This window comes from Lygodium microphyllum, chromosome 25 (assembly GCF_053477565.2).
Source record: "Lygodium microphyllum isolate KBCC chromosome 25, Lygodium_microphyllum_v1.1.10, whole genome shotgun sequence".
NCBI classification, from domain to species: domain Eukaryota; kingdom Viridiplantae; phylum Streptophyta; class Polypodiopsida; order Schizaeales; family Lygodiaceae; genus Lygodium; species Lygodium microphyllum.
The window spans coordinates 89,634,995-89,707,083 of NC_141159.1; the positions used below are offsets into that span (position 1 = coordinate 89,634,995).

The 72,089-nt window shown below is 41.3% G+C and overlaps 1 protein-coding gene across 5 annotated transcripts; it reads right to left on the minus strand.

The window, feature by feature from the left end:
• Window positions 1–10,575: 10,575 nt before the first annotated feature.
• Window positions 10,576–56,092, minus strand: LOC148014481 (pentatricopeptide repeat-containing protein At3g09040, mitochondrial-like). 5 transcript variants are annotated; one of them, XM_087666906.1, is made up of 3 exons: window positions 55,907–56,092; window positions 55,000–55,097; window positions 10,576–13,224 (listed from the first exon to the last, which is right to left on the minus strand). In XM_087666906.1, the coding sequence occupies exon 3, from the start codon at window positions 13,196–13,198 to the stop codon at window positions 11,225–11,227; it is 1,974 nt and encodes a 657-aa protein (XP_087523032.1). In that variant the 5' UTR covers window positions 13,199–13,224; window positions 55,000–55,097; window positions 55,907–56,092; the 3' UTR covers window positions 10,576–11,224. The 5 variants fall into 5 exon arrangements, with proteins under 5 accessions (XP_087523032.1, XP_087523031.1, XP_087523030.1 ...); XM_087666905.1 differs by lacking the exon at window positions 55,000–55,097; XM_087666904.1 differs by lacking the exons at window positions 55,000–55,097; window positions 55,907–56,092 and adding an exon at window positions 14,417–14,858.
• Window positions 56,093–72,089: the final 15,997 nt, after the last annotated feature.

The window sequence follows — 72,089 nt, forward strand, 5'->3', positions numbered from 1 at the left end:
AGTATTTCTCTCTCCTCTCTCCTCTAACAGGATGATCACACACAGAGAATCAAGAAGAAAGGGGGATAAACAATATGTGTCCTGCATGAACCGAATTGCTCCAAGATCAAAAGAATGCTGAGAGGCAATGTCCAGCACTGTTGGGGAATTGATGATGGGTCTGTGGGCTACCTTGAAACCATTTTTAATAAATGCAACACGCAAATAAGTGATATGCTCAATTTTTACAAAGAAATTTTTATTGTTTTGATGTTTGATGCCTTTAATTATGTGCGCATGGAAAGAAATTTTGTATGAATCATGTTTCAAGTATGTTTCAAGGCTACACATGATAAAATGCAGAACCCGTAACCGCACATGGTCGTAATTAATAATTTAAAACCCGAGATGCGTCTTCTCTTAAAAAGGAAAAATGAGTGTTTCTTCCATTTTGGGTTGGAGAATGAAGTTCATACGGGATAAAAAACTAATAAAAACTAGTGTTCAATCAATATACTCAGTCAAGACACATAAATCAAAAAATACTACATTCTTATGAACAAATAAATGTGGAAAAATAGGAAAACTTTAGCTTTTGCACCTAAAAATTTAGGAAAATTTATATTTCATGTTCGTGAACCTATAACAAGGCTAGAGCATGAGGGATAAGCCCCATTCAAGCCTTATTTCTATGTTAGAGTATGATTTTTATCGACTTTTATATAGAAAACTACACAAAAATGAATGTTACACCTATCCAATGAATGCAAAACCTAAACGATAGGAGGGAAGAGGGATTGTAAAAGTGAGTGGTCACTGAAAATGTTTTAAATTCTAATTTATTTGAGTATGCATAGCATACAAGTCGATCATTATTTAAATTTAACAGAGACTAGTAGCACAAGGAAACTCGATGCTAGTCTCTAGCAACGCCGCAATTACAAGTAGCTTGGAAATTATTAAAGGATTATTTTTTCACCTCACGTTGATGGTTTTATATCATTAAAAATTTTAGCACGAGGTGTGTCATCCACAATTGCATTATGCATATCACATAGTAACTCGTGGATGCATATCAATTAATTGAGCCAAACACGTGACCGACACTAAGTTGATTTCGTTCCCCAATCCGAACAGAAGAAACCTTCATTTTTCCTCTTTAAAAGATGCATCTCAAGTTTTTAATTACTAATTATGACCCTCTTCCCTCCTACCATTTAGGTTTGCATTCCTCGGATAGGTGTAATGTTCATTTTTGTGTAGTTTTTCATGTAAAAATCGATAAAAATCATACTCTAACATAGAAACAAGGCTTGACTAAGTCTTATCCCTCATGCTCTAGCCTTGTTATACATTCACGAATATAAAATATATTTTTTCCTACTTTTTTAGGTGCAAAAGTTAATTTTTTCTTATTTTACATATTTTTCCTCATTTATTTGTTCATAAAAATGTAGTATTTTCTCATTTATATGTATTGTCTGAACACTAGTTCTTATCGGTTTTTTATCCCATATGAGCTTCTTTTTCTAACCCAAAAATGGAAGAAACCCTCATTTTCTCAAGTTTTAAATAATTAATTATGACCATGTACAACTACGAGTTTTGCAATTTATCATGTACAGTCCTCAATCATACTTCAAACATGATTCACACAAATTTTCTATCCATGAGCACATCATTAAAACCATCAAACATCAAAACAATGAAATTTTCTTTGTAAAAATTGAGCATATCGCTTATTTCGTGTTGCATGTCATTAAAAATGGTAGCCCATGGACCCATCATCAACTCAGCATCCTTTTAATCTTGGAGCAATCCAATACATGCCGAACACGCATTCTTTATCCCCCTTTCTTCTTGATTCTCTGCGTGTGATCATCCTCTTAGAGGAGAGAGGAGAGAGGAGAGAGGAGAGAGGAGAGAGGAGAGAGGAGAGAGGAGAGAGAAAGACTAAAATTTAGAATTTTGATTCACTCCATGAAAAGCAGAGTGCTCCTAACCAAAACAAAGCCCTCAGGTAGTAGATTAGGAATGTGTAGTCGATTCTTGATGATGCCCAACATCGAAGAGGCACAATTCTCCAAAAAACTGAGGTGCAAAAAATTTTGTGCCCCCTCTCTCCTCAAAATCAATTTTTTGGGGTTTCTTTCATTGATTAAGGTTAAGGTTGCTGCCACAAAAAATATACTCAACAAAGCATAAGAAGAGCTCTCACACTACCCCCTAATTGAATCAAGGCATGAAAATCCACAAGGGATAGGCCCAGTATAATCTAACAGAAATCCAGAGCAAGTCACTAACCAACTACTCTAATACAGACTGGCTAAAAACCCTATCAAAGAAGTCATCCTAGTGGTGGTCTGAACTACCTATCTAACTTAGGACAACTGGACCAGGACCTCCTACCAGGTGAGGACTCCTATAGCTTGGTCATCATATTGTTCTTGTAGCACATTTTCTTTCAAGGTTTCCATACTTGAGCGTGTAAAAAGGAGGGAGTTGAGCGTAGAGTGACCCAAGGAGAATAGGGCATCAGCCTCAGGTGTCCTAACTCGATACCCAAGAACCTACCAAGCTCTCAAGAGGCAACACTTAATCCTTTTTTTAACACTCACTTTTATTTTCGCTCCAACCTTCCTTTCTTTTCTTTTCGGCTAGCTGCTACCCCTAGGAAGACAAGGCGTCCATGAACCTACTAGGCCTCCACAAGGCGATAATCAACTACTTCTAGGAATTTCTTCCTTTTTCTTTCCCCTTTCTTATTGAGGGGTTAGAGCCCCTTTTTAAACACCTCTGTAATTTTTATTTTTAGATATGTTTTGAACTTGCTCTTCTCTTTAATATTTTGGTAGACTTCTCTAACTGCCTCACACTAGTAGGGACTCCTAGGACAGCTACCTAACAAGTAGGGAGGATAGTGTCATGAGAACTACCTTCTAAAATAGGTCTTTTAATGCCTAACAATGCCTTTGACAAGAGGCAACAACTAGTCAGACAAAACCTGGGACTTCATATCTTGATTACTAGTCCCCAACAAGAAAAAATTCCCCACAAGTACACGAACACATAAAAACAAGGTACTCGTAAAAGGAAAGAGATTTCTTCTAGATTGGGCCACAAGAAGCTTCAGTGAACCAAAGATGTCATGAAATGTAAGGGCTAGCCCCATCTTTTATGCCACACAACTCAAGCCTTGATCTTGGGCTTTTGTAGATCCACTAGCCCAAGCCTTTCTAATGATATCTCAACAATAAGGCCCATCCCTATCAAAGCATATCCACATGGAATGCTTGGCCTTTCATCTAGCACACCAACCACGCATTTAGAAAATTTAGATCTCCAAACCCATCTTGTATTACTTTTTATATTATTATATTGTCTCAATTTGCCACATTGGTCTAATGGACTCAATACAGACCTATTGCTATGGTCAGCTGGCCTCACATCCTTATGACTTCTATCGAGCACAAGTGGACCTTCAATATTCTGCATCTTCTTCATATGAGATTCCTTTACTTGCCTTTGTCTACTCTACAATTGCTTAGCCATAGAAACCATGCTTTTACTAAAAGGAATAGCATCTACTCGAAAGCATTATTCACTAATAGGCGGCACAAGTCTCTTATGAGCCTGACTAGGAGCAAGATAAGAACCACTCATAGGGCATTCATCCACACTTGTAGACCTGATGGTTCTATCACTAGTGCCTCCATAGCTACCTCTCATGGAATTGTTGCAAGCCTCAATGGGACTTGCTTGGCTTGAAATCATTTTACCACCAAGAGGCATCTTATCCCTGCTCATAGGACTGCCACTTCCTACTTGGAGATTTTGGCTACCAAGATCTCTTGCTAAGGTTGTCTTGGTATTAGCAAATGAATTTTCTCACAAAATTGGATAAATATTTGGATGCACTTGCTCTGAATGGGAGAAACTCCATAACTTTTCCAACATCTTCGAATATACTGCTCATAGTCAACTGCGTGCATCTTGGCCTCATTTAATGACTTAGGATCTTGCATTCTCACTTGGATTTGCGTTGTGAGCACTAGACCACTCTCAAAGAGCTCACATAGCACATCACCTAGCAACATAGTGGCTCTTCTTGGCCAAATCCCAAGAACATCATCAAAGGCTCCAGCGTATTCTTTAGCAGAAGGGTAAGACTCTTGTCTAATCTATAGAAGCTGCCCTAAAACCTCGATCATAGGCACTTTGTTTTCATATTCATTTAAAATTTTATCACATAGCTCATTAAAGGATTTAACCAACCCTCTTAGGAGATTCCAATACCATTTCCTAGCCTCTCCCTTCAGGGTGCTTGAGAATACGAGCATCCAATGTATATCACTAAACCCACTTGCAAGGCAAGTTAGGCCATATTCTTTTAAGTGCAACATTGGATCCTCCTTTACCAGCCCATGAAACACTCGGAGATCCCTATAAGGAGGAGGGCATTTAGTCCTCTCCTGTAGGATCAACAGTAGGTCATTAAAATCTTCATATTCGTCCATGACCTAGTTCTAGTCTTTTAAGGTATCTAACCTCTTCCGTTTCCACCTTTTCTAGTGTAGGAAGGTTAATGTTATCCTTGACGTCCCTTTCTACCAACTCATAAAGTGGTTTGGGGATGCCTATGCTATGCAATAGGGAGTCTACCCCATCACCTATTGATGATGTTTTAATAATGCTATCCTCATTTACTATCGTTTCCCTAGAATCGGATATAGGTCCCAATAGAACCTTCCTCTCTAACAAGGGTTTCCCACATATATAGATATCATCCAATGCTTTATGGATTTGTGAAATTGTTCTTCGGAATCCAACTGCATCAGGCCCTAGCATTGGATGTATATCTTGCTCATAGGCATGTATTACTCCAACCAATAGCATCACAGTCTTTTCCTCTAAAAGCTTACCATTAGTGAGAATCATAAATGATTGTGCCTTCCTAGCCTCGCTTTTTCTTCCTAATCTTTCCTCTAACTCCCATGGATTATTATGCAAGGTCACTCCATGAGTGCTTCCCCCCATAGTAACCCAAACTCGAGCATGGTGTTGCTTTCGAGGTAAAGAATAAAGTAATTGGTCACATGCCTAACTAAAAATCCCACGAAACCATTTAGAATGAACAAAATATATTTTGGTTAGGAGGATTCCTTGGATTGGTCATCATGCTAATTACCAAAATTATAATCAATCAATTTTAATATCCACTGCTTCAAGGCATTCTCGATTATATAATAAGGCTAACAGGTCCCTTATACGACCAAGATTCGAAAACCGCCACTTGTAGGTAGCTCCCGACAAAAGAACCACCTATCGGGACCTAAAACCGGCCCAACACTAGCTATAGGCACTAGCCGGCCTCTAACACTCACAAAGACAACCCCACACGACCTCACGGCCATGAGCATCCAAAGTACACACTACCCTAATTGCTTATGTAGATATTGCATTTGTAATGGAATGCAGTCCAATGATTGCCCTTCCTTACTTCTCAGAGGGAGATTCCACACATCTTGGTGTAGTACACCAACGTAATACAAACATAAAGGAGGCACCCCTCCGGTTGAATGTCGTGGCCCCACTACAGCTCTCCTACACCTCAAGGATTGGCCCCAAGATGTGCTGCTCTAACATAAAGCACATACGAATACACTCCGCTCTTATACATTTCAAACGTTCCATGATATAAAATTTCTTCACTTGACAATTTCCCAAAGATTCGATAGTCTAGCCTATAGCTTGGGTTTCCTCACAACTTAGTGTAGGTCACGTGTTTGCCAATCAATTGCTATGTATCCAGGAGTTACCGTGTGATATGCATAATGCACTTGTGGATGACACACCTCATGCTCAAATATTTTATGATAAAAAAACCAGCAATGTGAGATGTAAAACCAATCCTTCAATAATTTCCAAGCTACTCGTAATTGCAGCCTTGCTAGAGACTTTTAGCGTCGAGTTTTCTCATGCTACTAGTCTCTTTTAAATTTAAATGGTGATCGACCTGTATACTATGCATACTCAAATAAATCAAAAGTTGAAGCATTTTCAACGACCACTCACTTTTACAATCCCTCTTCCCTCTTACCGTTTAGGTTTTGCATTCATCGAATAGGTGTAGTGTTTATTTTTGTGTAGTTTTCCATGTAAAATTTGATAAAAACCATACTCTAACATAGAAACAAGGCTTGATTGAGGCTTATCCCTCATGCTCTGGCCTTGTTATACGTTCACAAATATAAAATATATTTTTTTCTACTTTTTTGGCAAAATTTTAATTTTCTCTATTTTTCTCATTTATTTATTCATAAAAATATAGTATTTTTTTATTTATGTGTCTTGACTGAGCATATTGACTGAACACTAGTTTTTATCACTTTCTTATTCCATATTAACTTCATTTCCCAACCCGAAACGGAAGAAACTCTCATTTGTCCTTTTTAAAAGACCCATCTCGGGTTTTAAATTATTAATTATGGTCATGTACGACTATGGGTTCCGCATTTTATCATGTACAGCCCTCAAACATACTTCAAGCATAATTGATACAAATTTTCTTTCCATGCACACATCATTAAAGTCATCAAACATCAAAACAATGAAATTTTCTTTGTAAAAATTGAGCGTACCGCTTATTTGCATGTTGCATATTATTAAAAATGGTTTCAGGGTAACCCAAGGACCCATCATCAATTCTACAACAGTGCTGGACATCGCCTCTCAACATCCTTTTGATCTTGGAACAATCCGGTCCATGACAAACAAGCATTCTTTATTCCCCTTCTTATTTCTCTATGTGTGATCAACCTCTTAGAGGAGAGAGAAGAGAGAAGAGAGGAGAGAGGAGAGAGGAGAGAGAAATATTAAAAATCAGAATATTGATTCCCTCCATGAAAATTAGAGTGCTCCTGACCAAAACGAAGCCCTCATGGAGTAGATCATGAATGTGCAGTTGGTTCGTAATGATGCCTAGCATCGGAGAGGCACAATTCTCCAAAAAAATGAGGCACAAAAAAAATTGCACCCCCTCCCTCCTCAAGATCAGTTTTTTTGGTTTTCTTTCATTAATTAGGGTTAAATTTTTAATGTTTAAAATATCTAGTTCATCTCTTTGTATTCACACTATAATCAAAGTGAATTTTTCACTTTTGGAGGGGCAAACGAGCTCGGATTCGAGATCCGTCTAACCGGATGGCTTCATGATGTCAAAATCTATAAACTTAGGCCCTATGACACACTTTCCATCTCCCAGATCATGTAGCTACTTCATAATGTGAAACCTTGCGGGGATTAAATGGGGGTTCAAACGGACTCCGATCGACGAATCGAGACTTGCGTTGGGTTCTTGGCATCGAACTCCAGTTAGGAAAACTCTAGCGCATTGATACACAACCATTTCATTTTGAATGAAAATTTTGTCTTTTACGGCCTCCCGAGCTCTTTTTCGCTTCAAAAAGGGTCTTTAAAATCCACTCTCAATATTCAAATTACTTTGGAGACCATTTTTGAACCTAGAAATTTTATCAATATCATGAGTAAGTATCCCATAAGCACATATATGGATGTTTTTTTCTTTTTTTTCATTCACTAAATGACTAACCACACAACATCCAATCATTATAATATGCATCATGAGTCTCTTTCATAAAGGTCACATGTCTTCTCACTAGTACATTTCCAAACCCCCAGATCAAATGGAAACATATCCATAGGACCATCCAAAGGCTAATGTACTTTGTCATTGTTTGGAGTTCCCATTACTTGAAGTAGATTACATTCTTCCTTGGGTTCCTTATTCAAGTCATCCATAATGATTATGCTTATTTTGGCGCTCTTTGCTTTGCATTTATCTTTATGATCAAGTGTCCACTTCTTGCCACATTTGTAACATAAACCATTAGATTGTATGTCTCTTAGCTTATTATTAATAGGTAGATAATTGCTTTGAGAATTGTTTGGTGGAATTCTAACCATATAAGCATCCTACTTGGATTCATTATTTGCTTTGATATTGGATCTAAAATAGGTACCCCCTCTTGATACATAGATGATAGGATAGGTGAGTATCTCTTACTTGTATCCATCTCTTTTCCAGATGAAATAATTCTATATTTTCAAGGAGTAATTTGATTGAGAAATACCCCTATTTTGAGCCAAAATTTTTCCATTTCTCTCCTATACTTTTGGCTATATTTTCTATATCAAGGAGGTTACAACTTGGAAGTAGAAAATATAAGTCTTGGAGAACTCACTTTCCAAGGTGCATATATGCTTGGCTCATTAAAAGGAGAAGTTGGTATCATAGGTGGCTAAAACTATTTAAAAGATTGAAGCTGAAGTCAAGGACATGACAACAAGAGTGCAAAAGGAGGTACAAAAATAAAAGCAAGATAAGTTATGATAGAAACTATTGTTTCTATAGTTAATGAAGCTACATTCCAAAAGAGGATCAAATCTCATGCACAACTAGGAAGACTTCCTAGTGAGTGGCATGAAGAAACATAAGAGGAACTAGAGGATGATGACCAGTGAGAATGTTTGGAGTCATACATGCTAGAAATCAAACTAAGAATAATATTTGAAAATCACATGTTTAAGTCGCTAACACCATGGTGCATTATAGAAGAGTCCTACTTTATGGAAAATAGAGGCTCCTGACTATTGGAAAAACAAGGTCATGGAAGTGCCTAGAACAATGAAAGACTATGAGTGCCAACCAAGGTGGACAATAAGAATCTAGGATGGCAACATGGATGCCTGGATATCGTTTGCCAACACTCGACGCTCTGAGAGAAATAATCCCACATACATGCCATATCCTAGAAGGGTAGGACTGGACTTCAATCCAGACATCCACTGCCAATATGACTCTCCAAAAATCTATAATTTCAATGCCACTAAGCCAGAGAAAGCGCTCACCTTTTTAGAACATGACTTATGTGCCTCAATTGACCATTTCCTTAATGAGTTCCAGACCACGCTTTTCTCACAACTTGTAATTACCTTAGACTCCTTAAGAGTATTATTAAAGCAAGATCCGCAAGATCCTACTCCACAAGAATACTGCCTCCTATCGCTATTTTTTTATCACAATGCCAACATAGATAGATGTGCAATGGCTAGGCTGATGATGTGTATTGCCCTCTTACCATCTTTTTACGTGGCCCTCTTAGAGGACATGAACGACAGTTGCTTCACTAACTACAACCATCAATTTTTGTCCACAACTCCTCTCAATGTTTGAATGGACCTAAAAGAACAGATGCAAGGAAAAAGCTTCCTTAGTAAGTCCCTTAAAACCCCCCCCCCCCCACTTCTCTCACAACCATGATGACAAAGATTAGTTCATCATTATAATTTTTAAAACAAGACAACAAATGAAAGAGAAAAGAGAAAACGGAAAGAAAAGAATAAGAGAACAAAATAAAAAATCACAAGAAAAAGTAAAAAACTCTTGAGTGCCACAGTCATTGTACCTAGGGGTCCTCAAGTTAGGTGTGTCCAGTGGCTTCGAGGTCAGCTAGCTCAACTCCCTAACCCCCTAGCCCATTTTGATTCCTCACTTTACGCTTAGGGCGCATCAAGGACAAGACATACCTAGGAAGGTCACCCTCGCCTATGGTTAAACATGTCTCCCTAAGCTACATCCACTACACTTCTCTTCCACATGAACTGGGTCCTCAAGTGTGGGACAACACCCAGGCTTGCTTGTGGTTCGTGACCCAGCTCCCAGTTCCACTAGCACAAGCACAATGCACCACACGGTAAGGTAGACACACCCCGTAGAGGCAGTGCACTTTTCTTCTCTTTGTAAGCAAACTCAAATGCCATCAACCATCAATATCGGAGGCCCTGCCATCCACTCGACATACCCTCAACCTCCACCACTGCAATCATTTGATAAGTTTCTCTTCCATTACCAATCTCCATAAGGTCCCATCGTCAACTCACACAACCACCCTTCAAATCACCAAGCCCTCATCAACAAAGACCCGCAAGTGCCATGGGACTAGCACTCGACTAGGAGGGGATAATGTTAACCGTGATGCGAAAATTTAAAAATATAGAATAATACAAAAAAAGAATCCCGACAAACAAATAAGAGAGTAAATGCCAAAAGTGCAAAAGATCAAGTCAAAGACAAATGCGCATTTTAAAATGCAAAGGTGCCACTAAAATTTTATAAAATAGCGTCAGACTCCCTCATATTCAAATTGTAAAATCTAGACAAGCATAGGTGAATGGATTAGGTAACCAGAAGGAAATAGAAAAAGAGAACCTTGGCAAGATGCCCAGTTTTATAAAAAAGGAATGGGTACCCAAGGAATTTAGAGTTTGTATATAAACTCAAAAAGTGAATGAGAAGCTCTTTCTTTGGTATGTGGCTAAAGTGGTTTTTTTTTCTTCTATCCTTGCTTGTATGTGCTTGTGTTTGAGAGAGGGAGTGTGAGAGTGCGAAGGAAAGAGTTAAGAACATTGTGAATAAAGCTATTATCATTTGAAAATGTGGAACTGAGAAGTAATTTGTAGAAAGAATGAGTAAATGAAGGAAAATTAGTAAAAACCATTGAAAGAAAATGGCCATAAAGAAGAAAAAAATTAGGCCTCTACATCTATCTGCAATGCTTACAAAATTAGGCCTCTACATTAAGAAGACAAATTAGGCCTCTACATCTACCTGCAATGATTACAGCCAATCTATCCTCAGTACCCACAAACATACATTATTCACATACACATGAACCACTTATCAGTGAGACGTGGTCATATAGATGTTTTGAGGGTTGAGAATATTGTGAGCTCTCCATTCCATGCACAGAAGGGGCTTCCATGCCATACTGTGTACTTGTGCTCATGGTGGGATAATGGTAAGAGGAAAAAAGGGATTAGTGAAGAGCTAACAGCCTTGATCATTCACTGAACTGCAGCCTATCTCGATTCTGACATTCATCCTTTCAGACTCCGAAAGTAGTTGTCATTGTATTACTGTTACTGCAACCATTTAATCTTGTCAGATCTCAGACATGACAGACATCAGTGGGATGTGTTGCTGCAATGCAAGTGCTACTAGCTGGCAGCATTCTGACCCTCACGCTAGACGAGTGTCAATATTTGCACTTCACCTATCTTCAGCAAACTGTTGGAATCAAACATAACAGAGTACTCTGAGTGTATTTTTGCTACAAATATGGAGCTTGAATGTGAATCATGGTTACATCTTCCTTGTGGCATATTAAACATAAGCACTTTGGGGCTTTTTCTTTGCATCTTTCCTCATCTCTCGGACTCTGTTTGCATCTCTCCATTTTCCAGCATTTGTATATATGTCCACTATCAACACGTATGATGAAGCATCTTCTTGATTCTCTTCTAAAAGCTGCTGAAAACATTTTTGACACAAATCAACTTCCCCATACATTTTACAGGCACTCAGCATAGCCGTCATGACTGCATTAGGTGGTGGGAATTCCATTGCTGAGACAAACCTCTCTGCTGCATAAATATCGCCTGATCTTGCGAAAAGGTCGATCATACAAGCAAAGTGATCTGATGTGGATTCCATTTTATGTTTCTCTCTCATCAACTTGAAATACATTTGGCCCTCAAGGACCATGCTGGCATGGCTGCATGCAGCGAGAAGACATGTGAATGTGATGGAGTTTGGCTTCACACTCTTGTCTTGCATACTTTCAAAACATTTCACAGCCATGTTGCCTTTGTGATTGTCTCCATATGCCTTTATCATTGCATTCCATGAAATCACAGTTCGAACTGGTAGTTTCTCAAACACATCCTGTCCTTCTTCAATTGAACCACATCTGCCATACATATCTAACAATGTGTTTCCCACATGAGTCTCTGTTTCTAGACCACATTTTGTTATTTCTGTGTGTATTTCCCATCCTGTTTTTAAAGCTCCAATCATGCCACAAGCTCTCAAACTACAAACAAGTGTGATAGAATCAGGAGATGTGCCTTCCAGCTGCATTTGTTGGAAACAGTTAACTGCTTCTTCACCACGTCCAGACTCAATGTATCCTGCAATGAGTGCATTCCATGTAGCTGCATCTCGCACTCGCAGCTTGTCAAACACTTCATGTGCTTCTACATGCAGTTCACGTTGGTTGTACATTTCCATGAGAGTGCTCCCGATAAATTGTTCTCTCTCCCATCCCCTTTTTACTGCTTCCACATATATCTGCTGGCCTGTCTCCATTGCTCCTATAGAAATACAAGCTTTCAAGCTGCAAAAGAAAGTGACTCTAGTAGGACTTAGGCCTTGCATTTCCATCTCTTTCAAGCAGCGTAAGACTTCCTCAGCATGGCCATGTGCAGTGGATCCTGCAAGTAGTATGTTCCAAGCGACTGCACTTTGAACTGGCAATGTAACAAATACTTCAAGTGCTTCCAAAAACGAGCCACACTTGCTGTACATGTCAATCAGTGTACTGCTCACATGTGGTTCTGTTTCCATCCCTCTTTTAATTGTCTCAATATGCATTTCTCGGCCATTTTCCAGAGCTCCTGTTCTGCAACAAGCTTTCAAGGCAAAAACAATTGTGACAGAATCAGGAGATGTGCCTTCAAGTTGCATTGCTTGAAAGCAGTTGGTTGCTTCCTCAAGGAGCCCTTGTTCAGCATAGCCTGCAATCATGACAGCCCAAGAAACTACACTGCGAGTTGGTAGCATATCAAACACATGCTGTGCTTCCACAACAGACCCACACTTGCCATACATATCTATAAGAGTGTTTCCCACTACCGCACATCCTGTAAATATGTATCTTTCCAATCCCCGCTTAGTTATTTCAGCATGCATCTTCTGACCACTTTCTACATCTTTGAGTTTCGTAGAAGCATTGAGAAGCGCCAAATACGTATACATATTAGGTTGAACGAAGCCTTCCTCCTGCATCCTTGAATACAGATGAAATGCATGGCTAGGTTCCGTAGAGTCACTGTAGCCCTTAATAAGGACAGTCCAGGAGTGTTCATTTCGCTGGGGCAATCTGTCAAAGACATGTTGTGCGTCAGGCAAGTTGTTGCATTCAACAAGCATAGGGACAAGGTAGTTGCCAAGTAAAATGTGAGACTCCAACTCATGCTCATATATATAGGCATGCAGCTTCTTTGATTCAATGAGATTCTTCTTGCATCTGCATGCTTGCAAGATGCGTATTAAGTTTCCAACCGATGCATCTTGCATGCCCTTCTTCCAGGCTCAAAGAAATCCTGCATACAATAGCCTCAAACCCATCAAAAATAAAGAACAAAACCAAACCCCAAAAGTACAAGGTTTAACATGAACACCACTGGACTACTATTGGGACCACATTTTGTTATATTTAAAATTCTTTTTCAATGCTTAACACAGATAATTAAGTTCATATGGTCTTATAGCACAAATTCCTGAGTTATCAAACTCAAGCTCACACAAACAGGAAGGTAACCAAACCATCTTCTGAGGGGTATCTAGCTCAAGGTATGACCTTGTTTATAGCCACAGCATCATTACTACCAAATTTTATAATGGATCTTATTTTATTACATGCAAGGTATACATGTGGAAAACTTGCTTGGCTATATAATGACTCATAAAAGCAAAAACTTGAACATGGGTATGTCCTATGCATATAGATGTCATTCAGCGGTTTGTAAATTCATTTCCAACCTTATCGAGTGGCCCACAGCCTGGCATCACCCTGTTTTCAGTAAAGACCAGGGACCAGTGGCCAATATCCTAGCTTAGCACTGGACTACCATCATTGACGCCCTCAAAGGTCATCAGGATTAGTTACAAGGGATTCTCATTAATGGCAGGATCTCAGACAACTCTTCATTCTCATTTGCAGAAGACGCTACCTATTCATCACCATTTATGATGGCACCTCCCACTGGATCAAACCATCCTCGATAGAGAAAATCATGGCAAACTGGATAAGTATCCTGACCAACAGAAGTAGCATCACATCCATCTTCTACCCTGGAATCAGCCCTCTCTGCCCCACAACAAGCCATGCCCGGGACCTTGGACTCATTACAAGAACCAACACCCACCCGCTTAAGTGCCCAAATCTGTGCAGGCACATAAGCAAAGTTCGGGTCCAGGCGGCAAGCGAGCAGCATCCCTATGAAGCATTTGGGGGGAATGAAGTCAAGTTCTCGCCCTCACTTGAGCTTCATAGCTCCACGGGACCATGTGTGCTCGAGTCCATTTCCTTAAAAATCATCAATCACACCCGAAATGGACCTGTGCATTAGGCAATTGGATCACCCCCTGTCTCAATCCGGCCGGCTAGGTTGAGTGCTATGACGCACGTTGGGATCTCGTGGCATCAACCCTCTTCTTGAGGGTTAGCCTTGGTTTCCCGGAGATCCTGCTTGTTTGTCATCTATGGCAATTTTTCTGGGACTAGATCCTCACCCTTTTCGGAGGTCGGACTTGGTTTCCCGACGTCCCGAGGTTGCCATCCCCTTGAGCTCCTGAACGGACCATGAGGTTTCGTGTCGCCCCTCACCCTCTTCATGCCGAGTCTCGGGGGAGCATTTCACGCTTCACCCACCCGAATTCTTGTCTCGCCACTACTCGTGGTTACAGGGCACTTCCCTTCGGGCAACCAAGCTTGTCTTTTTCCTCACACAGCGCACTGGCACCGTTCCACTTACTGGGTATCATCTTCTCCCCCAAGGAGCCTCAGCAGGAGTGGAGTGTCAATGCGGGGGGTTACCACTCGGTTGCGTATCGATGTCTTGCCATGGGACATTTTTACGGGTCCTCCCCTCCCGTCGTGGGTTTTCTAACCCTTTGGCCTTGAGGCCTCAATTCACATTTTACGTTCCTTCCGTATTCGTCACAAGCTGCACACTATCTTTCACCAAGAATTCGTTGGCATGTTGAGATCCATTCTGACCGCTCCCACAAGCCAGCTCTCATGTTTGGTATCATCGAGAGGGTGAGGGTCTTGCATACTCTTGGGTTACCAAGTTGGTTGCACAACCCCTTCAGCTAATGTAACTCATCACTTCTCGGATACATGGCTTTCGTGACGAGATGTCCCCGTAGGAGCATCCCAAGTCACTATGGCCTATCTTTGAAGTGCTTTGGCATAGATGCGCAAGCCCCGCGGCGAGTCTCCGGCTTCAACTTCCTTAAGATCCCAATGGTCTATTCAACTTATCGAGGTACTTGGAGTTAGCCTAAGTTTCCCTTGGAGAAGGAAAAAACCATGCTGATTTTCCAATTTTTTGGGTAAAATACACCCAAGTACTCATAATCCACCTCTCTGCGGCAAGAGTATACAAAACCCTGTGCATACATCTTGCAATAAGGTAGGAGTGGGCATCAAACATGTCACCACAAACACTACCTTACTTCTTGAAAAGATGTACTCGTCGTATTTTGATTTGAACCCACCTTGTGCAAAGCACAAGTTGAGACCAAGTTCAAAGGAAGACACAAGTTCATGGCTCACCGGACTCTTTCGTGCGGCAAAGGATTCCCTTTGCGCGATTCGCATTAGGGCGTGAGACCTTGGCTGCACGTCACCACTTGCTTCCTCGCTCGCCTCAAAAGTGACCGAATGGAGTCTCCGTCGATTCTTCAAGCTTATTCCTTGCCTCCTACAGGGGTGTCTCAGGTAATTCCCCATGGCGGTCTTGCCGGCACCATGCCACTTAGAGGGTGTAAAATATTACACGGCGCAGCAAACAGAATCTGAGAAAGAGATAGAGAGTACACAACAGAAAAGAGGAGAATCAGTAAATTCTTTAACTCCAAACAACTAATACAAAGATGGCTCTGTCCACCTGTGCGCTTCCACTGTGTGAAGCTTAGATGGCGATCTAGACAGAAGATAGGTGAAGAGCTTAAGGCTAGCTGGAACAACAACTCTGACTGGGTGAAAGATGAGTGAGAGATGGCTGCGAAGGGGTTTAGCTTTTATAGCCCGCGAAGGTCGTTAGGTCGGCCTGCTGATCGACCTACCATATGAGCCTCCACTAGTCGGCCAGGGAATATTCCAGGAAATATTCCCTTTACAATAGGGACCCCTTTTAACTCCCTTACACCGCAACTCGATGTAATGCGCCTTGAGTTGCTACCAGCTTAACCACTCCGTCTAACCCAAAGATTAGACCCACAACGGTCACCTTTTTGCCATCCGGTCACATAGACCTCATCTGATATAAAGTCAGGACTCAACCAATGTACGGGCTCACATTTGGCTTCTCCTCATAATGGGGGCCTTACAACTTTGAGCACCATGGATCATTGGTAACACCTCATGAGGGTGGGGCATTCATCATATCTAACAGAGGGTAAAACATGCACACAACACATACTACACTCCTCTGTGGCAAGTGTATACGGATACTAAACGCATCACCATATACTCCTTGCAATTGAGCGGGTGTGGGCATCAGACCTGTCAACACGCGCTACTCAATTTCTTGAAGGGGTGCAGCATGGCATAGCCGTATCTTGAACCCACCTCATGTTATCACGAGTTGAGACCAAACTTGAAGGAAATTGAACCTCATGCTCACCGTTCACTTTCGTGCAGCAAGAGAGAACTCTTGCGCGACTAGCATTAGGGCACGAGACCTTGGCTACACGACACCACCTGCTTCCTCGCTCACCTCAAAAGTGTCCAAATGGAGTCGCATTGTTATTCCAACCTGCTTGCTTCCTAACGGAATGTCTCGCATATGGTGATCCCTTAGTTTGGGCTTGTGAAGCCCATAAGCCGGGTGGCCGCGACAAGGTAGACCACCATGCACCCGGAGGTGAAGATGATCAGCAATCAATAAATAGGGAGACTAACTAAAGAACGAGAGAGTGAAGTGTAAAAATCGATGAATGGAAGAATGGCCACACCCTTTTTTGAGGCACATGAGTCACCAAACTATCTAGGATGGTGCCTTAGCTCTCTCGAGTGGCACCTGAAAACTAATAAATGATACAAATAAAGCCTTTTGGGGCTGTAAATGGAAACCAAAATAGGAATTAATGGAGTACAATGAACTTAATGACTTTGGTATCTCAATAGGCCAGGATAGACACTACAATCAAATGAGGTGACACAGTCTTGAAAGTGTCCAACATATATACGTAGGCTACAAGTTTAGAATGCATATCACTTTTTACACCAGTCTCAAACTTGAGATCTCATATAAGTAGGTACTCCTCACTAACTGGTAACTTTGAGGCTCAACTTGTGTTAGTTTTGGTTATTTCTAAGTTTTGGACATCATAGTCATTATTTGGGCAATTTAGGGTGATGTGTCTAGGGTTTCCACAATATAGGCATAGATAATTCTCTCTTCATCTTTGCTATTCTTGTGGGGTCAAGGGTTGGAATTTGGTATTATCTATTTGCATCAGTTTGAGCTTGGTTTCTTCTCTAATTGGGTCTCTAATTGGGGTTGCGTTCCATTGGCAAGGCCTTAATTCTTCTAACTTTTCTTGTTGCTTCCTCTCGAACAATCTATTATCACAATGGACGACTTGCATGATATAATCGTTTCGTGTTTTTGCCTTGGGCATAGTGAGTATGAGGTCCTTGATGTCATCTCAAAGACCCCACCTGAATTGACTCATAAAATACTCCTCATACCAAGTGAGGTCACAGATTAATTGCCTAAATTTAGATATATAAGCAAAGGCAAGGCGGTTAACTTATGGTAGCTTCCGAAGTTTTGTTTCTCCTACTCAACTAGTGTCTACATCTCCAAATGTGGAAGTGAGCTTGCAAAGAAATGCCTCACAGTTATGAAGTACTTGCATATTCATTTCCAAGATTGGTGCAAATCATGATAAAGCTTGACCACAAAGCAAAGTCCCAATGAATCGCACCTTGGAAGCATCATTTGGATACCTATTCGGTTGCATGTGCATATTGAGCTTTACTTGTTGCAGGAATCCCCTGAACTTTGAACGATCACCATTGAACTTCTCTAGCATGCTGATCTTGGGTTCTCTTGTTGGGGGTTCATAAATATGCGGAATCATCTGATCACTTCCTCTGTTGTTTTGTAAGTCTCGGATCTGGTCTTGCATCTCTTGAAGCGCAAGGTGACACATTCTACCACCTGGGTTTTAGAGATAACTAGTAGTTTCCTTGGGTCTCACTAGATTGGTTTTGATTTTAATTTTGATTTTGTTTTTTATTTTGATTGGAATTTTAATTTTGTTTACCCTTCCCTTGCTACCCAAGAAGAAGCAATGAGAGTCCCCTCTGTAGAGATCAAACTATAAAACTGATCAAACAGCCGAGCGTAATGCAATAGCTGACACTCAAATTCATACAATGTGGACATAGTGGGCTATGAGATCACCTGGTACACAAAATGGAAGTATTTTCTCAACAGCTTAATTAGAAACAATGTGACCTAATGGTTCGAGGACTTGGAAGCTCTTGTGGTAGAGAACTCAACGAGAAGGTGCCAATACTCAGCCAGCTTGACTTTCAAGTCATCTCGGTTGATGATTTTAAAGTGTTGGAGCTTTTACTCCTATTTGATGTGATGGGTCCTATCCCAAACTGTGCGAGGCTAAGAGAATCAAAGCTCAACTGAGAGTGCAGTAGACAGTGTAGAGAGTGAAGCACGACACCCAATGCAATAGACTGAAAGAGTGTAACCTGAAAGTACAAAGTACAACCCTTAAACCTTAGGGTTGTAGGGGGTGTTCACACCTGAACATGATAAGTACCCATAAGTGTGTAACATACGCACATACGAAAGAAGAGAATAAGTCTGGGGAAAAAAACCTCTCGTACCGAGAGTAAAAAGTGCCCCGATGTCCTACCAATCACCAACACTGCTCTGTGAGTGTAGGCGTGAGTGAAACCCAACAAACCTCCCAGGAGTGAAGAGTGATTAAAAGTATAAGAATCATCCGCCACCAAAGGATATCAAATTTAAAGCATTGTGAAATGCTTCAAATTTGTCACGAGGAAGAGCTTTGGTGAAGATGTCTACCACATTACTAGTGGTAGGACAATAGACAAGGCTGATATCACCTGCATGTAGCCTCTCTCTAACAAAGTGATAATGTATCTCAATGTGTTTCGTGCGTCCATGAAACACTGGGTTCCGTGCCACTGCAATGGCACTCTAACTATCAATGAACAAAGGAGTAGACTCTGTAACAAATACATCCTGATCAGCTAGCAAGCGTCTAATCCATACACATTCAACTGTGGTGGTGAAAGTTTCCTTATACTCAGCTTCATATGATGATGTGGCAAGAGTGGATTGTTTCTTGCTAAGCCAAGATATGCAAGATGAGCCAAGAAAGAAACAATTGCCACTAGCGGAGTAACGTGAATTATGATCACCAGCCCAATCAAAATCACTGTAAGCATGTAACTAGGTCCCCCTTGGCATAAAGCAATCCAAGAGATCTAGTACCCTGCAAGTAACGAAAGACACGCTTAATAGCTTGCCAATGTGACATGCGTGGCTGATGCATATATCTACTCAGGGCTAAAACTACAAACTGTATGTTGGCCTAGTGTTGCATAGGTAAACAAGGCATCCAACTGCTAGAGGCATCCAATTGCTAGAGCATATGTGTGTATATCAAACAAATCACTGTCATCATGTACTGACAGCTTCAGTCCAGGTTCCATTGGTGTACAGACTGGCTTGCAATCTTATAAGCCAAATCTCTCAAGAAGTTTACCAATGTATCTTGACTGTGATAAATCTAGTATCATGTATAAACTAAATGCCCAAGTAATAATGCAAAGACCCCAAGTCTGACATCTCAAAAGTTTGTTGCAAATTTTGTTTAAATGCTGAAATCTGATAAGCATGTGTCCCTGTAAGCAAAATGTCATCAACGTATAGACAAATGATCAGCATGGATCCCCCCTCTTTACGTACATAAAGGGTAGACTCAGATGAGCTGTTTATAAACCCTTGGCTGAGTAAAAAGGCATCAATCTTTGCATACCAAGCTCTAGGAGCTTGTTTCAAGCCATATAAAGCCTTTTTCAGCTTGCAAACCAAGTGTTCGGATCCCTCAACTGCAAAACTAATGGGCTATTGTACATATACTTCCTCATGCAATTTCCGATGTAAAAATGCAGTTTTAATATCTAATTGATGCACAATCCATCCATAATGGGCAGCCAAAGCAACCAAGTAACCATAGACCTGATGGTAGTCATTTGGGAGGTAGGAGCAAATGTCTCCTCATAGTCAATGCCTTTCTTCTGTACATAGCCCTTAGCTACAAGCCTTGCCTTATATTTGTCAATGGATCCATCTGCATTCCTTTTCAACTTGTAGGCCCATTTTGTTCTAATGGCTTTCTTTCCAAAGAGAAAAGACACTAAATCCCATGTTTGATTCTTAATGATAGGATCAAATTCAGCTTGCATTGCTGACTTCCAATGCACACTATGTTGTGCATCCTCGAAACATTCAAGCTACTCATCATCAACTGTACTTGCTGCCATAACAAACTCCATGGTATGTGCAGTATCATGCATACGAGCTCACCTTCTAGTACGACCAATCATGGGTGCATCCAGATGACTATCTTTCATAGTCTATAAATACCACCTAGGCATTTCTAACTGTACAAGCTCTTACTGAATTTCAGATTCAGCACTTTGCTGAATATTCAGATCAGCCAATGACTGATTTCCTGTATTTTCCAATGGAGCAGCTGGCTGAACATTAAGTTCACTTGCTGAAACTCCAGCCGAATCACCAATGAAATGGGCAGCAACCCTTCAAATACATCACTAGCAGCCTAATATGTATCAAAACTAGCAAGGGATAATTCTGATTTTTCATCAAAGAGTACATCCCTACTGACACATACCTTTTTAGAGACAGGATCATAGAGTCTATAGCCTTTGCTCTCACTACTATATCCCACAAAAATGCATTTGACAACCTTGTTATCCAACTTTTCTAAGTACCTGGGGAATGTGTGCATATGCAAGACACCCAAAGGTACAAAAGTGCCCAACAGAAGGTTTCCAGCTGTTCCAAGCCTCAAAAGGCGTAACATTCTTTAGTGCTTTGGTGGGGCATCTATTTAAAACACGGTAAGCACACATTACAGCTTCCATCCAAACTGTGTGGCAAGCTCTTTGCTTTCAGGTTACATCTGGCCATCTCCATGAGTGACTGATTCTTCCTCTCTGCAACCCCATTCTATTGTGGAGTATAATCAGTAGTGAATTGATGAACAATGCCCTTCTGCTGCCAAAAGAATTCAGCATGGAGGACATATATTCCCCCCCTCGGTCCAAACAAAGAGTCTTTATTTTACAGCTGGATTGGTTCTCAACAAGTGCTACAAAAGCAAAAAATGCACCATACACTCCTGACTTTTTAACTATAGAATAGAACTAGCAGAAGCGAGTAAAGTCATCAATAAAAGTCACAAAATAGTAACATCCACCCAATGACTTTGACTGCATAGGGCCACATACATCTGAATGCACTAACTGTAACCTAGCTATGGCTCTAAAAGCAACATCACGGGGAAACGAAAACCGATGCATTTTTCCCAAAATACATCCTTCGCACAAGTGCTCAGAAGGTCTCTCCAAAAGAGGTAATCCATCTAGCACCTGTGTATGCTTTAAGAGCATCAAGCTACCATAGTTCACATGCCCCATGCGAGCATGTCATAACTCCGCCTGTAATATAGTAGGAGTTAAGAGTGGATGCTAAGTACGCTGACTAATCAACTGAAAGAGCATCCAACTCATATAACCCATGACATAAAGTGCTAGTCAAGACCAAAGTCATGTGTTCCTTATCTCTTACCATGCATCTGTCATCATCAAAGGTGACCTGCAATCCACAACGTGCCAAAGAAGAAATAGAGAGCAAATTCTTCTTTATACCTGGCACAAACCAAGCATCCTGTAAGCAAAGAATAGAGCCATCAATGGCTGTGAGTACAATCTCCCCAATGCCTCTAACAGGGTATGATGCATTGTTGGCACACTGAAAAGACTTGCCAACTGGAGCTGCACCAACAGAAGCAAATAAATCTCTGCAAGATGTGATGTGCCTAGAAGCACCACTATCAAAAAACCAAGTGTATGCATCCTCAGTAGAGCTAAATGCTCTCTCAGCCCAAGAAGAGTCATAACTACATGTGTAAAAGCAATAGTCCCTATTTGCAACAAAGGACGCTGACTCAGTAGCACTAAAAGGAGAATCAGAAACAGACATTCCTGACTCCTTTTTCTTCTCCTTGGCGATAAGCTTTCTACACTCAGTGATGTAGTGGCATGGCTTCTTGCAATAATGGCATTTGCCCTTCTTGGTTTGTGTGCCCCCTTGTTTTTTATTACCTTGTGAAGTACTTGAAGTCCCAAAGCTCTCCAGAGCATTCTTTACTTGCCTGCTTTTGCCCTTCTATCTTGCCATAAAAGCCTACTCAAAGGCTATGACATCCACACCACTATTTCTTCTTGTTTGCTCCTCCTCTAGAAGCAAACTAACTAATTGAAGAAAAGTAATCAGCTGTGGGAAAATCCTCCTCATGGTGAGGTTTGGGGTTGTATGACAAGCCAAGTACGAAGGAGGTAATGAGTTCAATGTAGTAGATATCAATTGTGCATCTGAGTAGTACTCATCGACATTCATAAGTTGCTCATGCAAGTCCTGAATTTTGTTGAAGATTACCCTCATCCATCTTCAATGTCTCAAGCTCTTTCTTTAAGGAAGAGATGCGGGTCTCATTCTTACCAGCAAACATCTGCTCCAAAGTTAGCCAAGCTTCTCATGAAGCAGCTACAGACCGAATGTGAGGGATGATGGATAGCTGAATTGCAAATGCAATCAACGACAAAGCTTGTGCATCCCGTGTATCCCGTGTTTTTTGAGCTACTGATCTTTGGGGAAGTGGTTAAAGTAGAGCAAGCTGAAGAGGCTGAGGTGCCCGTTGTCCACGTCCTCCTGGAGGAGTAGCAAGAGCCACAACTCTGGGCCTAACTTCTTCTCTGCTCACATAGTCCCAAAGATATTTCACAACCAACACATTCTTCATCATGGAGGACCAAAGTGAGTAGTTGTTACCATCCAATCTATCCTCCTTGGATACATACGTAAATACATCTCCTCCCTGATTTGCCACGATAATCAATACCAAAAGAAGCAAAAGAGCAATGTCCAAGCTGGACTAATCTAGAAATCTCCAAAATTTCCAAAAATTATAGCAAATAGCTTACTGCAATTAGTACACTGAGGTACACTTTGTCAAAACTGTCTGTAATGCATACAATCCAAGGTGTATTCGATGCTCAGCAACACTATATAAGAAAAAGCCCCAAAATTTCTTGCCCCAAAATTATCAAAAGCAATCAATTACTGACTAAGATTGCAGTATATTTACCAATGTCTTCACAAAGCCCAAAAGCCCCAAAATTCTTGACTTATTTGCCAAGAAATTTGCATCAATCGTGTCCCAGACACGGATTCAGATTTTTGTGCCTGCCTGGATACAATCCCCTTTTCCAAAGATGAATTTGAAATAGAATTTTTTTAAAAAAATTTACCTCAGTGGTGACCAGTTGAGCTGGTGGCCATAGGAGTAGGCTAAAGGGCATGGCAGCGCAGGCGGTGCTGGAGGCAGGCACAGCACAAGGCATGGCAGCTCAAGCACAAGCGCAGGTGGCGCTACATAGGGCGTGGAGAGCACAACACAAGGCACAAGGCATAGGAGACAGGCCAAGGGGCGACGCAGGGTGCAAACGGACATTGCTGCCACCATGCAAGAGCTGGCAACGTCTAGCGCAAGAGAGGCGGACTAGAGCAGTCTGGCCGCATAGTCAAGCAGGACTGGCAGGTGACGACCAAGTGGAGGCAGTGGGTGCCTGTTTGGCAGCGTTACTGGCCTGGTAAGGTGGCAAACTACTGGTAGAGGACAAGTTGGATTGAGTGCAAAGAAGCTCAAGCTCTGATACCAAATGTGAGAGACTGAGAGGATCGAAGCTCAACTGAGAGTGCAGTAGACAGTGTGGAGAGTGACGCACGACGCCCAATGCAATAGACAAAAAGAGTGTAACATGAAAGTACAAAGTACAACCCTTAAACCTTAGGGTTGTAGGGATTGTTCACACCCGAGCATGATAAGTCTCCATAAGTGTGTAACATAGGCACATACGAAATAAGAGAATAAGTTTGGGAAAAAAAACCTCTCGTACTGAGAGTAAAAAGTGCCCCAATGTCCTACTGATCACCGACACTTCTTTGTGAGCATAGGCGTGAGTGAAACCCAACACAAACCACATAGTGATCAATCAAGTATGCCCAACGCCCGAATGCTAAGTCAAGATGCTGAAGCTGTGAATGAAATTCAAATAAGAGACCTTGCATCAGCTCGACAATAGTGAAGACATTTCTAGCCTTCCATGAGTGGACAACCTCGTATGGAACAAGTGTAGGAGTGATTAAATGTAAAATTTTGTTTCAATTATAAGTATTTTTTATGAATTATTATTGTTGACATCTAGTTAGGATTAATGGAAAGAAATAGATAGTATAGATTCAAACATTAAGTTTGCAACGTTAATACATTCTTATACTTAGAAATCCACAATTAAAATGTTATGAATAAGAAAAGATTTTGTTAGTTTTTTATCTCGTTATAGGATAATTTTATTTAAATTCTAAAACCATGGAATGGCATTAGATAGCATCAGTGTTGCAGTCTCATAGCATTGCATAATATTAGAATTGTATATGTGAAATGAAAAAGGGATGCTTGTGCATGGAAATATTGTTATACTAATGATTCTATATATGGACAAATTCACTTACATGTAATAATAAAAGCACATAAAAACTTGTTGATAGATAACTTTTGTATTTGGTTAATAAAGATGTCTTGACGAAGAAAAAACATCAATAGCATACTTGTAATGGAGATCTTAACAGGAAAGATAGTAGCAATAATTGGATTTGTGATGAATACTATAAGTTGGATTGGATTTTGATGCACCAAAGTACTCGAGGGAGTTTCAAGATCAAGTTTAAGAATGTTGCAAACCCCAAAAAACATTGGAAATGTAAAATTTTAGAGTTCAAAAAAGTGTTTATTGGGACTAGTACAGTAACAAAAGTGTTGATCCAACATGTTTATATGCATAAACAAATGTGTATACACAACGAGAACTACATTGCAAAATATAAATAAGACAATAAGTTTCTAAATTTTATCATTGTTTATTCTTTTTCATCAGAGTTGTTTTTTATAATCTTTGTAGTGTTCTAGTTCAAGTTTGTTTTTACTGACAGCTCTATATCCATCAACTTTGCATGAATGACAGAATATGGAATGTTTGAGCGGCAAGATATATGTTTGGCATGAAGACATAGGTTCTTTGATCTATGATAATAACTCTGCAAGTCAACTTACAACTCAAAATATCTTTTTTTATATTAATTGTATGTAGTAGAAAGTTGGTGATTGCAACATATTCCATTGCCGCCACTATCTAGTTGTGAATGGTTAATTGGTAGCTTAGAGTTGTTAGGAGCATGTAAGTCCAAGATATAATCTGACATCAATAGAGCTATGAGACCTACCAGAGGCTCCAAAAATGTACATCTTAGTTGGTTTATTCCATTTTCATTGTTTGCACATTTATTTGATTCATGTGAGATTCTGAAAAAAACAAAGATTACTTATCAACGCAAGTGTCCATTTGAGGAATAGATGAGTTAACTATTAGGCGAGTCCAACCCTTGCACAAGGTCCCATAGGTTCTAAGAGTCGAGGACATGTCTCATCATATTTGACCAAGTAGTGAAATTTGACCCATTAAAACAAACACTAAAATTAACGGCATGTTTGGCTAATGAGGGCGAAGAACCATGAGGTATTGAATAAGTGGAATAAGAAGCAGGTGGTGGAGGGAGATAAGTGGGAGGGGAGGTGGATAGGCAGAAGTATGCTGATAGTGTCCAATAAGTGCCGATTGATGCGGAGGCATTGGAACATGAATGTTTCCATAAAGTGCCAGTGAAGGTGGAGGCACTGGGACACGTAAGCCCTATCCAGTAGACAACTAGGACACAACAAAATGACCAAAAGGCACACTAAGCAATGCCATGAAGGCAAACTGTGGTACCAAAAAAATGACCAAAAGGCCCACTAGGCAATGCCATGGAGGCAAACTATGGAACCAACTAATCCACACTCAGTGGTGGTTGGGTGGCATTCCCAAGCTGTGAAAAACTCATAAGTGTGGGGATGAAAACATGCACCTCCATCATGGGGATACCATCCAACTAAGGGAAAAACAAGGTCTTAAGAGGCATGCCTATGGGTGAAGGATCCCCCACTGGGATGTGAGAAGACATGTATGCTGCACTTAATGGAGGCTGAAAGGAAGGTGCAGTAGAACTAATGGGTGGGATGGATAGCAAATTAAATGGATTTGTCATTTAAGGAGTTGTTGGAAAAGTGTTAGGTTTCTTTTGTCCATTAAATGCAAATGAAGAAATAGATGCATTACCAAAATCATATTGACCATGAGATGGAAAAACTGAAAGAAAAAATAAAGAATAAGCACTCATCATAGATTCTTGCAATTGTTGTTTATGCTTTCTTGAATGCAATTTGAAATACCTATCCACATGGCACAAATCCCTATGGTATGCAGTAGCCAATGCATGGTGTGCAAGGCCCAATGTATTCGGGCATGGCTCAAAATGTGCAAAACCCTATGTATGGCAGAATTGGCTTGATGCCTAGGGCACAAAGTAGCATGTTTAGTAATGCATCTACACCCCCAAATGCTTATGAGGCTCAAGGAATGAATATTGGTCATGCAAATGCTCCGTTTGGCATTGATTTTGACATAAATACAGTGAGTACACCCTTTAAGCAGCAGCCAATGTATGACAACTTGACACCCAAGGGACAAAAAAAGATTATGATGAGCATGGAAAGCAATGAAGTTTGAGCCCTTCAATGGTACACAAGATAGGTTGAAAGCTTTTGACTTTTATTTAGCAATTTGATGCAGCCTATTCAAGAGGGAACTTCACGGACTCCTCGAAGATTCAAAAGGTAGCCACTTTCTTGAAAGTGAATGCATTGCAATGGTGGTTTACTCTTTTGATGCAAGGTAGAGCACTGTCAACTTGGGTATAATTCAAGCAAATGTTTGCATTGAATTGGTTGACAAGTACCTTTGAGGTGGACATTATGATAGCTTGAAATAAACTAGACACTAAGAAATGCAAGAATTTGGAGCAATATAATAAGAAGTTTTGGGATAGATACATTGCTGCCTAATACTTCCTACCGGCTCGGACCCCTTCATGAGCAAGTGGAAAAATATGTTTGTGGACTACTGTCACCAAGTGATGATACTTTTTGCAGTTGCTTTCCTTGTTTACTTATATAAATATTTTACTTTTCTTTTATTTAGTAGTTGTTGCTTTTTATCCCCAGAGTTCTCTTGGATTAAACCGGGATCTTTGCATGGCAAAAAGAGGCAACCATTGGGACAAACTAGACTAATGGTTTGTCTGAGCCTTAGGACCAATTCCATATTGAAAGGGTACTAAAGAATAGAATGCTAGTGGTTTGAAACTGTGTGCTTAGCCACTGGAGATGGTGCGGGACAATGAGCCTGGCCAAGACACAATATGCACATGTAAGAATGCTCACAGAATAAAAGTCACCATAACTGAGCCACATTACACTTTTTGATGTGGTTGCAATGATAAAAGTTGCTCAGAAAAACTTAAGGAATGTAGGGGTTACCATCACTAAAATTTAGGGAGTTACTATTTTTGGAACCCACAATCTGTTCGCATCATTATCTTCGTTTTTGCACAAGGATTAATTCTTTGGTCTGTGCCGAGGTCAAATTTTGCACTGATCATGGAGAATTTTAGATCGGAAGGTTTAAACGGGAAAATTGTTACATGTATGCCATGTGGCACAAATTCCCAAAAGAGAGAGAGAGAGAGAGAGAGAGAGAGAGAGAGAGCATTTAAAGAAAACGTAATAGGCATAAGGGGCAGATCAGAGAATGACATTTTGTGGAGCTGGGGGCACATTGCTGCTAGTTCATCAGCTATGGAGAGTATTTTGTCTCTAACTCATGTACGGAGATAGAGCTCACTCCCTTTGGTCAACTCTCTCTCTATTCTTAGAGGAAATGTTCTGCATGATGGATTGATTCCATCGAAGGTACAGTTCTGTGTTTTCTTTGCACTTCTGCTGAGGCAAGAGCCTCATTGTCTAGGTTCAAGAGCAGTTGTTGGCTTCTCCAATGCAAGAACTACAAAAAATGCTTTCCTAAAAGTGATGTTTTGGATATGCCGGACAGTAAGAACATTGAATACAGAATTCTGCAGACTGCAATTCTGCACATGAATCATGCTAGACAATAAGAACAGTGAATACAGAGTTCTACAGACTGCAACTTTGCACATGAAACATTAAGTTATGGTCACAGCAAATGCTTTCCTAAAAGGGATGTTGTTCTAGATATGCTGGACAGTAAGAACAGTGATTACAGAGTTCTACAGACTGCAATTCTACACATGAACCATTGAGTTATGGTCACAGCAAATGCTTTCCTAAAAGAGATATTGTTCTGGACTGTAATTCTGCACATGAACCATTGAGTTATGGTCACAGCAAATGCTTTCCTAAAAGGGATGTTGTTCTGGATATGTTGGACAGTAAGAACAGTGAATACAAAGTTCTGCAAACTGCAATTCTACACATGAATCAATGAGTTATAGTCATAGAAAATGTTTTCCTAAAAGGGATGTTGTTCTAGTCATGTTGTACCATCCTTATGCAGCTGGGATTTACTCAAAAAAGATGAAAACCAACTGTTCACAGGTTATGTATTTTGGAACATTTCATTATTGTAATTTCCCATCTTTTAATTGAAAAAGAAATACCGAAAGGGGCGCCCAACTTCGGGGTCAATCTGGTGGAGCGAGGGAGTGAGGTCTTTGTTTCTGTATGTGTGTGAAAAGTCCAGGTAATAATTGAAGGAACTACTGCTTTATGTGAGTCATAGACCAGTTTCATGGTTCCATCCCCGGGATTTGAATTCTTTTCTGTAAGTTAAGCTCGGACAGTTTTGGGTAAAAAGGCCATACACACAAGTTTTACAGAGATTACAGGACTAGAGAGATGGCAGACATGGACCAAGGCAAAGAAAAACTCCCTCATGAAGAAGAGAGTTCTTCTACTCATAGAAACTGAAGAGAGAGTATTGGTGCACAAGTATCAACACCTTCTAGAACCGAGATTAAACCACAAGATGAGGAGCAAGAACAGGAGAACTTGTTTATGGCACAACTCCTCAGTATGGTTGGCTCTTTCCAACAGCTTGTAAAGAATCCTCCGATGCAAAAAATTTTGAAGTCACATAATGAGGACTCTCAAGCTGAGTCATCACATCATACCATGAGAAGCGCTCAAAAAGGCAAACCTCTAATGTGCGTGAGCGTGTGGAAAAGACACCAAACATGGAGACAGGTCCAGTGCAACAAGAAGCACAAGCACACGATCAAGGAGTGAATGGTCAAGGCAATTATTCACACGTGGCACAGCAGACTATTCCTCCTCAGTCTGCTACTTATCCTGGTTACCCTGGTGGTGGGTCAGTTTTTCAAGCAATGACTGGATTACCCATAGGTTATCAGGATACTTGCCTAGAGGGCCACCAAGAATGATGCCTATTGAGGCAGTGAACCCACTTCATGCTAATATTGGTCTACAACCTGGTTACCAGACTTTGCAAAGTCCTTATTTGATGACTGGAGTACAAAATGCAGTGGCTGGTTTTTTTCAGCCTAGTGGGCATATGGCAGCTAAGACAGGTGAAATGAATGCTGATAATGCACCTAAGGGCCTCCCCTTTTTACGGCCACTTGTCTATGACAACCTGACACCAAAAAGTGCAAAGCCTAAAGACTATAAAGAGGGCGGTCAAGCATTAAAGTTTGAAACCTTCAATGGTATGCAAGATAAGCTGAAAGCTTTGACATTTATACAGCAATTTGATGCAACTTACACTAGAGGGAATTTCACTGAAACTTCTAAGGTGCGGAAGGCTGCAACTTTTCTGAAAGATAATGCTTTGCAGTGCTGGAACACATTGTTGATGCAAGGATATGCACCTGCCACTTGGGTCCATTTTAAATAGTTGCTTGTAGCCTCATCGTTAACTAACACGTTTGAAGTAGATGTCATGACTGCATGGCATAAATTGGACATGGCAAATTGTGCGGATTTAGAAGAGTACAATAAGAAATTTTGGGAAGCACTTTTGCCCGTGAGTTCTTACAGGATAATGCCCCTGTCAGAACAAATTGAAAAGTACTATTGCGTTTTGCCTGAAGCCATTACGGATTATTGTACCAAGACTAGGGTTACAAATATGGTACCATTAATTGAAAATGTTGGTGTGGCAAATGCATTGTTGAAAGGAAAAACTGACAGCTTTAAAGGCACTGAAAAGAAGGATTCTCAGTTTAAGCAGGATCCTAGCAAGAAGAAGAAGCAATTTCCAACAAAAACCAGCTTCACAAAGAAGTTTTTTTGGAAGAAAAGATTTCAGCAGCAACCTCGTACTTCTTTTAAACAGGGCAAAGGACAGAAGAGGTCACTTTTTGGCAAATCATTTGAAGAAAGAAAGGCTTTAATGATGGCTAGAAATGCTTCATATGTGAACAAAAAGGCCATATTGCTTCTAAGTGCCCATAGCAGTCTTCTAAAGATGAGGATGATAAAGATACACCAAGTAAAAAGAAGCCCAGCATTGGCTTAGTGCCTGATATGGTGGGAGATCAATCAGCAATGATGCTACAGAATTGTGTAGAGCTTCGGGAAAGATCAGAGATTCCACAGTGCTTATTTTCTTTGATCCTTGAGCTTGTGCAAACTTTATCGCACTGGCATTGGCAACTAAGCTGGATATACCTCCCGAGGAAATGGGACCAGTTGGACAAGCTAATTTGGCATGCCTGGGACATACTAAACTTGCCAACCCCATTCTTCGCAAACTTCGTATGCACATTCATAGCTATGTGGATATAGAGGAGTTCCATATTACGCCTTTAGGGGGCTGTGATGTTCTGTTGGGTATTCCATGGTGCCACAAGAAGCATGCTATCTTGAATGCTTACAATAGAACGATTACTCTTGTACATAGGGAAAAAAACCCATGTGTTAGATGTGAAGCTTAAAGGAGAGTCTATTCTAATTGTTTCTGCTTCTGCAATTACTTCTGTAATGAAAAATCATATTACTGCGTACCTGGTTTTTGCAAAGTAAGTTAATGAAGTTGACAGTAATATGTCTGTACTAGATGAAAGTAGAAGGGCTTTCTTAGATAAATTCAGTGATTGTTTCTCAGATTCGTTACCAAGAGAGTTACCCCCTGAGAAGCCTAAAGATCATACCATAGATCTTATTCCAAGCACTAGTCCGCCCAATAGGCCACCGTACAGGGTCAGTGCAGCACAACAGAAAGAGATTATGACACAGGTTAATGAGCTTTTAGAGAAGGGACTAATTCAGCCCAATAGTTCTCCGTTTTTTTCACCTATGTTGTTAGTTCAGAGAAAGGACGGCTCTTGGTGAATGTGTATTGACTACAGAGCCTTGAATAAGAACACGATCAAGAATAGGTTTCCGATTCCAAGGATAGATGACATTCTTGATCGATTACAAGGAGCAAGAATGTATAGCAGGATAGATTTGAAAAGTGGGTACCATCAGATCAAAATCAGGCTAGAGGATATCCATAAGACTGCTTTTAGAACAACATTTGGTCTCTATGAATTTTTAGTCATAGCGTTTGGATTGACCAATGCTCCTGCTACGTTGACTAGGATGATGGATAGAATTTTCCGCCCTTATCGAAGTTTCGTTGGCACATTCTTTGATGATATGATTATCTTTTCAAAGAATGAAGAGGAGCATAGAAAACACTTAGTTACAGTCTTTAATGAGCTTAAGCGTAACAGATTGCTCATTCATGGCAAGAAGAGTGAATTCTTTTTGGAAGAGATTCACTTCCTTGAGCACATAGTTTCTAAAGATGGTGTGAAAATGGATCCTGCAAAGATAGAAGTAATTGTTTCTTGGCCAAACTTGAAAACCGTTCATGATGTCTGCAATTTCCTTGGTGTATGCTCTTACCACAGAAGATTTGTAAGACACTTTGCAAAGATTGCTTCTCCTTTACATGTGCTTGAAAAGAAGGATGTCAAATGGCAATGGACTGACAAAGAGAAATCAACATTTAGATGTTTGAAGGGGAAAATGACTACAGATCCAATACTTATTTTGCCAGATCTGTCTAAGCCATTCATAGTGCAGTGTGATGCATGTGGAAATAGCATTGGTGCTATATTAATATAAAATGGCCGAGTTGTGGCATACGAGAGTAGAGTACTTTCTGTCATTGAAAGGACTTACCAAATTTATGAGAAAGAGTTATTGGCTGTGATCCATGCACTCTCTACTTGAAAGCTCTATTTGCTATCATCAAACACTTAGATACTTTCTCACACAAGCTAAATTGTCAGAGAAACACATGTCTTGGGCAAATTTCCTATCTATGTTTCATTTTCAGATAGTGCATGTGCAAGGCAAAAAGAATGTAGTTGCAGACGCTTTATCTCGCAAACCATAGGTGTCAGCTGTTTCAATTTCTTATCACCATGAATTGGATGATATGAAAGAGCAGTATGCTAATGACAAAGATTTCTCTGAAATCTATAAACAATTGATCAATGGCCAACATCATGATCATTATGTGTTCAAAGAAGGCTTTATCATGATGCATGGAAGACTATGCATTACAAAACAGCTAAGGCCAAAAGTTTTATTAGAAAGTCATACTCCATCGTATGCAGGACATCGTGATATTAATGCTACAGTCAAGGCAGTAGAGACTTTCTTCTATTGGCCAGCCTTGAGATCTAATGTTGATGCATATGTCAGATCTTGTACGCCAAAAGGTCAAATTTGATAGACAGAAGACACCACGGTTATTGCAACCACTGCGTATTCCAAAAAGTCCATGGAAAAGAATTGCCATGGATTTCATTTTGATCTTCAAATAACTTCTTCAACGAATGATGGAATCTGGACTATGATTTGCAAATTCAACAAACAGGCACATTTCATTCCTGTAAGGAAAAAGATTAAGTTAGAACACATGGTAAAGATATTTATGCAGAATATCTTCAAGTACCATGGAATGCCACGGTCAATTGTGAGTGATAGAGACCCAAGAATGACTAGCTTGTTTTGGAAAGCATTGTTTGAAAACATAGGCACTACGTTGAAATTTTCATCTCCTTTCCATCCACAAACTGATGGATAGTCTGAAGAAGCAAATTTGACTATTTTAGATCTACTAAAGTGTTATGTTTCAGATCATAAGACTTCTTGGGAACACTATTTGCCATTGGTTGAGTATGCATACAATAATACAGTGCACTCATCTACTGGCAAAGCACCTTTTGAGATTGTGGAAGGTGGAAAGAAATTGCCTCCCATTTTGCAGACAAAAGATAACATCTTTGAAGTAGATCGTTATGTAAAAGATTGGGAAGAAGAATATAAAAAGGTCAAGTATGCCTTGGAAAAGTCACAAGCTAAACAGAAAAGAGCTGCTGATAGTCATCATTGGGAGCTCTTGTTCAAAAGGGATAACTGGGTCTTATTGCATTTTGAAAAGGCATGTTTTAGAAAACAAAAAAGCAAGGAACATTTATTTCCAACGCTGAGTATACATTACTATGGCCCTTTTCAAGTCTCAGAGAAGATCAATGACATAGCATATAGGCTGAAATTGCCACAGAATTGGAAATTTCATAATGCATTCCATGTGAGCCTATTGAGGCTTTTATAGGTGAAGTGCCAGAAGATATGGTTCAAGAGGAATAACTTGAAGTAGAGGAATTAGATGAGATTCTAGTTCTTGAGCAGATCCTGGTACATAAGGATAGGAAAGTGAAAGATAGAGTTATAAAAAGATTTTTGGTGAAGTTCAAGAACTATTCATCAATGGATGCCAAATGGATGGAAGAGGTTGAATTAGCTGATTCGCCTCAGTTATTGCAACTTTACCGAGAAGCTTTCTTGCTGGAACCTACAGTGACTTAGAATGATTTTTGAAGCAATGTACATTCTCTATTGTACAGTTGAATACTGCATCTCATTGAATAATGCACAATGTATGTTTTATACTTAGCATTAACATGTGTATCATTGAATGAAATCTTAGTGCTTTGAAGTTGTATTTGTTACACTTTAGTTGAATAAATATGCATGTTGTGACACTAATAGTTCGGGCATATAGACTGAAATTACCAGAGAATTGGAAAATCCATAATGCATTCCATGTGAGCCTATTGAAGCCTTTTATTGGTGAAGTGCCAAAAGATTTGGTTCAAGAGGAACAGCCCGAAGTAGAGGAATTAGATGAGATTCTAGTTCCTAAGCAAATCCTGGCACATAAGGATAGGAAAGTGAAAGGTAGAGTTATAAGAAGATTTTCGGTGAAGATCAAGAACTATTCACCAATGGATGCCAAATGGATGGAAGAGGCTGAATTGGCAGATTCGCCTCAGTTATTGCAACTTTACCGAGAAACTTTCTTGCTAGAACCTATAGTGACTTAGAATGCTTTTTAAAGCAATGTACATTCTCTATTGTACAATTGAATACTCCATCTCATTGAATAATGCACAATGTATGGTTTACACTAAGCATTAACATGTGTATCATTGAATGAAATCTCAGTGCTTTGAAGTTGTATTTATTACACTTCAATTGAATGATTATACATGTGACACTAATAGTTCGGAGATACGTGCTATCGCTCTGTGTTACATCTGGAAACATGTATATTAGAAAGGCTCCTAGTAACCATAGTTGGATACACGATGTGATCCTCCACCTATGCGAGACCTGAACTTGCAACGACACAAATGATAGTGGGGAAACTCCTACCGTCGCCCTGTGTCATCTGTTAGCAAGTGATACATGTGATGGCACTAATAACATGGAGAATCTTGTCATCGTTCCATGTCATCCATTCACATGTGTAGCATGCAATCGAGGTCGCTTGCTTTTTTCAAGAGGGGGGTATGTCACCAGGTGGTGATACTTTTTGCGGTTGCTTTCCTTATTTACTTATATAAATATTTTATTTTTCTTTTCTTTAATTGTTGTTGCTTTTTACCCCTAGAGTTCTCTTGGATTAAGCCGGTATCTTTGCATGGCCAGAAGAGGCAGCCATTGGGACAAACTGGACTTATGGTTTGTCTGAGCCTTAGGAACAGTTCCATATTGAATGGGCACTGAAGAATAGAATGTCAGTGGTTTGAAACTATCTGCTTAGTCACTGGAGATGATGCACGACAATGAGCCTGGCCAAGACAAAAGATGCACATGTAAGAATGCTCACGGAATAAAAGTCACCACAACTGAGCCACATTACACTTTTTAATGTGGTTGCAAAGATAAAAGTTGCTTAGAACAACTTGAGGAATGCAAGGATCACAATATCAAAAGGGGCGCCGAACTTCGGGGCCAATCTGGTGTTCAGTGAGGGAGTGAGGTCTTTGTTTGCGTGTGTGTATAAAAAGTCCAGGTAATAATTGAAAAAACTACCGCTTGTGAGTCAAAGACCGGTTTCAGCTACCCTAAGGAATCAAGGATTTTTGCATTTAATCCATCGTATCTAGCATATCTCAGTTCATAGAGACTACTACTACAACCTATGCTTCGCTGTGTGGGAAGGATTCAAGCTTCCTAGAGAGTGAGGAAAGTTATTTAGGGATGAGAAAATTGGCAGCTCTGAAAATCAACCTAAAAAGAGTCCGAAGCAGCAAAGAAAGGACTCAAAAACATTGGCACAACATAGGGAATGGATGGCTACAAATAAATGTTTTATTTGTGAATAGGAGGGTCACATTGCAAGGGATTATCCCAATAGGCAACAAGCTGGAAAAACAGAAAATCAAGGAGATTCTAAAGGAAAAAAGCCCAAAACATCAGTGAAATTGGTGCCAATGTTATTACTGATCAGCCCAATGATGATGCTCTTGAGTTGTGCAAAGCATGGAGCAAGACTAAAGATTAGCATGCATTGATTTTTTTTTATAATGATGCATATGCCAACTTCATCTCTATTGACATAGCAACCCGTCTAGGCATCGGAGAGGATGAGATGGGACCCATAGGGAAAGTTGAAATGGCATGTAAAGGCCATGTAAAGCCTATTACACGACTCATTGAAAAGCTTCAGTTGCATATACAAGAATATGTGGTTGCCATTTCTAAAGTAATGAAAAATCACCTTTCAACGTACTTGGTTTTTACTAAGGATAAAGATGATAGTGAGAATGGTGAGAACATGTCTAACTTAGAGAAGTATCACATATCGTTTCTAAAAATGTATGCTGATTGTATCTCTCAGTCACTTCCACGGCAACTACTACCTGAAAGGCCAGAAGATCATAGCATAGATCTTATCCCTGAAAGTAGCCTGCCTAAAAAGCCACCCTACAGAGTCAATGCAGCCCAAAAGGAGAAGATTATGAGTCAAGTGAATGAGTTGTTAGAAAAAAAGCCAATTCAGCCCAGCTCCTCTCCTTTTTGTTCTCTAGTGCTTTTGGTGCAGAAAAAGGATAGTTCATGGCATATGTGCATTGATTATCGTACTCTAAACAAGATCACAATAAAGAATCACTTTCTGATTCCTTGGATCGATGATGTTATGGATAGATAACAACGGGCAACCATATTCAACCGTATATATTTAAAAAGTGGGTATCATCAAATACGCATTAGACCGGAAGATGTGCCTAGACAACTTTTAGGACATCTTTTGGGTTATATGAGGTTCTTGTTATGCCTTTTGGACTTACAAATGCTCATGCCACTTTTAATCAGATGATGGATCGCATCTGTAGACCACATAGAGGATTTGTGGACACTTTCTTTGATGACATAATTGTCTATTCAAAAAATAAGGAAGAGCATAAAAGACACTTGGACATTGTGTTCAATAAACTGTGTAAGCATAGACTGGTTATCAATGACAAGAAAAGTGAATTCTTTTTGCATCAAATCCACTGTCTAGAACATATTGTATCTACTGATCGTATATTCGCATGGACCCTACAAAGATTGAGGCAATACGAACATGGCCACCTTTGAGAAATGTGCATGAGATCCGCAACTTCTTGGGTTTATGTTCTTACTACAAGAAGTATGTACACGGATTTGCTGAAATTGCATCTCCATTGCATGCTTTGCGAAAGAAAGATGTGCCATTTAGATGGACAGCAATGGAAATTTCAACATTTGAAAAGCTGAAGGAAAAGATGACTTCAAATCTTGTGCTTGTGTTGCCTGATCTAAGGAAGTCATTCGTAGTTCAATGTGATGCATGTGGTAACAACATCAGGATTGTTCTTATGTAGAACATCCAAGTTGTGGCTTATGAGAGCTGAATTCATCACGGTGCAGAAAAAAAATTTACAAGTCTACGAGAAAGAGCTCTTTGCTATAATTCATGCAATATCTACGTGAAAACATTATTTGTTGGGGGCTAATTTTATAACGCAGATAAACCATCAGACTTTGAGATACTTTCTAACGCAAACAAAGTTGTCAAAGAAGCATATGAGATAGGCAAATTTTCTCTCTATATTTCATTTTCAAATTGTACATATTGATGGTAAAAAGAATGTTATGGCTAATGCGCTATTACATAAGCCACAAATTTTAGCCATCAGCATGGTTTATCACACTAAATTGGATGCCATGAAAAAGTAATATACTGCTGATTCACACTTTGCTAATGTTTATGATCAACTTTGCAATGGCCAGAGGCATGAGCGCTTGGTGCTAAGAGATGGATTTATGATGATGCATGGACAATTGTGTGTCACTAAGCAATTAGACCCCAAAGTTATCACTGAAAGTCACACTCCTCCATACGCGGGACACACAGTTATTTATGCCACGGTCAAGGCAATGGAGCATTTCCTTTATTGGCCAGCTTTGAGGCATGATGTAGATCAGTTTGTCAAGACATGTATTGTATGTTAGAAGATAAAGCATGATAGGCAAAAGATGTTGGGTTTATTCCAACCCTTGCCTATTCCAAATAGGCCTTGGCAGAGCATTGCAATGGATTTTATTTTTGAGCTTCCTAAGGCACCTACAAGGAATGATGGGATATGAACTATCATTTGCATGTTTTGCAAACAAGCCCATTTCATTTCAGTGAGGAAGAAAATAAAGACTGATCAAATGGCACGATTTTTTTTGCAATATATCTTTAAGTATCATGGTATGCCAGAGACAATCGTTAGTGATCGAGACCAGCAAATGACCAATTTATTTTGGAATGAGTTGTTTGAGAATATGAGTACCACACTAAAATTCTCATCATCTTTCCATCCGTGAACAGATGATCAATCTCAAGAAGCAAATTCCACTATGCTAGACCTTTTGAGATGCTATGTTTCAAACCACAAGATGCAATGGAAGTAGTATTTGCCCTTGGTTGAGTTTGCTCACAATAACACAATGCATAGTCCCACTGGCAAAGCTTCATTTGAGATGGTTGAGGATGGCAAAAAGGTACCACCTATCTTGCAAACGAATGATAAGATCTTTCAAGCTGACCGTTATGTAGAAAACTTGGATGCAACTTATGCAAAGATAAAATATGCACTTCAAAGATCACAGAAAAAGCAAAAGAGAACAGCTAATCGTCACAAACGTGCTTTGCACTTTGCAAAGGGCGATTATGTATTGGTGCACTTTGAAAAGGCAAGGCTATAAAAGATGAAAGAAAGAGAAAGATTGTATTCAAAGTTGAGTATGAGATACTATGGCCCCTTCGAAGTGTCAGAGAATATCAATGATGTGGCATATCAGCTGAAATTACCTCCACATTAGCGAATACAAGATACCTTTCATGTCAATTTGTTGAGGCCTTTTCTTCCTAGTGATGTGCCAAAGGATATGTTTACTGAAATTCAGCCCGAGGTTGAGAAGCTGGATGAGATTTTGGTACTCGAGCAGATTTTGACACATAAGGAAAAAAAGGTCAAAGGTAAAGTTTCCAAGAGATACTTGGTGAAATTTCAAAATTATTCACAAATGGATGCCAAATGGATGGAAGAGGATGACTTGGCAAACCATCCTCAGTTAATGCAGCTTTACCTAGATGCCCTTCAGTTAGAACCAACATTAGTTCGGGCTCAATCAGGTTCAACAAAGCAGGGGTTTGGACTATTGCCTGATGCTCAAGGGAGAAATAGCACTTCCACTCCACCAGTTGTGAACAGCTCTCATATAGAGTGGATCTCGGATATATATTCAACACGCATCCAAGGTATTGTGCTAACAGTATGTTTTCCATAAGGTCACTATTTACCATACTTGTCACTATGAGAAGTATATAGATGAGTATGAGTTCTACCTGGACACTAGAACTATACTTTTGTATCAACTTATCATTAGTTTGACATAAATTTTGCCTCAATTTTAAGACAAAAATTCTAATCAATTTTAGCTTAGTTTTTTATCAATTTGAGAACCGTTTATGGTCACTTTTGGGATATAAGGATGTGAAACTTTGAGATGCTTTAATCTTGCTTATAATATTTGATTAAGTTATTAATCAAATGTGCAAGGTTATTTAGTATATGTGATATACATGGCACTTATTTGGACCCCGAGGATACAATGGGTGTCAAAGGCAAAGGTTGTGATAAGTTAAGTCATCTAAGCTTAAGGGATCAGTTGGTGTCAATTTTGACCCTAGGATAGTTATTTGGCCATTAAGTATTATTGGCAACACTAGGGACTAGCATTAATTAATTAATTAATGCCAATCAAAGGGTCACAAAGGTTGGGGACCACTCCAGGTTGCAAATGGCTGCCCAATTTAATTATGGATCGGCACATTTGATTTTGGACAGGAGTCAGAAGGGCTGAAATTAGTTTTCAAGATTATTTAATTCTGTAAATCTCCGCTTAAAATCCCTACAATTGTCCTCGATTACATTGCATTGTACTAAAGGAAAAGAATACTGCACTGGAATTTCCATAAGGCATCACAGTCACAACATTACACATTGTTGTTTAACCATGCTACATGCCCCAAACCTTTTGAAAATTTTCAGCCAACATACACATAACATAAACTAAAAATCAATCCAAAACTGTTGCTAGAAACTCATTGGATACATCCATAACTTATGTTTCTCAACTATTCTGAATATCAACCGTAGAAAAGCATTAATTCAGCATAAACCATAGCTGAAACTATCAATGCCATTTACTAGCATGTTCTTGTCCATGGAACTAGCTATTAACCATTGAAAACTGAGCATAATCTGATCATAAACTTATCACTTCGGTGATCTGAGAATTAATCACAAACTGCTACAAATGTGACCCAATTTATTAAATGGCTGGATAATGTTGAAAAATGGGTTTAGAATGCTGCCACTTGGCAAAAATGCCCATGCAAACTAAGAAAACGTTTTTGGGGGCTAGGTCTCAACCATTCAATTGGTTTACAGCTTGGGGGAGAGAGTGAGGAAGCTGTTGGTCTATTTTCTGATCAAAGAACAACAATTTGTTGCTAAAGACAGCCATCTGGGGGCCTCAACAAACTAGGGACAGCAAGGAGTCACCTTCCAAGGGCTAGCAATAGCATTGTTGATTAGGTGATAGCATTTTGGAGGTGTCTGACAATATAGGTGATTGCATTAAATGCAGGCAGTAGGTAGAATTTAAGGTTTTCTCGCAAAGAAAATCAAATTTCTCTCTCATCTCACCTTCTCCAACCCATTCTCAAGAGATCTCCGCATTTCTCAGTCATTTTCAATAGATTTCAATCAAATTCTATGGATAGAAAAGAGATATTTGCTGTAAACCCTAATTTTTTGCAGAAATTAGGGTGTGACTATCACCACGAGACCCTGCCAATTGGTGAAGGCATCATACACTAAATTAAGCAGTTGGAATTGTGTAATTGTCAGGGAATTCAAATGCTAGCCCATTCATTGTAATTTGGGGCAGCATTTGGCCAGTTAGAGGTTTCATTTATGCCAGTCCTAGGTGAAAAATCAAGGGGCAATTGTCCCGAATTGACTATTGATTGTTGCTATAGCAAATAGGCTTTTAGAACAGCAAAGGAGATTGTAAAAATCAGCTTGTACTCATTCCATTGGCAATCAAGTTAAAGAAATACCAAAAGGGGTACCAATTTTGGGGCCAATAGTGTGTCCAATATCCAAGCTTATTAAGGTAATCTGTGCACTTTAAGTTATGTTCGTTTACTGATTGTTGTAATTAAGTGCTTACTTAGGAAATTACCACCCTTTCCAAGAAGGAAGGTTGGTTTCAAATACCCTAATGCAGAAACATAAACCAAAGTATACGACAAAGCATAAACTCAAAGAACACAATGCAGGGTTAGGATAACACAAAGACAATGAACACAATGAATCTAAATGAATGGATGACTACTGAATATAAAATGCTCATGTACCAAACAAACCATGTAGGAATGAAAATTGTGCCCCCAACTCTCCTGTCTCAAGAACCAAGGCAAAGGTGTTGAGCAGGAGAGTGTGTTGTACTCCTAATGTCACAACTCTATAGAAACAAAATTTGTATCCTTTTTCATTAATTTGTTTATATAATGATTTATTAAATTTATTTCCTTTGCACTAATTAGATATAAAGAAAAGTGCATTGGAGCTGGCCACTGATGAGTGGTCACAGGTTATGGTGGACCCACACGGTGGGTTAGAGAAAAGATAGTTCACACTTCCACCTATATGGCCCGATTGGGCGCCTGTGACTAGAACTCACGCATATCAGGGTTAGACTCGCACACAGAAAGGATTGATGCCTTGAAGTGTGGGCTAGATCCACCAGAACAGACAGTTACAATCAACAAGATGGCATGATCATGAAATGCTTGTATAATGTGCATGTGTGGGCTGAAAGCTTGAAATGCACATTTCTTTGCATAGGAAAGTCACATGAAGATTCGGATACCATTTTTGCAATGTACACGGAAAAAGCTTTCATATGACACCCATATTGGGGGGTCCCTAAATTTTAGGAGATCCCTAAATTTTAGGAGCCTCGAATTAGCCTAAAAATGCTAGTCCTAAAAAATAGAGATGTCATTCTAAAAATAGTAAGTTCTGTACTCTGACTGTGCTTACTAAATTTGGTTGTTTCTATTCTTGACAGTATTCAACCCAAAAAGGAAGGCCATAGAGAAGAGACAAGTGTCAAGACACTTGTCACACAAGTTTCCAAGTGTCCCACCACTTGTTACATCTCATGACATGTGGCTGGACACTTGTCTTGTGCTACTCCACTTTCCCCTTTTGTACTAGCTCTCCCCTCTCCTATAAATAAGAGCTCGTTTTTCTTCATTCAACATCATTTTTCTTTGTTGTAAACTCATGTACAACACCCACAAATAGCTAGAAACTGGCCCCATCCATCCCCATCATCATCCCCCACTTCTCCATTATCAAATTCCTCCATATTCTCTCTTCTATCACTGCTGTTTTACAGAACAGCAAGCCTGTAAATTCATTATAACACCTCCTTTTCAAGCTCTTTCTTCCATTTTAGCAACAAGAAGCAAGCCCTATCCATGTACTACTGTTCAACGATGGAGAAAGCCGATTTTCCCTTTTATTCTCTCATACTGTAAAGAAATCAGTTCTTATCATTGCATAATAGATAATGCATGTGTGTTTGTACATCTTTGCATGATCTTGTGAGAGTGAGAATTACCTCTTCTCACTCTCAGGTTGATTGTAACTGAGCTCTTCCCTAAGGGACTTGGGTTGAGCAGAAATACATTCCTTCGGGGGGGGGGGGGGGGGGGGGGGGGGGGTTTGCCCATCTTCAACCCTCAATCTTGTCTCCATTACTTTTACATTTTCATGGCTGTAATTTTGTGAGTAATTTTCATTTTCAGCTTTAAGTGTTCATTCTCTTTTATATTAAATCTCGAAAACAAGTGAATATCATAATTGTTAAGCATACTACGTTGTTCGGGGCATTTACAGTGGTATCAGAATGTAATATTCCACGTGAACTGCCTCCAACGAATATGATTTTGGATAAATATTTTTTTTTAAAAATTTCCCCCCTATCCCTCCACCCGACTGACGAGCTGGAGGGGGAGGGAAATAGAAGGAGGCATTAAGCTCCTTGGTGGAGCTCGGGATGAGGGGGGGGACATGCGTGATGACACGCAGGGGAGGGAAGATCCCCCTCCCCTCCACTATTTAAATGACGGGCCAGAGATGAGGAGAAAGGGGGACGGAAGACTGCTGCCGCCTGCTGTGCCGCCAGGAGATGCCATTCTTAGCCTGAGAGAGGGAGGGAAAGGAGAGAGTCATGTACTGCTGTGAGAAAGGAGAGAGTGGTATATGGCTGTGAGGAGGGAGGAGGTGTTGTATAAAGCCGCTGTTTCCAGGCAGAGTGCCGCCTCTCTCTCCCTTTGATCATCGACTGCGCCAGGCCATGGAGCCGTCATGACTCCGTTGAAGCGTGTCGTAAAGGGAGAGGGACAAAAACTGGCCGCCATCAAGCGTTGTCAAATCGTCTTCTTCCTCCACGTGGTGGATTCCGTGAGCCAGAGAAGCTTCCAAGAAGCTTTCTTAGGAAGCTTCTAAGGGCCTTGGGAAGGCCCCCTTCCTGTGGGCTTCCATAAGCCCTTCCAAGTGGGTTTTAATCCCCCCCCCCCCCCCCCCCCCCCCGGTTTCAAAAATTCCCTTAGCCCTTCCCATGGTTTTTGGAACCACACACCCCCCTAAGATTTTAAATTCTTTTTTTTTTCCTTAAGCCCCTCCCTTGACTTTGGGAGCCTACCCCCCCCCCCCCCCGGTGTCTTATTCGCCTAAGCCTTATCACCCCCTTATAACCCTTTTTCAACCCCCCCTCATAACTCTTTTCTTCTTTTTTTTTCCCACAACTCCCTAAGCTTTCCTCTTAATCCCTCGTATCCCCCTTATTATTTTTCCCCCCCTGAACCTAAAAATCCAATTCATCATCATGGCCTCGTATGATATCCTGTAAGGGAAAAGTAGCCGTGAGAGAAAAGATAGGGAGGGAAAGTAGAGGGAGTGAAAAGGAGTGAAGGAGGAAGAGTGGGAAAAAGATAAAAGAAAGGGAAGGAAGGAGAATAAGTGCTTTCTATTCCTTCTACCCCCAAGTCAAAATCCTCCAAGGGTTCCTGTGGTTGCAAAACCACACTCACCCATAAACTTTTTTTGATCCAAAGAGACGGTGGAATTCCAGAAGAAAGAGAAAAAGGCTATCTCACATTCGAACTACGATGCCACCGAAGAAAGTCCAAGGTGTAGCTGCGGGAGGGTCATCTCCCGGTATCCATGTGGATATCTCACCCCAAAACCAGGTTTTCCTTCTTGGCTTTAATTCGGTTTTTAAGTCGATCATGCAAAGAAAAATTGTTAAGGATAGGATATATTTGTTCGAGTTATTTGTAACGAAGGAGTTTTAGCTTATGAATGACCATGTATAGAACTTAGTTTTCTTCAAATTGCATCAAGCATTATAAATTACGAGCAAGATTATCCATTTACTATAGTAGTATATTTTAGTTAAAACCTAAGGTGTAGAAATTATATCTTGCACCATTAGTCTTATTCCTTTCGCAACGAATCATTGTAAATGGTTAAATTCATGAAAGGTTTCTTTCGATGCTCAAATTACTAGGGATTTATCTTTGCTAATTGCACATCTTAGCAAGGCAATTGTCATTATTTGGCATGAGTTCATCTTTAAGGAAAACGGAAGTTAAATTAAACTGTATTGACTAGAAAGTAAATTGTCACAAGGATAGCAAAACCATGACAAGACGATTAATATTACCTTCCAAAAGATAACTGAACCAATCTAAACATAGAAACATTCATACCCTAAACACTTGACTACTTTCCTTACTGTAGAGACAATAAATTCGTAAAGATAAGGAATTAGGGTTTGTCCTTAAGATTCTTAAAAGAAGAAACCCTAGGCCTGACATACATCAGCTTAAAGGATCTAAACAAATTATTCCATCGCAGGACTTGCGCAGCAAGTACGAAATCATTTAGTCTTGTGATTGATTCACAAGGAGAAAGGGTAAAAACCCCCATCAAGAATGGCAGATCCCTACGCAAGTTATCTTGCAAAAAGACGTATTTTTGGATATCCCTCTAAATAAGGAAAGTTGTAAACCGGAAACTAGCATATCTAAGGAACTTTAGGGTTAACCAAGTTGGGTATGCCCTACACCGAAATGTAAAAGATCTTGCCAAGTTACAAGACACCTTGGGAACGAGTGCTGATACACTCAAAAAGGAAAGAACACTTCCTTAGCAGTTTGCCAAACAACTCGGTTGATTAACGGAAATGTTTGTGCTTGCTAGAGATTTTAGGACTCTGTTTGAATTATGAATTACAAATTAAATGAGTACCTATACTTCAGGTTAAATGCCTGAAGGGAGAGGCAGCTTCAGTTACCCCCGACTGCCTGCCTGACCCTAACCAAGGGGGTTGTTGACCGCGCCGAGAACGTGGACCGAACCCGCCGCGAGAGGTCTCTCCGTTGAGTTCTACTTGGAGCAAGAGGATGCTTGGGTGCCAGGGGGGCTCTGGCCGTAAATCCCTCACCTTCCGGGTCCTGCACAAGAGGCTAACGTGACTCGGGATTGGATCTCGAGGCCCACATACTAGTTGACGGGCGGAAGCTTGGAATAGTGATCCCTGGGGATTACTGGATAGCCTTCGGGTAGATTATGGACAAGCCTATGGGCGGAACTCCTTGTATTTCAAAGATAAAATGATGAAATGTTAAAAGAACTTGCTTGATACTGTTTTTCTATGTCACGTGATAAGATTACGTGAAGGGACCAGTGCTTAACAGGGTTAATTAAAGAAGCTGATTGTTATATGTCAAATTAATGTGTTAGATAATTACATAACTAAAACAATCCGAGGAAAGTGCGGAGGATGGACCATGGGTCCGTCCTACAGTTGGGTGGTCCCGGTTAGTTGGGAACTTTTCTCAAAAATCTCGAAGAACAGCGGAATGAACATCATCATCAAAACGAATAACGAGAACGATGACCTAGAGTTACGTCTTACCCGATTTACGCTGTTTTAGGGGAACGGAATGGAATTATGCCTTATGGCAGAGAGGTTGAGCTTTGCATCCCTCTCGTTTCCCATTCTCCTTGAACCAAGTGCAGCGAGAATCCGCTTCGGACCTGGCGTTTCTGCGTAAAGTAGTTCACTTGGGTCTGATGCTAGTTGCTGTTAGCTAATGACTAATCAGGAAAAATCCTAATTCTGGTCGATCCTATGTGGGGAACGGCCAGGATACTTCCGCTACGTGGCAGATGCGGGAAGACCTAGATTGCAAAACCCGTAACATTCCATGGGAGTGCCGGGCGGAGTTTTCTAGACATCCTTTCCGATGGACTACTAAGACATGTCCTGGAAGATACTAACGTACACGTTACAGTTGGTATCAGACCCAGGTTATAACGGAATTATTTTTATGAGATCCCAATAAAATGAAGTAAAGAAATTGTTGTTGTCCAAACATTTTCTCATCTTCAATGCTGTCTTGCAGAATTATGAAGCATGGAACAAGTTTTTGGTATTTCGGGTCATGTTTATGACTGCAATGCATTCTCCACTTTATAGACAAAGAATTGGGATGATGAACATCCTGGAGCAGATTTATAATCCATCACCTTTATACATAGAACAAAGATGGACGGGGACTTCAGGAATCTACTATATAGCCGCCCACAGATTTGCTTATCTACAGACCAACCTAAAAAGGATCAAGTGGTTGGAAGACTTGAAAGTCGTAAAGCTGTTCATTTTTGTGGAAGCTCACGTAAATTCGACTTTACATATTCAAGGTCGGAGGGTTGAAATGAACTCATATGTATATGAGGAAGTAACCCGTGTAATCCCAGCCGACAGGATTAAAGTGTTGGGCCGCCATGAGAAGTATGGATTCCAATGGAAAGGGTATCCTGAACTTCCAATGAACTATCGATTCCTAAAGATCCATGACCCAAAACCCTACTATTACACAGTTCCTGTAGATAAATGTAATACAACGTTGTTCTCCCCAAACTGAATGTAATGATTGGATTATCATCACACGGAACGTTGTATAAGGCTATGCCCATGTAAATACAAATAAAGGCTTCTTTTTATCAATATCTGGCTGTGCATAAGAGTTGTTAAAAAGTTAAGTAGCTACATTGTTTACGAGATAGTTGAACTAAAAATGAAAGATAAGCTAACATCGATTATCATATAATAACGTTAAGAAAACTTTTAACCAGGCACAACCCCAGGTACAGGTTCCAAATTCGCCCCCTACATCAAGTACTGCTGTGACCCAGGAGAAGAAGTTCCTCCTCAAGCAGATAAAGCCACCCGAGTTTGACGGGAGAGGCAGATTCGTCCAGTCTGATGCTGAAATTTGGATTGAATCTATGGAGGATTACTTTGAAGCAGCTGGTACTGCACCTACCAATCAGGTCATGCTCGCCAAGTTGAAGCTCACCGGCGAAGCCAGACTTTGGTGGAAGCAATGGTGCAGGGATCAAGGGACTTCAGAGGGGTCCGTTACCTGGGAAAAGTTGAAGAAAGCCATGCAGGGAAGATATTTACCACCTGCATATCGTACTTAGAAAATGAATGAGTTCTATGAGCTAAAACAGCTAGGACTCACCCTTGACGCATACTACTCTAAATTCGTCTCACTCTTAAAGTATGCGCCACAGATGGACATGACGCAGCAGGTGTTCAAATTTTGCGCAGGCTTAAATCTGCCCGTAAATACCCGTCTCGAATCTATGCGTCCATCAGATCTTCAGGATGCACTCATTCGAGCGGCGCCTATAATTCAGGAGGTGCAAGCTAGACCAAGGGGTAACAAAACTTGGACTTATAGTGACCCGAACAGAGGAGCATTCAAACCGCTAATGAAGAGAGTTCAGGGTCACAATCAGGGACAAAGGAAGAAAGCAAGGACAAATAATGTCAACAACTTTGTTCCCACTCAAAGTAATGGCCGAAACCTCCGTTGTTTCCACTGCAACGAACCCGGTCACTTCAAGAGGCAATGTCCCAAGCTCAGTGGAGGACATTGTTAAACGCCTTTCCAAGGTGCAGGCCGTGGTCAAGGAGCCGTTACCCGTGGAAGAGGAAGAACCACTTGCATTGCCAATAAGCAAAGACGCGAAGAAGAAGAAGAGGAAGATCTGACTATGGAAGCTGAATTTGAAAGAGCGACAGTCCATGCCGCTTTACACAAGAAAGGACCAAATCGCCAGTTCTCGGTGATTCAGACACCGTCGGACTATCAAGGTAAAGGTTTCAAAACCTTGATTGATTGTGGCAGTACACATTCCTTTATCTCACCAGCATGTGCAAGAAGATTAGAAATAGCCACAATAGAAGCACCTACCCTGCTTGTGGAATTGGCAAACGGTCGTGAGGTAACTTGTACGAGGCAAACTGCTAAGGTGAAATTCTTTCTGGGAGGAAAGAAGACTTTAGTCAAATTCAGAGTCACGAATTTAGGTATCCATGAGTGTCTACTCGGGATGGATTGGCTTAAGCCTAATGACGGCCACATTCATTGTGGAAACGGTCAAGTTTCCTTTCGAAACTCTGAAAGGGAATTTGTCACAACTCAAGGTGAGGCAGGAGTGCCAAGAATCCAATTAGCCAAAGTATCTCGGATCATAAAAGGAGTCAGAAAAGGATTATCCGTTTACCTGATCAAACTCAACAAGTTAGATCAAAAGCAAGAGTCTCATGAAGGACCTTCTTGGCTAAAGGAATACGCTGACGTATTCCCTAAGGAATTGATTGAACTTCCGCCTCAAAGAGAAGTAGATCATGAGATTAGGCTAGTGCCTGGAGCTGCACCAATTGCAAAGAGACCTTATAGAATGTCCATACCGAAAGCAATTGAGTTGAAGAAACAACTCAAGCAACCGTTAGACTAGGGTTACATCCGACCTAGCAACTCACTGTGGGGAGCTCCTATACTATTCCAGAAAAAGAAAGATGGGACACTTCGAATATGTATTGATTATCGAGGGTTGAATCAATCAAAAGTCAAGAACAAGTATCCTATTCCTAGAATAGATGAGCTTCTTGATCGTCTTCAAGGTGCAAAGATCTTCTCCAAGATTGATCTCAGGTCAGGTTACTATCAGATAAGGATCAAGGAAGAATATATTCCAAAGACGGCCTTCAATACAAGATATGGGCACTTTGAGTTCCTGGTTATGTCATTCGGGCTTACAAATGCACCTGCCACCTTCAATAGATTAATGCAGGATATTTTTAGACCATATCTTGATGATTTCGTGCTTGTCTTCTTCGATGACACTTTAGTCTATTCTAAACAGGAAGAAGATCATGAGCCTCAACTTCGGATTGTCCTTGAGACAATGAGGTCTCATAAGCTGTATGCAAAAATGAAGAAGTGTGCATTCTTCAAGCGTCAAATAGAATATTTGGGATTTATAGTATCATCAGAAGGAATATCAGTAGACCCAGCCAAGGTCAGAGATGTGCTTGAATGGCCAATACCAGTATCCGTCAAAGAGATACGTAGCTTTCTTGGATTGACAGGATGGTATAGGGTCTTCATCAAAAACTATGCTTTGATTGCAGCACCTCTTACAGACTTACTAAAGAAGCAGACTTCTATTACATGGTCAACTTCCGAACAAAATAGCTTCGACAAATTGAAGCAAAGTTTGGTATCAGCACCGATTCTAAAACTCCCTGACCTCAATAAGGAGTTCAAGGTAGTAACTGATGCTAGCATTCTTGCCTTGGGGTGTGTACTTATGCAGGAAGGTCATCCAGTAGCATACTCTTCAAGGAAATTGAAGAGTCATGAAAAGAATTATGCCACACATGATCTGGAATTACTAGCTGTCATCCATGCTCTAAAGCTTTGGAGACACTACCTGTTGGGTAACAAGTTTACTCTAGTAACCGATCATAAGAGTCTCAAATGGATTTTTACCCAGAACGAGCTCAACATGAGGCAACTTTGGTGGATTGAAGTATTGGAGGAATATGATTTTGAAATCAAGTACCGACCAGGGAAGGAGAATGTAGTTGCTGATGCACTCAGTCGCAAGGCATTCCTAAATTCCCTAATCTTGCAAAATCCATCAACGGCCAGATCTCTAGCTACAAAAGTATCTATGCCAAACAACCCTATACTTGAACTAGCTAGAGAGGAAGCATGCCATGATTTGGCCTACCAAACAATGATAAAGGAAATATCTACCAAGGAGCAGAATTAGAAGTTGCAAGCTAAGTATCAGGAATTTTCCATTGATAATGGACTTGTCTACTACAGAACAAGGCTGTGTATACCAACAAGCCAGTCACTTAAGCAGAAGATATTATGGGAAGCTCATGATTCTCCTTTCGCAGGACATCCTGGCTATGCTAATGGGAGAAATATCTTCCATTATTGGAGTTTGCTTACAACAATACAGTGCACTCATCCACAGGGAAAGCTCCAAATGAAATAGTACAGGGTAAAGTGATTCCTCCTCCAATTATTCGCACTAAAGATAAGATTTTTGCTGCTGATGAGTTTGCTTCAGATTTAAAACCGCAATGGATCAAGTTCGAGCCACTATCAAAGTTGCCCAAGAGTGACAAAAGAAGCAAGCAGATAAACGAAGAATACCTTTGGCTTTTGAAAAAGGTCAATGTGTCTTGCTAAAGTTTGATAAAAGCAGGCTCAAACAAGGTTCTGGTCAAAATTCATCTTTTCCAAAGCTCTCCAGTAGATACTTTGGACCCTTCAAAGTGATTGAGAAAATAAATGAAGTTTCTTATCGACTTGAGCTTCCTACTCATTGGAAAATACACAATGCTTTTCATGTAAGTTTGCTAAAACCTTACATAGGACAAGAACCAAAGGAACCCATTACTGAAGATCCCCCAGAAGTTGAAGAAACAGAACAACTCTTGGAACCTGAAAAGATTTTGTTTCTCAAGGATCGAACAATGAGAAGTGGCCTTGTGACCCGAAAATTCTTACTAAAATTCAAGAATCTACCCACAACAGATGCACAGTGGGTAGATGAAAAATTCATGAAGGATTACCCAAATATTCTACAACAATATCAAGAAGCTTTTCAGCTGAGGACAGCTGAATAAAAACTAGAGGGCTGTCACAACTCTATAGAAACAGAATTTGTATCATTTTTTATTAATTTGTTTATATAATGATTTATTAAATTTATTTACTTTGCACTAATTAGATATAAAGAAAAGTGCATTGGAGCTGGCCACTGATGAGTGGTCATAGGTTATGGTGGACCCACGCGGTGGGTTAGAGAAAAGATAGTTCACACTTCCACCTATATGGCCCGATTGGGCGCCTGTGACTAGAACTCACGCATATCAGGGTTAGACTCGCACACAGAAAGGATTGATGCCTTGAAGTGTGGGCTAGATCCACCAGAACAGACAGTTACAATCAACAAGATGGCATGATCATGAAATGCTTGTATAATGTGCATGTGTGGGCTGAAAGCTTGAAATGCACATTTCTTTGCATAGGAAAGTCACATGAAGATTCGGATACCATTTTTGCAATGTACACGGAAAAAGCTTTCATATGACACCCATATTGGGGGGTCCCTAAATTTTAGGAGATTCCTAAAATTTAGGAGGTCCCTAAATTTTAGGAGCCTCGAATTAGCCTAAAAATGCTAGTCCTAAAAAATAGAGATGTCATTCTAAAAATAGTAAGTTCTGTACTCTGACTGTGCTTACTAAATTTGGTTGTTTCTATTCTTGACAGTATTCAACCCAAAAAGGAAGGCCATAGAGAAGAGACAAGTGTCAAGACACTTGTCACATAAGTTTCCAAGTGTCCCACCACTTGTCACATCTCATAACATGTGGCTGGACACTTGTCTTGTGCTACTCCACTTTCCCCTTTTGTACTAGCTCTCCCCTCTCCTATAAATAAGAGCTCGTTTTTCTTCATTCAACATCATTTTTCTTTGCTGTAAACTCATGTACAACACCCACAGATAGCTAGAAACTGGCCCCATCCATCCCCATCATCATCCCCCACTTCTCCATTATCAAATTCCTCCATATTCCCTCTTCTATCACTGCTGTTTTACAGGACAGCAAGCCTGTAAATTCATTACAGCACCTCCTTTTCAAGCTCTTTCTTCCATTTTAGCAACAAGAAGCAAGCCCTATCCATGTACTACTGTTCAACGATGGAGAAGGCTGATTTTCCCTTTTCTTCTCTCATACTGTAAAGAAATCAGTTCTTATCATTGCATAATAGATAATGCATGTGTGTTTGTACATCTTTGCATGATCTTGTGAGAGTGAGAATTACTTCTTCTCACTCTCAGGTTGATTGTAACTGAGCTCTTCCCTAAGGGACTTGGGTTGAGCAGAAATATATTCATTCGCGGGGGGGGGGGGGTTCCCATCTTCAACCCTCAATCTTGTCTCCATTACTTTTACATTTTCATGGCTGTAATTTTGTGTGTAATTTTCATTTTCAGCTTTAAGTGTTCATTCTCTTTTATATTAAATCTCGAAAACAAGTGAATATCATAATTGTTAAGCATACTACGTTGTTCGGGGCGTTTACACCTAACGAATCCTGAAACGCAGCAAAGGCAACCTCGGAGAGTCGAATACCAGCAAATACAACCACAAAGACTAGATCTGATGCAAACAGGCAATGGAAGAGAGAGAAAATCAACAAAAGCAACTAGCTAGAGGATGTGACCAGCCTGGCTGGCAATAGTAGGGTGTAAATGCAAGGTCCACGTATCAAACAGATGACAAGCAACAATGCTATTGCACAAACCAAGCTTTCATCATGGCACTCCAATTGAGATAGTGAAGTCCCTTGAGCTTATTATCAATAGAGCAACATGGAGGTGCCCTTTAGAGAGGAGAGGTAGAGAAGACAAAGAAAAGACAAGGTATAGAGAGAGGTATGTGCTAAGACTGAACCCAAAAACATAAGTTCAATAGTTCAAGCAGTTCAGGTAAGCATAGAGAAACAGGATTAACAATAAACATAGTGTAGTGCACGAGACATGATATCTGATACACACAAACCCTCTCTAAAGCATAAAATTAAGCGAAGATATAAACAGCCAAAAAAACACAAAGCCAATAGGATGAAAAGAAGGGTTGACAGTTGAAGCACATGGAGAAACTCGACATCCAAATATCAACCAAGGGTAGCGCAAATACAAGGCATAGCATACAAGGGTAAAAAAGCAACGTGTGGAGCAATGAAAACCAGTCAACTGGGTCAAGGAGTCACCCAACCCAGCCAGGAGCAAACAGCATGAAAATGCACATTCTAGGATGTAAAAAATAGGCATACCAGAGCAATGGCTCATAGAATATGGAATCAATATGGACCACCTCCTCCCCTTCTAGTATGAGCATGACTCTCCATACATCCACCTATCTCACACTGAGGAACATGGTCATGAGATAGGATCATATACGACATACATGGATCTCACCCCAGTAGCCTCTCCCCCTAAAGATCTCATAATGTAGGGACCACTTCATGAGGACCACAATGAATGGTTTCATTGAGAAACCTAGATACCTAGATGTATACATGCCACATAAGATGTGAATAGCCATCGGTCAGCTCAGGATTTGGAATGGGGATTCTATTCGAATGTTGGCCAATGCTGAGAAAAGAGTGGCTCTTATGAAAACCCTCATATCAGTATGCCCAGCCTTTGTCATTGACCCAAGCTATTGTCCCCAAGTCACTACCTTAGTCTATGTTGTGCCATGAAAGACCATCATGAGGGCTCTTTGGCAGTCATTGAACATCTCCTACTGACCTTCTAGGCCCTACATAAAAATTCTTCTCATACTATCCTAAAGCAAACAACCAACAAGAATCTACAAATAAGATACTTATCAATGTGCTAACCAAGACTGTTTTTACCTCAAGATCTAATTGGGATCATAAGCTCATGATAGCTTTATGTGCCTATTGGACTTCCTACAAGATAGCCATAGGATAGACACCCTCTAGGATCACATATGGAACCTACACCATAATGCCAGTCAAATTCATGGTCCCTAGTCTTAGGATAGTACTCCAAGAAAGCTAGGAAGGTATCAAAGCTTGGGCTGACCACCTAGTTGAATTAGAACATTTGACAAAGACGTGTCTCTTAGCTACAAGTGCCATGCACATAAACCTGACATTCCCCTCAATTCTATCATGGTGACAGAGGAGACTTAGTACAAACAACTCAAGAAATGAATACAATTCAGCACCAGAAATAGGAAAACACAAGCCTGAAGCAATGAAGAACAGCTGTACACAGCACCAGGAACACCAACATGGACGTCTGATACTATGTCAGAATAGTGGGGAGCAATGGAGTTAGCCACCATTGAGGATTATAAGAATGAGAAGGATATTATTGTTCTGTTGACTGCAGCAGAAGTTTTCAATAGTTTGCCACATACTCATCTAATTAAATCATTGTATGATTTGGGAACACAAAAGGACAGGATGCTTTGGAAGTACTGACACTTGAGAGTCTAGGGGGGAGAGTACACCATGGCTTGTCAGATGAAATCAGCCGTACCATCTGGTGAGATTAAGGGTTGATTGATACCTGGGGAGCTCAGGTCAAGGCACTATGATCCACATTTTTCTCTATGATGATGAATAGTGATGATCTCGCATTTGACAGAAGGTTTTCACGAGCAGGAAGTAAGAAAAAAGTGACAAAATCTTCAATACTTCAAGGCGACAAACAATAGGTTTCAGCTTCTCTGCTCATAGAGAAGTGGAGGTGGTTTAGTCCAATCCTTACCTTAGTATCACTTTCACAGGGCCCATTTCAGAGTAAGACCTACAGCATCTCCACAAGTTGCTAGACTTCATGCAAATTTTCCCATTTTATAGAGTTTCCTGGACACAATTTAATTCTATAAATTGTTACATATAGCCCATCACCATTGGCTGTTGCATCTTATCTTAAACTGTATGGATCCTATGGTTTTCTTGTGTTTAAAGACCTCACTGAATCCATATTCTCTCATAACTGCTTCTCTTTAACTAAGAGAAGTTTCATCAACCTCCTCTAAAGAACATTTATGAACCCTTCGAATGATTATATAAAGATTTATGAAAGCTTACAAGAATTATATAAAGAGGGATTTTTTGGCTTCAAAATAAGGGAATGAGAACCTGAAATGCTAGTCAAAAAAGAAACACTTAAACCTGTCGATGAACTTGTTTAGAAATAAATAAAGGGAATGCATGTGAATAAACATTGGTATGTGCATTATCTACGTCATAAACAACTTTATCAGGAGAGTGCAATCTGAAAGGCATGCAGATAATGAGAGCCACTGTTTGAATCCAGAAGAGGACAGGTGTGTTGATAACAAGGCATTGAAAATGCTTTATACTAATTTTAGCAGTACTCAAGGCAGCAAGCTAGCAGATTGACAATAGAGCAATGACACTGCAGACAGGTTTCATAAATCATGCAAACATTCTCAGCTTCTTTGTGCAACCAAGATATATGCATTGAGCTTTATTTGAACAATGCAAGTCTTTACATGTAGCCACATAAGTATAGGTCCCGCATTTTCTTGTATAGAACTATTTAGGCCCAGGTAAAGACAACAAAACATGTAACTATATGTATCACCCCCCATTCATTTACATTTCTATCAAAAAATAATGTTTGGGTTTGATTATGAGAAACTCACCAGTATTTGACAACTTGCTCAACCGCTGAAAGTCATCTTTTATCTTCTCTGCATCTTCTCCATTACTGTCAGAAGGATTGTCTTCAAAAGCATCATCTTTCTGCCTGTAACCCCATGTGCACTGAGCTGTGAAAGAGCAATCAGTGACTTACTTCTATCCAAATTGATAGGTTTGCTCACAGTGCTATTATGTTGGCAGTCAGACTCAGGACAGAATCTTGAAAGTATGTGACATACTTAACAAGTTCTGGATGAAGAGCCAATGGCAGAGAGATAAAATGCAAGTACTGCAAGGTAGGGCCCTCTGCTGCCTGCCATAGTAAAGATTAGCAGTCAGCAGCCATGCAAACACCCCAGTTGTTAGACTTCTACTCAAAAGGACAAAAGTCAATTGATACAGAACTGTCCCAAGAGGAAAGACTCCCCAAGTTTCTGCAAAAATAATTGCAGGGAAAACAATTGTGCAGCCTAAAATAAGTTATTTTCTATTAGCCAATCATTTCCCGGACAATCAGTGCCACGTCAGCACAGTACGGCAGAGGAGGTGCCACGTCAGCAGTGCAGTCAGACTGCACAGTCGGCCAGTTTTCTGCAGTCCGACAGATGAGGTTAGCATGTCTACAAAGACTGATTTGGAGTTCCAGGCAATCATGGACAGGAAGGTGCCTGCCCTACCGGCTCTTCCAACTGATCAAAAGCTTGATGGTGACAATTACCGCATCTGGCAGGTGATGATGTTGGCCATTTTAGAGTCTTATGATTTGGCGGAACTGGTAATGGAAGAGATTAACAAGAACGCGGTGAGGGATGAGTCCAAACTCTCTTCCAATGCTCATGCGGAGTTGACCAAGGCCCAGTCTCATTGGAACAAACAGAATGCCAAGATTCGATCTTTTCTGTTTCTGTCTTGCACCACAGCCGTGATAGCTCATATCGAGCACTTGACGGTGGCTCGTGAGATATGGCTGGAGCTCGACCAGATGTACAACCGGATGACCCTGATGAAGAGAGTTTCTTTGGAGGTGCAAATGCGGACTTTGTCCGTGAATAAGTCTTCTTCACTTCGGGAACACATCAACAAGCTTCGGCAGCTTCAGATGCAGGTTCAAAATGCGGGGAATCCTATTTCCTCCGAAGACATGGCGATCACTTTACTATCCCAGTTGCCGCCACGATTCGGTACTTTTTATTCCGCTCTTATTGCTTCAAGGCGGGAGTCGACTCTTCAGTGGGAAGAGTTGGTTCCTATGGTCTTGGACCAGGAGGAACAATTGAAGGGACAGAATGCTTCCAAATCGAAGGCATTGGTTGGTCAAGCCTCTCAAAAGAAGGGGAAGGACCAAAAGAAGAAAAAGGAGGACAACAAATCCAAGAAGGACAAGGAGAAGGAATCAACTTGCCATATTTGTGGAAAGACTGATCACTCACTGGAAGAAGGATTTCCCTGACAAAGACAAGAAGGATACCAAAAAGAAGGACACAAAGGACTCTGGAGCGGTGGCTGCACCCTCATCAGCTGCTTTTCTACACTTAGCAGTCATTGAGGACTCCACCGATAACTTCTGATGCTGCGATGACAGCTCCCCAAGCTCGAGAGTGGATTGTGGACAGTGGTGCCTCATGGCACGACTCCTCCTTCCGTTGGTGTTGCCCATTTGTGACCTTCGCATGGGCAGATTCTCATTGGAGACAGCTCTTTTGTGTCTATTGCTGCTCGGGGTGAGATGCAACTTATTCCAAATGGACATGGTGGTACCACATCTCTGAGGTGTTGCATGTGCCAGGATTGGGGTATCATTTACTTTCAGTTCATACGATTTGAGCTCTTGGCCTCTTGGTGGAGTTTGACAGTGATACTGTTCAAGTCCTTGATCGTGGATCGAGGAAGGTTCTCTCTGCAGGATATGAGGAGAATGAAGTCTACAAATTGAAGTCTTCTTCAGCTCTTACTTCTCTTCTTCTTACTTCTCAGACACAGTTCGAGCTATGGCATGCTCGGTTTGGCCACCTGAACTACGAATACCTTCGAAAGCCGTCACGAGGGTGGTTTGTCCAAGGCTTTCCGGACATAGTGGTGAGCCATCAGCCATGTGTCTCCTACATTCGTGGGAAACTGCATCGGGATGCGATTCCCAACAAAGCTTCTAGGAGGTCTACTTCACCCATGGAGCTTGTATCTACGGATCTTTGTGGCCCGATGAGGACCGAGTCCCTAAAGGAGAGTTTGTACTTCATGTTGATCGTAGATGACTACAGCAGGATGACTTGGGCCTACTTCTTGACTTTGTAGTCGGAGGCTTTATCTCATTTCAAAGATTGGCTTCTCTTTGAGGAGAACCGTTCTGGCCGGCGCTGAAGACCTTGCATTCAGACAAGGGAGGTGAATTTATGTCTAATGAGTTTGCTCGTTTTTTGTGCAGATAGGGGCATTCACCAAGAGTTTGCTAACACCAACACTTCCCAAGAGAATGGCATTTTGAAGCGGAAGAACTGAAGTGTGATCGAGATGGCACGCACCATGATGGAGCACCGACAAACACCTCAGTTTCTGTGGGCCGAGGCAGTGGCTACCGCAGTTCACATCCTTAATCGATCTCCCACTTCGACTGTTGATAAGATGACACCTTTTGAGGCTTACTTCGGGACTAAGCCTAATATCTCTTATTTCAGAATATTTGGGTGTGACACCTATGTGCACATTCCAAAGAGGTAGCGTAATAGGTTCGAGGCGGCTTCCCAACGACAGGTTTTTGTTGGCTATAGCTCCCAATCCCAAGGTTATCGTTTGTTCAATCCCGTTAAGCGGGATATCTACACGAGCCGAGATGTACGGTTCGTGGAAATACCGGCCACAGAGGGGGGTGAGCCTTGAGGAGCACCCCATTCTTGGAGATCTAGGGGAGAGTTGAACTCCCGAGATAGTTTCTTTGGAGCCAGAGCCTCTTGATGGAGATTCTTCTTCGAATTCAGAGTCTTCTCTTCCACCGGCCACCCTCGAGGAGCTTCCGCCAGTGGATTTTCCGGAGTCTTCAGCAGATGGAGAGCGACGGGGAGAGGTTTGTACTCCTCCTCATTGGGCCCATGACACACTCCGAGATTAGGGATCGAGGGGATCCCTGAGGAGTGGGAACCGCAGGATGGACCACGGAGGTCATGGAGGAATCAAGCACATTCTTCGAAGCTTGTGTGCTCCAACTATTGTTTACCGACCCGTATTATGCAGGATCGAGAGCCCACTTCAATGAAGGAGGCTTTATCGTCTGATCATTGGCGGAAGGCCATGGAAGCCGAGTTGGAGACTATTGAGAGGAATGGCACTTGGTCTCTTGTGCCTCGTCCCTCTCACAAGAAGGTGATTGGTGTCAAGTGGGTCTTCAAGACCAAGTACCTTAGCGATGGTTCTTTGGACAAGCACAAGGCTTGCCTTGTTGCTATAGGTTTTGCTCAGCGCCCAGGCATTGATTTCCATGATACTTTTGCCCCCACTGCTCGTATGGCGTATTCGAGCTGTTCTTGCCTTGGCTTGCCATAGGAGATGGCCTATTTATCAGTTGGATGTGAAGTCGGCCTTTCTAAATGGTGACTTGCAGGAGATCTATGCTGAGTAGCCTCCTGGCTTTGGATCCTCAGATGGGAAAGTTTACAGGTTGAAGAAGGCCTTGTATGGCCTCAAGCAAGCTCCGCGTGCATGGAACGAGAAGATTGACTCATTTCTTCAGTCGAAGTTGGGATATCGGCACTCCAAGGCTGATCCGCAACTTTATGTGCACACTTCCGAGGTTGGTCGTGTGTTGTTTGTGTTGTATGTTGATGATTTGATTTTGACAGGGGATCATGCACAGAAAGTCTGAGAGACCAAGACAGCTTTGCATCAGGCATTCGAGATGATGGATTTGGGGCTTCTTCATTTCTTCTTGGGTCACGAGATTTATCAGTCTTAGAGGGGGATTTTCATCTCTCAGCAAAGGTACATTTAGGAGCTCTTAGTGACTTTTGAGATGGAAACTTGTCGGCCCATTACTACTCCTATGGATCCGAATTGGAAGGCCACTTCACACTCAGGTTCTCCCATGATGGATGCTTCACGCTACCGTCGGTTGATTGGATCCTTGATTTGGCTTCTCAACACTCGTGTTGATCTTTGTTTTGCTGTGGGTCTTTTGGCAGGGTTCATGACGGAACCCAAACAGGTGCATTGGCAGGCTGCCCTGAGGATTCTTTGGTATTTGAGGGGGACCTCTGACTTAGGGATTTCTTATCCCTCAAGTACAGATGCTTCCGATCTCGTTCTTGCAGGTTGGAGTGACTCGGATTGGGCTGGCGATGTGGACCACCGACGGTCTACTACATGCTATTGTTTTATCTTGGGTACATGTGTTATCTCTTGGAGTAGTAAGAAACAACCCACGGTAGCCCTTTCTTCTACTAAGGCAAAGTATCGGGCTTTATCTTCCACCACATGTAAAGTTGTGTGCTTCGAAGATTGTTGGAGGAGCTTGGCTGCCCCCAGACTCGTCCTACTCTTCTGCGGTGCGACAATGAGAGTTGCATTGCCTTGGTATAGAATCCAGTATTCCATGCCTGGACGAAGCACATTGAGATCCAATATCACTTCATTCGGGAGAAACTTCTGGATGGGACCATTGATGTGGAGTATTGCAAGACGGAGGATAATCTTGCAGATTTGTTTACGAAGGTGCTTCCCCAAGCTCTTCTTCGGTAGCATTCCAGATCCCTCAGTCTTTCCACCCGTCCAAGATCTGAGAGGGGGTATTAGCCAATCATTTCCCAGACAGTCAGTGCCACGTCAGCAGTGCAGCCGGACTACACAGTCGGCCAATTTTCTGCAGTCGGCTGCATTTAATGCAATCGACCTGATGCTGTTATTTATTATTTCTTGGCTATTTATAGCCGATTCTTGTGGCACACTTTATTATCATTTATTCAGTGATTTCAGATTCTGATCTTGAAGATTTGTTGGCTGAGACAGACTGTGCTCGGGCTGACGGAGATCGAGGTCATCCAGTCGAAGACATACGCAGATATTTCCTCTGCCCCCTTGTGTATTTCTGCACTCTTATGCAGCATACTACACCGTAGATTTTCTGTGTTTACACTGTCTCCTTTTCTCTCTCTCTCTCTCTCTTCTCTCTATGTTCACTCTCTCTCAGTTTTTGTCCTACGCTTCCGCATCGCTGCACTTTGACATTTTCGACATTGAGCATGTACTACAAACACCCTCAACACAAATCAATTTGCACCTTCAGAAGACATGAGCATCAACACTTAGTTTTGCTGATGATGAAGTTGTAGTCTGGCATTTTATAATACCAAATTATACAAATAGTCTAGGGAGAGTGTCTAATACGATGCCTAGAAGAAGCACTAGTCTGGCAGTCTATAATGCCAAAGTCTACAAATAATCTGAAAGATGGAACAAGGTGCATGAATCCCAAATGGCTAGAAAGGCTTCTTGCTGTCTCAAAGGTCATTGTATGCTGCTCCTTTACTCACTGCATCTTTTTGTCCAACCATGCACTGCGATGACACTAGAAATAAGACCCCATCTGTGCACTAGTCCTGCTATATTCTGCCTAAGAGAAGGCTAAAGTGTGCATGATACTCATCTCTTGACCAGTGAATCATCACTTTTTACAGCTTTTGCTAGTCTAAGTTCTTTAAAGCAAGAGAAAATATTGGGGAGAATTACATGATGCTAGAGGTTAGACAGGAGACAATTAATTCCAAGCTTAAATTTTTGCTGGACAGTATCACCCACGGCTCCATGTTGGCCCTATAAAAACATAACCTGTGGTGACAAACATATGGTTTGTAAACGTTTTTGGCATACATTGTTTGACAGACTTATTTATCATAAAATCCATATGAGAACAACAATGACCACATGAAATTCATTTCCCCAGAGTTGTACCTACAACTTCTGCAATCACAAATGAGTATTGCCGTTTTAATTTATTTAAGCAATACTTTTATTTTAAGGCAACCATTAATCTTAAACTAATTGCAAGTTTCATGGTTTGAACAGCCTCAAAATTGAAACCCTGAATCCTTATTTTAAAAGCCAACTTAAAGACTTGACCTCAGCATATTCAGTTATTGAAGAGCTTAAATATTCAATGTATCATTTGGATCACTTATAAATCTTTTGAAGCTTTAGTTTCTCTCTGCACCAAGGCATCTCAATATGGAGCAAGTATACAGGTCTTGATCTGTCATCTAGTACTTACCTGTTGGGTTTTGCCTTTTAGTTAAGCAGACCGGTCCTAACAAGGCTGGAGAGATGAATTTTTTACCCTTCCTTGTGGTTAGTCTTTCACATTCTCGACTGGTACAAAGATGAAAGTACTGCTTCCTCTCCCAAGTCAAGTTTTGGGCAGGCCTTCACATTGTTGATCAGCATGGAGACAAAGATTATGTTCCTCTCTCAAGGCCAGGTTTCAAGCACCCTTCTAGCTACCACAGCAATTATCCTTCCTCATGGCTTTTCCAAGTGAGGTGCTCCATCTTCTTCTATATTTTCTACATCAGGTTCTTGGCGCCTTAACTAACTTCAATACCTCCTCTTTCATCCTGAGTTAACCAAGTATGCTAAAAGATGATTTTTTCATTACTTTAGAAGTGGCAACTGCAAATACCTCCTCTTTCATCCTAAGTCAACTAAGTATGCTGAAAGGTGATTTTTTCATTACTTTAGAAGTGGCAGCTGCAAATACAACAAGAATAAATTCACCTTTTAACTTCCAATCAAGTGTGAGTGCCTTTCCCTTGTGCTAAATAGTGATCTCTTTTGTACAAGAATCAATCACTACATGCATATGATGATACCATAGCATTCCAAGAAATACATCACAACCCTCAAGTGGAGCAATGAAAAACTCTTCATTGTCCACATATCCTTCTATATGCAACTAAAACTTTCCAATGAGTGGTGTGACAAGCTCTACATGGCCTTTACATGTCATTCCAACTTCCTCGATGGATCCCATCTCATCCTCTTTGATGCCTAGATGGGTTGCCATTGTTGAGAAACCACTTCTTTAGTTTACACATTTCATTTAGGGTTTCACACTGACAGCCCCAAAAAAGACTAGCATCCACAATTTGGTCACTTTTTCAATGCACGCCCACATAGTGGTGTGCCACCCTAGATAGCTTACACCCATTCTTCACCACTCTTCAGTCATTCTTCACCCCTCTTCCTCCATCATCAGACACACTTCCCTCCTCTCCCCATCCTCTTCCACTGCCCTCACATCCCTTCAGGAGGACATTGCGGTTCATGGCTCATGGCTGCCTTCACCCTTCCTCTTCTGCTTCAAGCGTCCTATTTCATAATCAAGCCTTGCGTTTGGAGCATCTTCCACTTGGAGTCGCTATCATTTGCTTGACGTTAGCACCCTTTTCCATCACGCTCCACCTTCACCTCCATTTTTTAGTCTAGAGGTTATCTCCTTACCTGGCATCAGCATTCTAGCCTCCGGCGACACTCTCCATAACCAAGAGTTAGTGATTTCATCACTCATCTATCACAAGGGCTATTGGGACCTACCTTTTTGCAGCTTGGCTCCTCCTCTATTACCTGGCATCACTCATCTGTTACAAAGGCTACTAGGACCTAGGTTTTTGCAATCCGACTCATGCTCCATCATCTGGCATCATCATTATTCACATGGTGTTAGCATCTAGGCTGCTCTCCCTGCCTTTGACAACTCCAACACTCTAGGATTTGCATTTTGCTGCCCAAGTCACTCCCTAGCATCAAACGACTACAATTCGCTCCCTTTACAGCTAGTGATCATCTTCCATATCTCCGACAGCATCAATGAACTGTGGTCCACTCCCTCAACAGCTGTCTTTCACCTTCCAATGATTACTTTAACAGCCCACTGCCTGGAGGACTACGTTTCACTCCCATCACTATGCAAATTTCCCACAGGTGTTGCCATGTGATTCAAATAGGACAGTGTAGTTATCTTTTGTGCTTCGGCTCCACTGTATCAACTTTTCTTCTCATAGCATGATTCAATGCATCATCATCATATTCTTCTTGTGTTTCTGAGTTTCTCTTCTCTCTCAGTGTTTACCATGCACACTCAGTGTTACTCCGTGCAAACCCTACCGTCTCTCTGCACTATCGCTTATTTTGACATAGTATCAAAGCATACCTAATATTTTTGACAACCATGTCTACAAAGCTAAAGTTGGCTAATACATCATTATCAGAGAAAAACAATGCATACTAATCCTTTGCACAACTCGGTAGCATCTTCATTGGGCTAATCATTAACAACATCGGGCACTAATCCCACTGATGTTTAGGGTTTCTTGCCCTTAGGATTTCCATTATTTCCCTGATTTTCCAACTTGTTGCCGTTTTCGAGCCCTTTCTTTGTTGTTTTGGCCTCTTTTCAGGCTACTTTTCAGATCTGCCCCTTTCAGCCTCAAACAACTTTTTATTCGACTTTTCCTCACTCTCTAGGAAACCTAAATCCTTCCCACGCAACAAAGCATCTACTGTAGTAGCATTCTCTATGAGCTAAGACATGCTAGAGACATTGGATTTAATGCAAAAACCCCCGATTCCTTTAGGCAATCCACAAACATATTTTTCCACTTGTTTTGAAAGGGTATGTGGCAATAAGAAGTGATGGGAAGCAATGCGTCCCAAAACTTCTTATTGAATTGCTCCAAATTCTTACATTCCTTAGCATCTAGCTTATTCCAAGCTATCATGATGATGTCCACCTCAAAGGTACTTGTCAACCAAGTCGATGCAAACATTTACTTGAGTTGTATCCACATTGATGGAGCTCTACCTTGCATCAAAAGAGTGGACCACCATTGCAATGCATTTCCCCTCAAGAAAGAGGCTATCTTTCGAATCTTTGAATACTCAGTGAAGCTCCCACCTGAATAGGCTGCATCAAATTGTTGAATAAAAGTCAAAGTTTTTTGCCTATCTTATGAACCATTGAAGGACTCAAACTTCACTACTTTTCCACCCTCATCATAGTCTTTTGCTGCCCCTTTGGGTCTCAAGTTGTCATACACTAGCTATTGCAAAAAGGGCGCATTTGCTAAATTTACATCAAAACCAACACCAAACCAAGCATTCGCATCACCAGCACTCATTTCTTGAGCCCCATAAACATTCGAGGAAGCACATGCATTACCAAATATGCTACTTTGTACCCCAGGCATCAAGCCAATGCTGCCATACATAGGGTTTTGCATATTTCTAGGCATACCTGAATACATCAGGCCTTGCACACCATGCATTGGCTAATGCACACCATAGGAATTTGTGCCATACATTCCCATATGCAATCCTTGTCCAACAATAGTATGAAAATTCTGCTACTACCAGAGTATCCCGGCTGCCCGATCATAGCATGCATGTCCACCGTCCAAAATCCATTGGATTGGCACTTTCATGATGGCCTAACATTTGCATTCTTTGCCCCATAGGTACCAACTATTTTGCTTCATTAGCATCTTTACAAGCTTCAAGTAAAGACCTTGGCATTATCTTCGGTGTACCTTGCTATCCAAAAGATGTAGAAGATGACTTCTTCTTCTTTCCCTTGCTATCCTTCTTCCGAACATTCAGAAATCGGGTGAACTAAGGATCATTTGCCAATTCAGCAAAGAGATTTGTTGTTGTCCTCCTCATATGATTCTTGAACTAGTCATCAAATTCTTCTTCACTTTGCTAGTTATCAACCTCATTATGCCTTAAAGGGCCTACATGTTGCCCAACAGCAACATTTTCAACTTGTTGTCCATGGTATGAGCTTTTTCCAAAATTAGGCATTGCATTTCCTTCTTCCCTATGTGAGTGTCCATACTGAGAGGCGTCATCACTGCTTGATTTCATCTCGTTGTATGAAGACATATTACTGAAAGGTGAGAAGGATCGAAGCTTGCACGCAAGCTATGGCGGGAGAGCAAGAGCAAGAAAGAGAGAGACAAGAAATGGGAACTCCAACAGTCACAATGTGTGACCGGGCCTTCCTTTATTCAAACTATCACTAAAAGAATAAAGAATAAAGTGACGTGACGGGCGCCCGCCACCTGCAGTGTGCAGTGGCGGGTACTGTCAGTGTAGTAATACACAGGGCGGCACGGCGGAGGCGCATTTACCCCCAACAACCTCCCACTTAAAGGCGAATCTGCCCTAGTGAGAGAGAAAAGAAAAAGAAAAGACAGTACAAATGTACATAGGTACAAGGGATGAGGAAAGGCGACATCTCATCCAACGCCCATCAACCTCCTGAGGAAGGCAAAGCGCTCAGTAGTGAGGCTCTTCGTGAGCAGATCTGCAAGATTCTCGTCAGTGGAGATCTTGACAAGGTCAATAGACTTGTCCTCCACGACACCACGTATGAATTGATACCTCACCTCAATGTGTTTTGTCTTCGCATGGAAGACCGGATTCTTAGCCAACTGAATGGCACTCATAGAATTCGAATGCAGTGTAGGTGTAGCATCAATCCCAAGGTCAGCAACTAGACGGCCTAACCATATGGCCTCCTTGCAAGCCTCAGTGGCTGCAACATACTCGGCCTCAGTGGTAGACAAAGCCGTACACTTCTGAACCCTGGACATCCAAGAGACAGCCCCTCCAGCATAGGTGAATACATAGCCAGAAGTGGACTTCCTACTATCTGCATGTCCTGCATAATCGGAGTCAGTGTACCCCACGACCCCTGTATCCTGGCTGCCATAGCAAATACACATATCTGTTGTGTTCTTCAGGTACCTCATGATACCCTTCACAGCATCCCAATGTCTGCTACCAGGTGTAGCCATATAGCGTGCCACAACACCAACTGCATGCGCAATATCTGGACGAGTGGCTATCATGGCATACATCAAACTGCCCACGGCTGAAGCATAAGGGATCTTGGCCATCTCGGCCCTCTGCTCATCTTTCTGCGGACAATCGGCCTGTGATACCTTCACATAAGAAGGTAATGGACAGCCAATAGGCTTTACGTCCTGCATGCGGAAGCGCTCAAGGACTTTATGAATGTACTCCCGATGTGAGAGATACAAAAGCCCCTGATGCCTATCGCGCTTAATGCGCATCCCAAGAATATGTGAGGCCTGTCCCAAATCCTTCATCTCAAAGCTCTTCTTTAGCTGAGATTTAAGAGCATCTAGCTCATCATGAGCTTTCCCTACTATCAGCATATCATCAACATAGAGTACCAAGATAAGCAAACTGCCATCACGGGCTTTCTTCGTGTAAAGACACGGATCCATAGCACTCCTGCTGTAGCCCTGTGACTGCATAAAGGCATCAAACTTATGATACCATTCCCTAGGTGCCTGCTTCAAGCCATACAAGCTCTTCTTCAACTTGCACACTAGGTGCTCCCTACCAGGTTCTGCAAAGCCCTTAGGCTGATCCATATAGATCTCATCATGCAAGTCCCCATGTAGAAAAGTCGTCTTGACATCCATCTGATATAGATCTAAGTCAAGCTATGCAACCAAAGCCAAGACTAAGCGCAGGGTGGTCATCTTAACCACAGGAGAGAAGACCTCATCAAAGTCCACACCATGTTCCTGCTTAAAACCCTTTGCTACCAATCTAGCCTTGTATGCCGGCTTGGGGTGTCTAGGGGTACTTTTCAGCTTGTACACCCACTTGCATGGCAAAGCCTTCTTGCCCTTAGGCAAGGCAACCAAATCCCAAGTCTCATTCTTATGCAGGGAGTCTATCTCAGACTGCATAGCCCTCTCCCAGGAGTGACTGTCACCCTTGCGCATAGCCTCATCATAAGTGAAAGGCTCTCCTGCATCTGTAACCAAAACATAATGCATAGAGGGCTGAAATCTGTCAGGTGGACGTCTGTCTCTAGCAGATCGTCTCACCACAGGCTCTGCTGCCTGTCTAACTGCCTGTCCAACATCCTGGCCCTGTGGAGGAACTGTTCCAGGCTGTACTACTGGCTGTGCTGGAGCTTTAGGCTCCTCCTAAAAGATCACTCTGCGGATCTCAACCACCTTCTCAGGCTGCCTGTGCATCTTGTCTTCATGGAAGACGACATCATGGCTGCATACTATTTTCCGCACCTGCGGATCCCATAGGTGATAGCCCATCTCTCCTAACTCACCATAGCCAAGGAATATGCATTTAATGCTCTTTGGATCCAATTTACTCCTTTTGTCCTTGGGCACATGGCAGAATGCCTCACATCCAAAGACACGGAGATGCGCATAAGAGGGTGGCTTACCAGCCCAAACTTCCTCTGCAACCTGGAAATCCAATCCACTGGAAGGCGATCGGTTTATGACATGCACTGCTGTACTAACTGCCTCAGCCCAAAAACTCTGGGGTAGGCCTGCATGGCTAAGCATAGAGCGCACACGTTCCTGAATAGTCATGTTCATGCGCTCAGCCAAACCATTATGGGGTGGGGTGTAAGGGGCGGTCAACTGACGCTTAATACCCCTGTCATCACAAAACTGCTCAAAATCATGCTAGACATATTCTCCCCCATTATCTGTCCTAAGGCATTTCAGCCTATACCCAGTCTGGTTCTCAACAAGAGCAAGCCATCTCTGAAAAACTGCCAAGACATCGGACTTCTGCTTTATGGGATAAGCCCACACTTTCCTAGAAAAATCATCAATGAAGGTAACGAAGTACTTCGCGCCACCCATAGACATGCAAGGCATAGGCCCACAAACATCGGAATGCACCAATGCCAAGGGCTTACTCATGCGTGGCCTACCCAATTTCTTATGCGTAGACCTATTCTGCTTACCATAAAGACAATGATCACACGAGTCAAAACGTGCATAGTCCAAAGGCGGAAGATACTGCAAACCAGATAACATTTTCATTCCTTTCAAAGACATATGCCCCAAACGGGCATGCCAAAGTGATACATGTGGGATAGAGCCCACTGCCAAAACATGGTCTACAGAAGACCCAGATACAACAAGAGGATAGAGGTTGCCAGCCTTGGCGCCTCTAGCAAGCACAAGTTTGCCTTTGGTAATTTTCCTGGCAGAATCCCCAAAACATACATGAAACCCTGCATCATCCAACTGTCCTGCAGACATAAGACTGCGCGTAAGCGCAGGTACACGACGTACATCCCTGAGCAAAAAGGAACTGCCAGTGGAAAACTGCAACTGAATATCTCCACAGCCCATAATATCAAGAGACCTATCATCTCCAAGTTTGACTAATCCAGATACAGTACGGTAAGAGTGAAACCACTCACGGTAAGGCATCACATGGAAGGACGCACCTGAATCCAATAATCAGCACTGTGCATACATACTAGATGTCTCAATCAAATGTGAAGCATCAGAAGAACTAGCTGCAAGTATAAACTCATCACCACCATCGGACTCCTCAGTCTGCGTGACATTAATTTCCTCAATCTTGACGCTGGACTTTGCAGGTACTATGCTGCGATCAGAGGACTTCTCCTGCACTTTATCTTTCCCCTTATCCTTGCGCTTCTCATTGCGCAACTCATGACACTATGGTCTAATATGTCCCTTTTTCCCACAATGATGACAAGTGACATTTGCATTGCACCCACGCGACTTACTACGCGACTTGCCATGAGATTTAGACCGACCCTTCTGCGAGTCACGGCCTCGGCCATTACCACGGTCATACCTGTCATTCCTGCCTCTAACTGTCAAAGCATGACTACCACGAGAGGCATCCAAGTTTTTGTGATTCACCTCTTCCTGAAGAAGAGCACTCTCAACATCTGCCAATTTTAGAGTAGCACTAGAGGCACAAAGAGCAGTACGGAAAACATCCCATGACTCATTCAGAGTCCCAAGCAAGAAAAGAGGAGTTACTTCCTCTCCAAAGGTGATATCGTGCGAAGTCAGGTTCTTCAGTATAGCATGGAACTGGCTCAAGTGAGCAGACATAGTCGCATTATCCTTCATGCGTAGATCCATAAGCTGCTTCAACCAGTACATCTGACTCGCCGGACTTTTCTTATCATAAAGATTCTTGATCTTATTCCATAGATCCCATGCACTCTGTGCTTCCTCAAATACATTATAATGTACCTGTTCAGTGAGAGACAATACAATCGTGGACTTGCATAGCTCATCAAGTTCAAGCCAGTCGTCAATGTCCATAGTTTCAGGCTGCTCCCCACTCAACCGAAGTGGCTTAATCTGAGATTTCTGCACCAAAACCTGCCATATTTGACTCTTCCAGTAAGAGTAGTTGGTACCATCCAACTTTGTAATGTTAAAGATGGCACTATCATGCGAAGATGATGCCATTATGCAGGCTGGAAATGCCCAAACAGTCCAAAAAACTGCTTGCTATTTTACTGCAGAAACTACCCAAAATTTACCAAAACGGGGTCCAAAGGGTGAGCAAAGTGTGCCAAAAGTTGCTGCCCACTTAGTACTAGGTGCGGTACACCAAATCAGGATATTTCAGCATGAAAAGTACACCTCAGTCCACCAATAACTGCTTGCTGTAATAAATTGCAGGTATGCAATCTAGAGAGCAAACTGTCCCAAAATAGGATCCAATGTCAAGCAAATAATGCTAGGTCCAAAGCTGGCATGAAACGGACATAAGCAAGGCCAATGACAGTGAAAAGAACATGAGCTCAACACCGAAGCATGTCAAAATAACATCTGCCAGTGAAAGGCACACCCCCAGACACTCTAGGCAAAGTGTTCCTGTAACTGCCAAAACCTGAAACAAATAGGTGTCTGCTCAAAAAGAAAGATCCAAATATGAGACTTAGCTCATAAGCATCCTGTGTCCAAGAGTACATCAATGCATATCCATAAAGATCGGAGTATGATCCCAAAGTCTCAATGCGTATGTAGCTGCTCAAGACATAAACTGCTCCAAATACATGTAAGTGCTCCAATAGTATGCAACTGTCAAAGGTCAAGCAAGCATGTAAAATGCTCCCACTGGCACAAAAGGCTTACAAAGCGAGCTCAGAAGCTCAAACAACCCAAGAGAAAGCACCAGTGATAAGTGACCCTATCAATGCATCAAGCGCATCCAAGAGAGCATGACATACATGAAGCACCAGTCGTATTAACCATGAAGCAATACATAAGCCCAAATAAGCTCTCGGTCAACTCAATGACATCCAAATAGCAACCAAGATCAGTGATCAAGTAAGCCAGGAATGCTCAAATACATCCAAATCCAAGCTCCAAATGTCGGTATGGCATACACGAACCAAATAGCATATGTCACGAACCAAAGCATGTAATGCAAAAGCCTAACTGTCAAGCAGAGACATGAGGCATAGGCGGTCCATGAGCATGCCAAGTCGGTCCAAATGCCAGTGAAGATGGAGCTAATGCGAAGCTCAAAAGCATCCCATAATCTCATACATATGCTCCAAGTCGTCCCCAAATGTCAGAGACATCATGCCAAAGCTCAAAGCATACATCTGGTATCGGTAGGTAAGTGCCAAAGCATGTAAAGTACCTTCAGCCCACTGTTATTCCAGCATGTATTTACTATTCTAAACAGTAGATTTCAGCCCCGAATTCAAGCCAAAATCATGGTCAAACCAAATGCATACATCCCCAATACATCCGGGTAGGAAGTAGACCACATACGGGCATCAAATAAGGTAATCGGAGTAGAGTATAAGCATCAAATGCCAATGCCAAGTGTGGCTGCCCTGTTTCCAACACTGTATAACAGTAAATAACAGTCCCAAATCAGCCAATATTTCAAGCCAAAATCATGGCATAATCATGTGCATACATTCCCAAGGCACTAGACATCATGTAGACCGCATACGGGCATCAAATAGCACAACCGGAATGGAGTATAAGCAACAAATGCTAATGCCAATGGTGCTGCCCTGTTTTCAGCCTATTATGACAGTTTATGACAGTCCCAAATCTGAAGAGATCAGCCCCGAATGATCAAGACCAATGCCCAAAGCTTGAATGACATCAAACATAAAGTCTATAGCCCTCTTGATCAAGGTAGAGAGCAAGAAGCAATGGCCAAGTGTGGAGTTGAAGTAGATGAGTGCTCACAGCCTGGAAAAAAATGATGCAATCTGCCCTGTTGGTGCTGAACTTGCTGCTGCTCCACATGGGCTGAAAAGGGGGTAATGGGGGGCTCAAGAAGGGCCTATCAAAGGCCTATGACAAGCCTCTTTGA

Bases quoted from the DNA above. Each gene is read 5' to 3' on its own strand.
- LOC148014481 (XM_087666905.1), bottom strand. From the start codon at position 13,198: ATGCAAGATGCATCGGTTGGAAACTTAATACGCATCTTGCAAGCATGC.